This window comes from Vulpes lagopus, chromosome 9 (genome assembly GCF_018345385.1).
Source record: "Vulpes lagopus strain Blue_001 chromosome 9, ASM1834538v1, whole genome shotgun sequence".
In the NCBI taxonomy this organism is placed as follows: domain Eukaryota; kingdom Metazoa; phylum Chordata; class Mammalia; order Carnivora; family Canidae; genus Vulpes; species Vulpes lagopus.
In genome coordinates this window covers 24,426,857-24,498,945 of record NC_054832.1, presented here as the reverse complement: position 1 = coordinate 24,498,945, position 72,089 = coordinate 24,426,857, and the positions used below count along the sequence as shown (strand labels likewise).

Sequence of the window (72,089 nt, the reverse complement as noted above, 5' to 3'; positions counted from 1 at the left end):
AATCTTTAAAAGAAACATATGTTCAACATTTCCTTTAGGAAAGGATGACAGCTAAATGTCTGAAAGAGGAAAGAGTGGATCAAAGAGGAAATAGAGAAAGATGTACTTAGTTGTTAAATAAAAGGCTCGCCATGAAATTTATCTGGAAAGCTCTCAAGGATAGACAGTCTAAAGAGGAGTTAATTAAAATAAATGTAAGCATCAACTACCTAATTGTGATCATTTTCCTCCTGTATCTACTTGATCTCACTTTAATCCTAACAATCTAAATATAAAATAATGATCAGGTTGAGCAATTGCTTTGCCAAGCTAATCCGTCAATGACATAGAAACCAAGGGATCTGGAAGGGATTTTTGTTTTTGTAAAATAGATTGCTTCTTTACTTTTTAACCTGAAGTATAAATTGGACATTGACCCAACTCATTTTTATTTGGGAGATGAGTTTTCATATCTTTGCAGTGTTACCTAGGAAACCATATCCTTGCTACATTTAGACACCTGCATGATTGCTCTATGTATATTATCTCAGGTCACTTGTGAGGCAAATCAGAGAAAGTCGTCTAACCAAATAAGCTTCTGATAAATGGAATGATTGCAAAATATTTGAGGTTTTGTGTTAAGTATTTTTATATTATTCAGAAAAAGAAAAACTACCTTTTTCCAGTATAAGTTTTTACATCAAAATTTGCCCCAAATAATACTTATTGACTATATTTCTAACTTTATTATCAAAGCACTATGACTAAAATTGGTGACATTGTTGTTGACTATAATGTTGATGCCAATTATGAAAAAGCCTAATTTGTTCTAATTTATAGGTTGAAGTCAATAATAATTTTTAAGAAATACTCTTGAATAAGATTTTGATAGTTTTAACATAAGCAAGGGAACTAAATCCTTAAGAAAAATTTAATTATAAAGGAATATAAATTTTATCTCAGAAATAGTTATTGTATTGTAAAACTATGTAGTGTTTTCTTACTTATCTCTCTAACTTGCTTCATCTCTAGGAATATTCATTCCAGTAAATCATACCATGATTCAGTTAAATAGTACATCTTGTCAGTTGTATCCCAATAGATTCACACTTACTCAACTCCACAAAAGAATCACATTCAAGTTACAGACAATTCATATTTTGGACTTTTCCAGTAGGATTTTATTTTATTTTTTTTTTTTATTTTTTTTTTCCAGTAGGATTTTAAAGGATATCCCTGCTTCTACTTTCCTAGTGTCTATTTCTACATAGCAGCAAGAATACTATTTTCAAAAGGAAAATTAGTACTCCATCACTCACCTAGGTTAAATCTTCTGCTTCTCATTGTACTTAATGTATAATCCAAACTCTTTATGTTGGCTTGCAAAATTCTGTTTGATTTGTCCCTGGCTATTTCTCTGAATGCATCTTTTATTATGTGCTATCTCACCCATCATACGTCAGCCATGCTGGGTATTGGGTGGTTCACACAAAAGCCAATTTTCATCAGGGTGGGGTGGTTTTCAATAGTGATAGTGTCTGTCTGGATTGGAGGTTATACTTTAGACCTGTTTTAGTTCTGGTAATAGGAAAAAAAGACTGAGGTGAAGATTTATTTGCAGATAATTTACCCAAGAGGCTATGGAAAGGATAATGGGGGAAAAGAGAGCAGTTTCAATAGAGATCTCATGCAGCTACTCAGATTAGTTGGGCCTTATTGATGCATGGATTAGACCTTTGTACCCAACCTGGACCAATCTTTGGATGCAGGGTTCTCCTTGAGGACAGGCTGAAAACTTGAGCAAGTTATTTATTTATTTATTTTTTTTGGAAAAGACCAATCTTATCTTTTAAGAATAGGTTCTCTGGTCTTCTGATTGTTTTCCCTCACCCATCCATCCTAGGAAAATTTAGAAGAAGATAGCGGAATTATAACCCTGGATACTGCAGCTGATCTCAGGGTTGCACCTTACTCATATCACTTTGCTCCCCTAATAATTTAATCTAGATTCTCACCTTTAGCTACCACCTCTGCATGCCTGATTGGGTTTAGTTACCATATACTTCTTAGGCTGGTTGCTGCTCTTGCCCATTTAGCATAAAAATTTTGTAGAACAATAACAGACACCCCAATGGATAATCCAGATTACCTATATATCAAATGTATTTCTTCCTGCCCCATATGTAACAACTTCCTTTTGCATATCAGACCAACATGATGGTTTCTCTTGGGTTTTTTTTTTTTTTTTTCCATAGAAACTGTACAGATTACCCGGTGGCAGATATGGCTTTGCTTTTAAATGGACTATTGCCCTTTCCTCTGGCAAAATTCCACCTCTGGTAACCAGAAGATCTCTACATATGAAACTTAATTGTGGCAACAGAAAGTAAAACCCCTAAGTGAGTCACTGAGATGTTGGTGAAAGAGTCCAGAGTTATGATTCTTGGTTCCCTGACCCATGTATTACTCATATTGTATACAATATATATTTTTTGTATTTTTTATTGGAGTTTGATTTGCCAACATACAGTATAGCACCCAGTGCTTATCCTGTCAAGTGCCCTCCTCAGTGCCCATCCCATCACCCAGTCAACCCATCCCCCCCACCCACCTCCCTTTCCACTACCCCTTGTTTGTTTCCCAGAGTTAGGAATCTCTCATGTTTTGTGACCCTCTCTGATTTTTCCCACTCATTTTCTCTCCTTTTCCCTACAATATGTCTTTCACTAATCTTGATTTAGGGTATATATTAAATCCCAAAGGGTGGTTGTTCATACTTATGAGGTACTATCTTCAAGCTGGAGTCTTAGGTAAACTTTCAAAAGTGTATTCCATTTCCTCATCGGGCCAGTGGTTGCCGAGTGTGTGGTGGGTGATGGAATGCATGTCATGATCATATCCTCACCAATACAGATCCTCTACTTGGTCTCATGTGATATAATGAGGGACCTCAGCAGATCACTACAGAAATCTATAGATAGTGATGCTAGCTGAAGTCCTATGAGAAAGAAAGACAAACCCATGTCCAGAATGTGAGTTAGTTCTAGTCATAATGAAAGGAACCTAATTGTGAAAGGAGCCTAGTATAAACACTTTGGCACTGAGTAGCTCACTGACATCTTCTAATAATGAATTTGTAACATGTTATATATTGGATTCTGTTGGATATTAGAGGCATTAGTAGTTATTATTAGTAGTTATATTAGCCTTAGTGAGTGGGACTAGCTCTATTACTGTCATCAGATTGCCACAGCACTGGAGTTGCTGAAGATAGGCTGACTGACCTGAATTTGTCAAGTCAAAACTTTATCAATTGGGAGATTGTTTTCAGGCCATTCTTGAGTGTGGTTTCCAGGGCCATGCCTGAGTATGGTTATAACATAGAAGAGTGCATCTTCAGTTTGCACGTACATGAACTGACTCATGTAAAACAATCTCATCCTTGTACTTCCTTCATCATCTGTTTTAAGTGCTCCCCTGCCACTCAAATACCACCCAGGAACCAGTTATGCCCTGAGGGAGAGGTGTTCGAATCACATGGGAGGACATTAGAGTCTCATTAAATAAACTTGCTTGTGCAGTTTATTTCTGCCCTATGGACCTAGCCATACCCTATACTTCATGTGATACTTCTGTCTTATGATGCATTGCTCCTGGGCCTCCTCAACCTTTTGACCTGCTACCTTGGTAAGTCTGACAAAACCTGTTCATGATAGGCATTCTTAATTAAAGGTCATTTGATATCTCTTAATCAGGTTTTGCATTTTTATTAGCTTACAGTAACATTTCACATGATGGCATGAACTTGCTATAGAAAATTAAGGCTTTACTGTATGATGATCCTTCTCGTACTTGCCATACTTTAAAACTGGTGTTATTTCTGCAGGGTCATATGGCCCAAGAAGAAGACCCAAGAAGGTCTGCTTGAATCACAACCTATTTCTTCTGTAGATACCTTTTCTGCTGTGGGTTCCTCTAAAACCTGTCAGCCTTCCAAATCATCTGGGAAATTGATCAAAGTGGTAATACCCAGTGTGGAATATGCTGCATCCAGAATACAAAATTTCTACCAAGTACTGTGCTTCGTTTGTACTTTTACGTGGTACAAGATGCAATCTATTGTCCTTTACTTTTGAGAAAAATATACCCTAGGGCATTGGCTAAATAAAAACGTAATTGGTATGATAAGTCCTATAACTTTTTTATTTCTCATCCTCTAGAACACATGGATCTTATCAAGTTCTCAAATATACTTGCTTTTTTTTTTTTTTTTTGCTTAGTTGGTTTGCATATTATGTCATTGATAAAGTGAACCAATTTAATAGTATTCACAGTATCTCAATGCTTTAGGTGCTCTGAAGTACTTTATGAGAGAGATGGAGTGAGTTAACATAGTCTTGTGGCATCTGATGTAAATGTGAACTGATTCTGGCCCTCTTTCACAGTAAAGTTTAAGGAGAATGCATTGACTAGATAAATTACTACATACCATGTACCTAAAACCATGCTTATATGCTTTCAAAAAGATACCTCCTCTTGAGGCATCTAGGTGGTTCAGTCGGTTAAATGTCTGTCTGCCTTCAATCCCAGGTCATGATCCTAGGGTCCTGGGATTGAGCCCTGCATGATATTCCTTGCTCAGTAGTGAGACTGCTTGTCCTTTTCCCTTTATCCCTCTCCCCTCTCATGCTCTGTCTCTCTCATATATATAAATAAAATCTTTAAAAAAAGAGAGACATACCTCCTTCTAGGAATATTGATATTATTTCTTAAATTTGATGCAGCTGACTGTCATTCTGTAGGACCCATCTCATTTTTCTAAGTGCTGGCATGAAGATATAATAGAGACCACAATCCTAGAATTCTTTAGATACTTAAAGGTGGCATTGACCTTCCCTATATCCTCTCACTATTTCTCTTAAATATATTTTACATTAATAAGTTGGCTGGGAGAATGGCTTTACTTACAAAAGGCTCTTAACTACATAGCTCAAGGAACCAACCTGGGGACTGGTTTACTGACTAGAATGTCCAGTTAAATTCTACACTCAAGGATTGGGTGGGAAAATGAAGAATTTGTGATAGTGAGTCTGTGAAGTTAGTTGATCTCATTATAGGCCAGACCTGGGCTATTTCTGTACTTACTACTTGGTCCCCATTCTAGCAAGGATTGTGATGCTTCAGGTACCATGTATATGCATCAACTAAGACTCTTCCCCTCAGTACTTTAGAGATTTATGTATTCCCCTACCTTCATGTATGATCCTGGATATTTTTGGAAACAGGCTAGGTGAGTTATTACTATTTACACAAACTGTGGCTTTTCAGTATCCTTCCTTCTGTATCTCCCCTGTAATCAAATAGTTCTGGCCTGAAAAACCAGCCCAGGACCAAAAAGTGGTCACAGCATATTTTTTTAATATTTTATTTATTTATCCATGAGAGACACAGCGAGAGAGACAGAGACATAGGCAGAGGGAGAAGCAGGCTCCCTGCAGGAAGCCCGATGCGGAACTCGATTCCAGGACCCCAGAATCTCGCCCTGGGCCAAAGGCAGATGCTCAACCGCTGAGCCACCCAGGCGTCTCAATCACAGCATAATTTTGCGAGTGACTATCCCAAGCCTCCCAATTGTGCCCTCTTAATTCATCTTGCTTGTTTAGTTTAGCCTGATTGTACAGATTAAGCCATCTCTCCTGCCCTATGTATCTTTTCCCCAGGGATCCCATATCTTACTCTAAAGCGGGATGCTAGCCTCTACCCTAGTTTTACTATGACATTGTTGCTTTTTTCAGTAATTGTAACCATCTTGTTTTTGACTATTAAGAATCATCACATGGTCCTCTTTCAGGGAACTCTCATTACCATTCCTATTGCTGTCTAGGAACCCAATTCTGTAATAGCTTTTCCAGCTGTCAGACCTGAACTCCAGAGTCTTATGGAGAAACCACTGCTTAGTTTCTCAGAAGTACATGCCTTATTGACTGAGTAATTGGGAGTGTCATTTAGGCTTCCTTTACAGTTGACTAGTGGTCTTCAGCCTTACATAATATCCATTCCAACATTCCATTTTGCTGAGCCTCTCAATTCCTTTTACACTGCTTGCATTGCAGTTATGGCTTTTATTTTTCATTTAATGAGGAACATTGACTTTTTCAGGCTTTAAACTGGATCCCACTAGGACAGCAAGATCTCCTGTATCCTTGACTGAGTTTTAAATACAAGTTTCTTAGGAGATTATTCCTAATTTTACCATCCTTCTCCTTTATTTGACTCCATGTCATGATAGTCTTGACAACATATTTTCTGCATCCACTCTCTTTTGGAGGCCCTGACTCCTGGTAGTACATCTGACAAGGCTGTATAGCTTTTAGTTACAGTGATTTTACTCCATTAGTAGGTCAAGTGCCATCCTCTCTGAGTTATGCTGACACTGAATACTGGTTATTGCTGTCATGGACAGAAGTGCAGAAGTGGAGGCTCTGTAGGACACATGTTATCTTTTCAGAAGCAACTGGTAGATTTTCTTCAAACAAGGTGCTTGTAAAATGTGGACATGGAGGTAGGCCAGAGGACTATGGTAAGTAATGAGAATTTCCAAGATCTGAGAAATTCTGTAGTCTCAGAGTTCAGAAAGTATATGGAGATTCCAGATGTTCATACATATTGGTGCATATGTCTCCATCCCAATTATAAGAATCCCATACCTACTTAATTAAGGCTTGGATCACGGTGTAATGGAATTGTTAGAGTGGGATTTCTTGTCTTCTCAGAAGCTGTGTTACCATTTTAACTAAGTGCTGATTTTTGAGCCTCAGCTTTCTGCTTTCTAGCTACAGGAAACAAAATTCTCCATTTATGTTGTCAAGAAGGCATGATGACTTTTAAATACATTGTCTTAAAATAATGAATTAATTCTTTTGATCTCTTTCTCTAACTCATTAATCACCCCTAGAAATACAATTATGTTTCTTGTAATTATTACTACCATGAACCTCTCAAATACCTAAGATATTGATGCATTCCTTTCACCCATATAACATTCCAGTTCACCATTGGTAAGAGTATTAACAACAGCACTGCTATATCATGCGGAGGTTATCAGTACTCCACCTATTCCAGTATTTGGAATCCTCATTGCCAACTGGCCAATGAATAATTCATCTCCACATTCCCATTTTTAGAGATTGCTTCTTTCTCCTGTAACCGTTTATCATTAGCCTGGTTCTGCAGAAAACTAAATCCTAAGGATACTGGGGAATATTCTAAAAAAAAAAAAAAAAAAAAAAAAAAAAAAAAAAAAAAGCCTTTAAGAAGTTGAAGAAAGCAGGACAGGGCAGAGGGAAAAGTTGACTTACAATGCAGTTGAAGTAAGATTCTTTTTTTTTTTTTTTTTTTTTTACTTGAAGTAAGATTCTTAACCAGTCACATGGGTTGATCTGAAGCTGGAGTACTTCTTCAGGGATATCCTGCATCAGATCTGAGGTGTAGGTGGTGGTCAGAGAGGCTTTGTACACTTGCATCAAATAGCCATTGGAGGTAAGTTACCCGTGGAGAGGAATAGTAATTTTGGGAGGGCAATTCTTTTTGCTTAATAGTAAGTCTTGCAGGGATTCAGCTATGACTCATCAGCAAACAACACTTTTAGTCTTGGGGGGAATATCTGGGTGGTGTGCCACAGTATTTTCAACAGGACTCATAGTAAAATAGTTCTACCACAATTATGCCCCATATACCCAGATCAGTACCCTTCTGTATTTCTTTCTTCCCCTCTTCCACATACAGAATCTTGCAGAATAAGTCTTGCCATTTTTCATGTAGAATATCAGAGAACTTGTGAATTCTGAAGACAGATTATTAAAAGATGAGAAAATGTAGTAGGGGTTACATTAAGATATCTTAATCTTTTATTCTAGCTCCCCAATCATAGAGGTCACACCTTTCCCATGGAAATGGAGAAATATGGTGTTAGCAAATAGATGTTGTCTGAAAAAAATGGAAGAATGGGGAATGGTATTCCATTTTACACTATGTGGTTTTTTGCATTAACAGTGGACTTAAACATAGTACATTAGAATCTTCTCTAGTGTATTTTAAAATATACTAATACCTAGGTCCATCACTAGCCAATTAAATCAGAATCTCTGAGAGTGGTGCTCAGCAACCTGGAGGTTGTAAATGGTTACTAATAATTCTAAAGTTCAGTCAGTATTGCAGTTTATTGGGCTTATTGGTTAAGCTTCCAATAAACTAATCTTACTGCTTTCCTTAGAAAAGACCAGTAATTCTATGTCTATATGTATACTTCTAGTCTGCTAATATCAACCACTGGTTCTTTGTATATCTTTCTGGAATCACTAAAAGACAGTTTTTATTTTGTCTTTGCTGGTCTACCACATGGATCAAGGATATAATGTTCCCTGATGAAAATGTGCTTTTTTTTCTATATTCTATCTTGAATTATCCCCAAACAGAAGTTATGCATTGAATCTAAATGACAGCATACAAATTCTACAAATATTTTAAGATTATTAATATTAAATAATTATGATAAACACTTATGTTGTTTCCATATCTTAGCTATTGTGAATAATAGTGCAATAAACATAAAGAGTGGAGATATTTCATCAAGATTTTTTTTTAAAGATTTCTTTATTTACTTTACAGAGAAAGAGAGAGCATGAGTGTTAGGGGAAGAGGGAGAAGGAGAGGGAGAGAGAATCTCCAGCAGACTCTATGCAGAGAGCAGAGCCAGACATGGGGTTCCATCTCAGGACCCTGAGATCATGATCTTCAAGGAAACCAAGTCTGACACTTAACCTACTGTGCCACCAGGTGACCCTTTCTTCAAGATTTGATTTTCTTTGGAGATTTATCCAGAAGTGAGACTGCTGGATTATATAACATCCTGTTTTCCTTAATGGCTGTACTGATTTACATTTCCACTAACAGTTCCTTTTTCTCCATTTTCTCACCAACACTTACCTTGGATTCTTTGATAGCTACCCTAACAGATCAGGTGACATCTATCTCATTGGGGATTGATTTCCTGATAATTAGTCATGTTGAACACCTTTTCATTTGCCTATTGGCCATTTGTATTAGTAAATAGATGTTGGAAAAAATGTCTAATTGGGTCCTTTTCCATTTTTTATTCATATTATTTTATTTTATTGCTATTGTATTGTAGGAGTTCCTTATATATTTTGAACTCTTTATCATATAAATGGTTTGCAAGTATTTTGTCTCATTCTGTAGGTTGCATTTTTACTATATGGATTGTTTTCTTTGCTGTGCAGAAACTTTTTGGTTTCATGTAGATCTACTAGTTTATTTTTGCTTTTTTTTGCCTGTGCTCTTGGTGTCATATTTTAGAAATCATTGGCATGACCTATATCAAGACACTTTTTCCCTAATTTTTTTCTACAAGGTTAATGGTTTAGGTCTTATGTTTAAGTGTTCAATCCATTCTGAGCTGATTATTTTTTTTTTTAATTTTAGATACTCCCACTGGTATATTATTGTGGTTTTAATTGGGTTTTATCTATTGGCCAGTAAATTTCAGCATTTTCATGAGTTTATTTTTCCATCCATAAATACAATTTTTGGTGAAGTATATGCTTATTTTTCTGTGCATTTATTTAAGTTGTTTGGTTGCTTATAACTGAAGTTTGAGAGTTCTTTACATATTCTGGATGTAACTCCTTTATTAGTTATGTGCCTTGCAATCATTTTTACATCTTCTAGAGTCTGTTTTACCTTTTGATATTCCTAATTGTGTGGTTTTAAAAAATCTATTTATTTGAAAGAGAGAGAGAGAGAGTGGAGGAGGGACAGAGGGAGAGAGGGGGAGAGAATCTCAAGTATGCTCCAAACTGAGTGCAGAGCCCTAAGATGGGGTTTGATCCCAGGACCCTGGGAACATGACCTGAGCTAAGATCAAGAGTTGCACATTTAACTGACTGAGCACCCAGGCACCTCCCTAATTGTGTTTTGTGAAGAGCAGGCATTTTAAATTTTGATGAAATCCCATTGACTAATTTTTGATCATAAATTATAAGGAAGTTCCAAGTCTCTCAAAAGTGTGAAAGTTATGTATATATTCCATTATATGGATATATGCATATCTGTTCTTAAAAATCAATATGCAAAAAATGACAGGATAGTATATTTTGAATAACTGAAGATTAAATCCAGAAATTTGGGATTTAAATATTGTTTTCAAAATCAGTTAAACTACATTAAGAGCATATTATAATTAAATAAAAAAATTTCATGATCATCTTAATCATCTTCAAAAACTACAAAGAAAGAGCTTTATCTTATCCTAGTGTTTACTAAAAATAAACATCACATATTCAGTTTGCCTCATGGCACTACTTACATTCATCATTGCACTGGAATTCTGAGAAGTGTAAACAGGGAAATATAAAATAAAATACAATCTATGTAGATTTAAAAGAAAAACATAAAACTTTTTAAATCTATAGACAACATAGTTGTGGACATTGAAAAATCAAATAATCTTCCAAGAGACTCTTAGAATTTAAGTATATATCAAGCAGATTTCTGAGGGGAAGAAAAGGAGCAATCAAAATCAATTTTTTTTTTTTTTTTTTTTTTTTTTTTTTTTTTTCAAAATCAATTTTAATTTTAGGTATTAGCAATTGACAATTAAAACTAAAAGTTTAAGGGGATCCCTGGGTGGCTCAGCAGTTTAGCACGTGCCTTGAGCCCAGGGAGTGATCCTGGAGTCCTGGATCCCTGCATGGAGCCTGCTTCTCCCTCTGCCTGTGCCTCTGCCTCTCTCTCTCTCTCTCTCTCTCTGTGTGTGTGTGTGTCTCTTATGAATAAATAAAATAAAATCTTAAAAAAATAAAAGTCTAAGAAAGGATTTAATTTACTATGGTATTGAAAATAAAGTCCTTAAGAACACACCTTTTGAAATATGCAAGTCATCTCTGCTGGAGACTGTACAATATCACTGAGGCAAATTAATATAGAAAGCTCAAATGGAAAGCTAAGCCTTGTTTGTATAATGGAAAACAATTTTTTAACACAATGTTAATTCTCCCCAAATCAATTCATAGACAAGACAATTCAAAGCAGTAGCACTGTTTTTCATAAATTAACATTATTCTAAAATTTTATCAAAATGCCAAATGCCCACCATAGCTAAGAAAATAGTGGTTAAAAAAAGATTGTTGGAAAAACTTACATGATGAGATATCAATAAATCATGAAGTCATAGCAATCGCTGATGGTGTAATATCAGGACAAACACAAATAGGTAAATGAGACAGAAAATAAAAATCTATAAATCATGCTGTGTCAGCTAGATATTGAAAAGTAAAAAAAGAACATTGACTTCTATCACATACTATAAACACAAATTAATTTGAAATATACTATGGACATAAAAATGAAATCTAAAGGAGTAATGTATCTAGGAAAAAATATAGAATATTTTATTCCCATTAAGTTGGCAACATTTTCTGAAACAGAACACTAAAAGCACTACTATCAAATAAAAGGGCAATAAACTGGACTGTATTGAAATTTAGAAATTAGTTACCTCAAATGTACCATTAAGAAAATGAAAAGGCAAGCCAAGGGAAGTTTTGACAGTATTGTCTGGCAAAGGCCTTGTGTCCTGAATATATAAAGATGTTTCATCATTAATACATTCAAACAACCCAATTTTTTAAAGAAATGGTCAATATATATGGAAAAAGTATTTTGTGAAAGACAGTATCTATGTAATTAATATGAAAAGCCATTCTACATTATCTGAGAGAACAGGAAAAAAACATATCGAACCATTAACAAAACCAAAAGGCAACCTACTGAATAGGAGAGAAGATATTTGTGAATGATATAATCAATAAGGGGTTAATATCCAAAATATATAAAAAAAAACTTATACAATTTAACACCCCAAAACCAAATCTAATTAAAACATGGACAGAAGACCTGAATAGACATTTTTCCAAAGAAGATACACACATGGCCAATAGACATATGAGAAGGTGCTCAATGTCACTCATCATCAGGGAAATGCAAATTAGAACTACAATGAGATACCACTTCATCCTTGTCAAAATAGCTAAAATCAAAAACACAAGGAACAGCAAGTGTTATAAGTATGTCTGGAGAAAAGGGAACTCTCATGTTGTGTTGATGAGAATGTAAATTGGTGCAGCCACTGTAGAAAACTGTGTTCCTGAAATATTTAAAAATAGAATTACTATATGATCCAGTAATTCCACTATAGGGTATTTAACCCAAACAATGAAAACACTAATTAAAAAGATATATGCACCCCTATGTTTATTTCAGCATTATTTACAATAGCCAAAATATGGAAGCAACTGAAGTATCCATCCATAGATTAATGGATAAAGAAAATATAGTATGCACACAATGTAATATTACTCATCCATTTAAAAAAATGAGATCTTGACATTTGCAACAACACTAGAAGAAATGCTAAGTGAAATAAGCCAATTGGAGAAAGACAAATTCAATGTGATTTCACTTATATGTGGAAGTTAAACAACACAAATGAACAAAGAAAAGGAGACAATAAACAGATTGCTGTTGTGGAAAACAAACTGGTAGTTACTAGAAGAGAGGTGGATCAGGGGATGGATGAAATAGATAAATGGGATTGTGAGTATTTGATGAGCACTGATGTATAGAATTGTTGAATCATTTTAAAAAAAAACATGTTAAATTCAGGATGAGATCCTAATATGCACACAAAAAAATCTAAAATTAAAGACTGACAGTAGCAATGGAGTAGAAGGTGGAGCAATCAGAATGTTCATACATTGTTGGTGGGACTGTGAATAAGTACAAACTCTTCAGAAAGTCTTGGGCAGTATATTTTGAAGCTAAGTTCATGACTTCACTATGTCTCAGAAATTGCACACTTTGATTTATACCCAAAGGGAAGTGCTGTTTTCTTCAAAAGATACACACAGATGTATCTTCAGGTTGAGAAATATTTATAAGATTTAATACCACAATACTAACATAATATCAAAAATTTTTTAAAAAATTTAAACTGTCTAGCTTCTAAGTTTTTGAGATTTTTTTTTGATCATTGTTGCTGCAATACATTTTGGTTAAAGTAATATAAATGAATTAATATTAAAAAAAAAAAAAGAATTTTTATCTTATAAAAGATAAATGAAAGATTAATTTAAAGCTATAGTATATATAGTTCCTTCTAACAATATTTTATTACTGATTTCTAATTAATTTCTGATTTTATTTTTTTCAATCATAAGTCACTTAGACTATCTTTATTGCAAATAAAAATTTAAATTTTTGTGTTTCGGTTGAACTATTGTGGTTTGTTTTTATTTAATATGATTAGTAGGTGTAGAAAAAAGTGATCCTCGATGCCTGGATGGCTCAGAGGTTGAGCATCTGCCTTCGGCTCAGGTCGTGATCCCAGGATCCTGAGATCAAGTCCCACATCAGCGCCCCAGAGGGAGTCTGCTTCTCCCTCTGCCTATGTCTCTGCCTCTCTCTGTGTCTCTCATGAATAAATAAATAAAATCTTTTAAAAAAGAAAAAAGAAAAAAGTGATCTCTTTCTTAGGTTATGAAGAAATTTTAAGGCTTTTAATGGGGTTAATTTTTAGAAATTACATCAAATACATAATTTTCTTTTATAGCTATAAAGTGCTCTCTTGGTGGATGTATGAGTATGCATATATCTTATTTGTATTATTCAAATCATCTTTTTATTATTTTGTATTTTATCATGTTATATTGTTTTTAATAAATTGGACAAATATTTTAACCCAACCTCAGTTAAACATTTTTGTATCTCTCCTTGTTTTGCTACTAAATTTGCTTTACATATATTTAAGGCTGTTTGCTTACATAATTTCATAGCTATTCTATATTCTTGGTGAATTGTATTTTTTTTAAGATTTTATTTATTCATGAGAGACAGAGAGAGAGGCAGAGACATAGACAGAAGGAGAATCAGGGAGCCCGGTGTGGGACTTGATCCCAGGACCCCTGATCACACCCTGAGCCAAAAGCAGATGCTCAACTACTGAGCCACCCAGGTGTCCTGGTGAATTGTACTGAATCCTTTATTCTGTGTCCTTTTGTCTAGGTCTTCCAAAAAGTATCATAAAGTACAATTAAATGTGTAAGGATTATGTTAAGGGAAATTCCTTGTTATAGGAAAAAAGAGAAAAAGCTGGAAAAGGGTGGAGAAAGGGTCCAATAATATTCACTTCAAATTTTGAGTGAAGAAAAGAGGGAGAATGTTGGGTGAAAGCATCCTAGACTGAGCAGTCTGGGGAAAATTCTGCAAATCCATTAGAGTCCTTGAACAAAAGGAAACTGACAAAGGGATCCTGACTCTCCCAAGAATTCATCTACTCTGGTGTATCAGATGCATTACAGTATGACATTGTTTCTGTGCATATGAGGTGATGGAATCTAATGTGGGAATACCCCTTGGTCATTTATATTACCTACAATAGTGTCAGCAAGGCATGTTCACATGACTTCCACATCTTTTTTTTTTAATTCTTTTTTAAAGATTTTATTTATTTATTCATAGAGACACACACAGAGAGAGAGAGAGAGAGAGAGAGAGGCAGAGACACAGGCAGAGGGAGAAGTAGGCTCCCTGCAGGGAGCCCAACGTGGGACTCAATCCCAGGACCCCAGGATCACAACTTGTGCCAAGGCAGATGCTCAACCACTGAACCACCCAGGTGCCCCAGGAATGGAGTATTTCTATAATACATGGATAGATTTTTATTTTGCTTTAGTAAGAAGAGTTTAGAATAATTCATGTAATGTGGGTATATAACTCTATTTGGCTCAGTAAGAATAAAATTATTTTACACTGTCATATTTTAAATCGATTAGAAACAGGAGTATCATTACCTTGACCTTCTCTTTAAATATGTCTTCCACCTAAAAAGAAAACTTAAAAAAAAAAAACTAGCATAGCTTTCTAAATATTTGCAAAGTTAATGAAGTGTACATTACAAAAACTGATCAATATTCTTAAAATTACTTTGAAAATACTCAAAACAATGAATGTAATCTTTATATCCACCTGATGCATGACTCCTTTGGTTTATAATATGACAAAGTACAGAGAACATAGCTTTTTCTTTTGTTCTGAATAACTGGAAAGTAATAGTGTCAGGTTGTCAGTCTGAAAATTGCACCCAGAAAGACTGCTACCACAGTGTAATTAAAAAGATTATTGTCATATTTTCTTTCTTTGTGTGTGGTCTTTACCATGAGTTTAGTTCTTGACATTTTGTGCCAGATAGCAATACTATTTTTGAATGTCATCTCCTAATAATTAAGATATATTGTCAAAAAAAAAAAAAAGATGTATTGTCAAATTACTTTTTAGTTTCTTTTGATACCAAGTGGATTTTCTCATTTCTGTTTATTTTCACTTTTCTCTTTGTGAAGGTAAACAACTCAATATAGTCTGTAGATTCCTTCTAATTTATTTAAAAAATATCAGAGACTGAAACACAGACTAAATATCAAAATATCTTGTCTTTACAAGATTAGAAGCCTTTCAATCTAATATAATTATTATAACTTTTGAAGATCAGTCTTATAGAATCTAGAAGGCATCAACAATACAAACAGTAAAAAAAAACTAGCTATGACAGCATAAAAAGACAAATACTTTATCCATTGATTCAAAAGAATACATTGAACATCCACTACATGCAATATGCAATGTGATTATTTGGGTAATAAAAATGACACATGACTCATATAATGGGACACAAAAATAATTGCAAAACATGATTTTGACTATAATTGCATATGTAATGGAAATCTCAAAGATTTAAAGAAGAGAAAATTTTGTATGCCAAAAAGGGCCACATTAATAGAGAAAATTTTATCAATCAGTAGAGGGGAAAATACTAAAACATTTTACATCTAATTTCTAATACTATGGAGTCTTAGAGCAGCAAAAACCCTGGAGTAAGATGCTTAAATTCGGGATAAATATTGAATAAAGCCAATTGACAATTTAACAGTTTCTTACTGTTATATCCAATTTAAAAAAACAGATAGAGACCTATTATTATGATTTTCTCTGTTAAATAATACTAGTTATAGAAAATGTAGTTTGTCTTGATGGTTTTTTATTTTTAGAACTTCTTTTTAAATTATGTTTTTTCTAATATTATCCCTAAGTATTAGATTTCTATTTTTTCTACTTATAATCAAAAGGAATAAGGGCAAATATACGCAAATATATAAAAATAAGAGGAGATTTGGCCATTTGCAACAACATGGATGAATCTAGAGGATATTGTGCTAAGTAAAATAAATCAAACTGAGAAATACAAATACCATATAATTTCACTCTTATAGGGAATCTTAAAAAAAACCAAAACACATAATAAACAAAAAGCATAATCAGACATAAATACAAAAAACAAACTAATGGTAAGGGAATGGACAAAATGGGTGAAAGGTAGTGGCAGTACAGGCTTTGAGTTAGGAATGAATAATTCATGGGAAGAAAGATATAACATAGGAAATATAGTCAATGATATAATAGCAATATATGGTGACAAATGGTAGTAGCATTTGTGAGCATAGGATGATGATGTATAGAAAAGTTGAATCACTATGTTGCACACCTGAAACTGATGTAACATGTGTCAAATATACTCAAAATTAAAAAAATAAAAATAAAACCAGGTGGCTCAATGGTTTAGCATTTGCCTTCAGCTCAGGGAATGATCCCCGGGGTCCGGGGATTGAGTCCCACATTGGGCTCCCTGTAGAGAGCTTGCTTTTCCCTCTGCCCTGTGTCTCTGTCCCTCTCTTTTAGTGTCTTTCATGAATGAATAAATAAAATCTTAAAAAACCTAATATTTTAGTTATAATAATAAATATAAATGTTAATATTTTGATTATGTTGTATTTTTGTTTATTTTTTATTGTTTTAGTATCGATTTGAAAATCCATTTTCTTGAATTCCTTGCTTAGTATCTTATTCTTTACTCAGGCATACTAAGCCATGTAATTTTACTATAATTCTTATCTTCTGAGTTTGTCAGAAATACTGAAATAAATTTAATCCATTACAATATGGAGATTCCTCAGAAAGTTAAAAATAGAACTACCCTATTATAAAATAACTGCACTATGTCTATTTACCCAAAGGAAACAAAAATACTGATTTGAAGGATACATGCACCTCAATGTTATAGCAGCAGTGTCAACAATAGCCAAATGATGGAAAGAATCCAAATGTCCATTGACTATGAATGGGCAAAGAAAAATATAAAAATATGGATTATTACTCAGCCATCGAAAAAGAATGAAATTGTGCCATTTGCAATGATGTGAATGAAGCTAGAGAGTATTATGCTAAGCAAAATACTAGCAAATATGTCAGTCCCAAAAATACATATACCATATGATTTCAATCAGTGTGGAATTTAAGAAACAAAACATGAACATAAGAGGAGAAATTAGGGGCATCTGGGTGGCTCAGCGGTTGAGCATCTGCCTTTGACTCAGGTCATGATTCCAGGGTCATGGGATCGAGTCCCACATTGGGCTCCCTGCGAGGAACCTGCTTCTCCCTCTGTCTATGTCTCTGCCTCTTTCTGTCTCTCATGAATAAATAAATAAAATTTAAAAAAAAATAAGAGGAGAAAAGAGAGAAAGGCAAACCAAGAAACAGACTCTTGAAGAAAATAAACAGGGTTGCTGTAGAGATGGTGAGCAGGGGGATGGGCTAAATGGGTGACGAGTATTAAGGAGGCTACTTGTTTTGATGAGCAATGGATGCTGTATGTCAGTGATGAACCACTAAATCCTACACATAAAACAAATATTACACTGTATATTAATTAACTGGAATTTAAATAAAAAGAAGAAAATAAAAATTAATCCATTGCTATCAATGACATGAGTCAGCTAAAGTGTTTCTTTTTTGTTTTAACCTTTTGAAACATCAATAAAATAAATTGACTCAACAAGGAGACTTTATCTCCTGTAAAATTGGAAAATAAAATGTATTAGCTCATATATATGCTAAAGAATTATTTGCAACAATGAATTTTAATTTCAAAGTTTCTGTACGCTGTGGCTTTTATAAAAATATAATTTCTACCTGATGATGCTCTTTAACACAGAGGGTTTTGTTTTGTTTTGTTTTTCTATTCTTTTTTTTTTTTTTTTTTTTTTTTTCTTTTCATCCTCAGTGGAAAAAAACTGAGAGCTTTTCCTCTCTGGTTAGGAACAAGACAAGGATGTCCACTCTCACCATTGTTATTTAATATAGTACTGGAAGTCCCAGACTCAGCAATCAGACAACAAAAAGAAATAAAAGGCATCCAAATTGGCAAGGAAGAAGTCAAACTTTCACTGTTTGCAGATGATATGAATGGCTACATAGAAAACCCAAATGGCTCCACCAAAAAAATTGCTAGAACTGATACATGAATTCAGTACCATTTTAACAAGCCATGCAATGGTCTGCTTGTGGAATGAGATCTCTCCCCATTCCTAATGGACCCGAGGTCCTACAAAAAGTTATGGATCAAGAAACGTGATGTTGCTAGAGTTTGTCCTGCTCTTCTGGGGGCGGGGGGGAGCCCGCAGTGCCAGGACAAGTTCCTGTTTGGGAAGGATGGATCTGCTGAAAGCGCATGTGGGGACTGGGGCTTGGTGAAGCAGATTAGGTTAGGAATATAAGCATTGAGCCACTAATTTTTAGAATTCCAGGCTTTTAAGTCACATTGTTTGTAAGATCTCACAAAATTTGGCCCCTCTTGCTTTCAAAACAAATATTATGGGGAACTGTCCTCCCCATTTATGGGCCCCCAGTGTAAAAATCCATTTTCTACCCTTCTCCACACCACTGGCTCCCTCTCCACCACAGGTGACCAGCATACTGTTTGTTCCCAGGCCATATTTTCACCCTTCCTAAGTGGCCTCTTCTCTACCTTTAGGTATAATTTGTTCTACCAGTCTTTGGGTTTCCCTAGGTTATTTATGCTGATGTGAGTTTTATCTAGTTGTATCCGTGAGGCATGACAAACTTAGGGTCCTCCTACTCTGCCATTTTCCAGTATATGATCCTTTTAATGTGTTGTTGAATTTGGTTTCTTGATATTTTATTTAAGATTTTTTTGCATTTATGTTCATTATGAATGTGGATTTGTAATTTTCTTTGCTTAGGGTTTTTTGTCTGGTTTTTGTATCAGGACAACACTGGCCTTGTAAAATTAGTTTGGAAGTATTCCTTTCTCTTCTGTTTTTTGGAAGAGTCTGAAAAGGATTTGTATTTATTTTTCTTTTAATGTTTGATGGAATTCAGCAGTGAAGATGACTGGTCCTGGACTTTTGTTGGGACTTTTGTTTGTTGGAACTCTTGTTTGTGATTGATTCAATTCCCTTATTAGTAATTGATTTGTTCAGATTTTTTATTGCATTTTATTTCGGTCTCAGAAGTTTGTATGTTTCAAGGAATTTATCCATTTCTTCTAGGTTGCCCAGTTTGTTAATTTTTCATAGCATAGTTGCCCACAGTAGTCTCTTATGATCTTTTTATTTCTATGGTATCATTTGTAACATCTTGTCTTCCATTTGTGATTTTATTTATTTGAATCTTTTTATTCTTGGTGAGTTTACTTAAAAATTTGTCAACTTAGTTTATCTTTTCAAAGAAGAAGCTCTTAATTTCATTGATCTTCTCTATTACGTTTTTCAGAATTTATTTCTGCTCTAATCTTTATTTCCTTCTTTGGAAATAAAGACATTTATTTGTTTTTATAAAGCCCATTTGGACATTGGGCTTTTTTCTTCTTTTTCTATTTTCTTGAGATATAAAAGTAGGTTGTTTATTTGGAATTTTTTTAAAAATTAGTTTATTCATTTATTTATTTAAGAGAAAGAGAGCATGAGTGGGGGTGAGGAGCAGAGGGAGAGGGACAAGCAGACTCCATGCTCAGCAAGAGTGACATGGGGCTTTATCTGACAGCCCAGAAATAATCACCTGAGCCAAAATCAAGAGTCAGACAATTAACTGACTGAGCCACCGAGATACCCCAGGTTTTTTTATTTTTCTTATTTCTTGAGGTAGGCATTTATCACTATGAGCTCTCTTAGAACTACTTTTCCTATATCTTACAAAGTTTGGGATATTATATGTCCATTTTCTTTTGTCTCAAAGTATTTTTCATTTTTTCTTTTGATTTCTTCTATGACCTATTGGTTGTTCACCAGCATTTGTTTAGTCTCCACATATTTGTGAATTACTAGTGTTATTTATGCAATTAATTTCTAATTTCATAGTATTGTGGTTGGAAAGTATGCTTAATATGATTTCAGTCCTCTTAGTTTATTGAGACTTGTTTTGTGGCCTAATATGATCTACCTGGGAAAATGTTCTAGGTGTTCTTGAGAAGATTATGTATTCTGTTGCTTTTGGATGGAATGTGTAGTATGTATCTGTTAAGAAGATGGATTTTTTTAAATTGATTTTTTAGTCTGTGTGATCTGTTCATTGATATAAATGGAGTATCAAATTCACCTACTATTATTGTATTACTGCCTATTTCTCCCTTTAGATTTGTTAATATTTGCTTTATACATTTAGGTGCTCTTATGGTAGATGCAAAAATATTTTAAAATGTTATATCCTCTTGTTTGACCCTTTTATCATTATGTAACACTTATCTTCATCTCTTACTATAGTCTTTCTTTTAAGATCTATTTTTTCTGGTAAGTACAGGTATTCCAGCATTCTTTTGATTTTCATTTGCATAGAGTAATCCCTTTCTTTTCAGTCTGCATGTTTCCTTACATCTAAAGTAAGTCCCTTGAAAGCAGCATGTAGAATGGGTTGTATTATTATTACTCATTCACCCATTCTATGTCTTGGAGAATTTGGTTCACTTATATTATTTATTTATTTATTTATTTATTTATTTATTTATTTATTTTTCCTCTCTTTTTTTTTAAATTAATTTTTATTGGTGTTCAATTTACCAACATACAGAAAAACACCCAGTGCTCATCCCGTCAACTGTCCACCTCAGTGCCCGTCACCCATTCCCCTCCAACACCCGCCCTCCTCCCCTTCCACCACCCCTAGTTCGTTTCCCCGAGTTAGGAGTCTTTATGTTCTGTCTCTCTTCCTGATATTTCCCAACATTTCTTTTCCCTTCCTTTATATTCCCTTTCACTATTATTCATATTCCCCAAATGAATGAGAACATACACTGTTTGTCCTTCTCCGATTGACTTATTTCACTCAGCATAATACCCTCCAGTTCCATCCACGTTGAAGCAAATGGTGGGTATTTGTCGTTTCTAATGGCTGAGTAGTATTCCATTGTATACATAAACCACATCTTCTTTATCCATTCATCTTTTGATGGACACCGAGTCTCCTTCCACAGTTTGGCTATTGTGGCCATTGCTGATAGAAACATCGGGGTGCAGGTGTCCCGACGTTTCATTGCATCTGAATCTTTGGGGTAAATCCCCAACAGGTTCACTTATATTTAAAGTAATTATTGATATGTATGTACTTATTGCCATTTTGCTAATTGTTTTGGTTATTCCTGTAGTTCCTCTGTGTTCCTTTCTTCTTTCTTTCCTTCTTTTTTGTGATTTGATAACTTTCTTTAGTAGCATACATATATTCCTTTATCTTTATCTTCTGTGTATTCACTATTTTTTTCTTTATGGTTATCATGAGATTTACATATAACATATATAAACATAACAAAAAATGTAATTTTTAAGTTAATAGCAATTTTTAAAATTCCATTCAAATCTCAACATTTTGATTGTTCCCCATCATGTTTTATGTTTTTTGTGTCACATTTTGTAACTTTTTATCTTGTTTGTTCATTAAATAATTACCAAAATAATGGTTATTTTACTACTTGTACCTTTCAACTTTCATCTTTTAAAATTTCATTTTTAAAAATATTTATTTGTTTGTCTATTTATTTTAAAGGTTTTTATTTATTTATTCATGAGAGACAGAGAGAGAGAGAGGCAGAGACATAGCAGAGAGAGAGAAGCAGTCTCCATGCAGGGAGCCCAGTGTGGGACTAGATCCTGGGACTCTGGGATCACACCCTGACCCAAAGTCAGATGCCCAACTGCTCAGCCACCCAGGTGTCCCTATTTTTTTTTTTTTAATTTTTTAATTTAAATTTAATTTGCCAACATATAGTATAACACCCAGTGCTCATCACATCATGTGCCCTCCTTAATGCCTGTCACTCAGTTACTCCATCTTCCCACCCACCTCCCCTTCAACAACTCTGTTTCCCAGAGTAAAACTGTCTCTTTTTAATTTTTTTTTTTAAGACTGTCTCATGATTTGTTTTCCTCTCTTGATTTTTCCCCAGTTTTCTCTCCTTACCTTATGGTCCCTTTCACTATTTCTTATATTCCACATATGAGTAAAACCATATGATAATTGTCTTTCTCTGATTGACTTAAATCACTCAGCATAATCCTCTCCAGTTCCTTCCAAATGGTAGGTATTCATCCTTTCTGGCGGCTGAGTAATATCCCACTGTTGATATAGACCACAACTGCTTTAGCCATTCATTTGTTGAAGAACATCTTGGCTCCTTCCACAATTTGGCTATTGTTGACATTGCTGCTATGAGTATTATGGTGTAGTTGTCCTCTTGTTTCACTACATCTCTATCTTTGGGATAAATACCCAGTATTTCAAGTGGTGGGTTGTAGGGTAGCTCTATTTTTAACTTCTTGAGGAACCTCCATAATGTTTTCCAAAGTGGTTTCACCAGCTTGCATTCCCACCAACAGGGTAAGGGGGTTCCCCTTTCTCCACATCCTCCCAACATTTGTTGATTCCTGTCTTGTTAATTTTAGCTATTGTCACTGGTGTAAAATGGTATTTCATTGTGGTTTTGATTTGTATTTCCTTCATGATGAATGATGTGGAACATTTTTTCATGTACTTGTTGGCCATGTGTAGATCTTCTGTGAAGAAATGTGTGTTCATCTCTTCTGCCCATTTCTTGACTGGACTGTTTGTTTTTTGGGTGGTGAGTTTGATAAGTTCTTTAAGATCTTAGATACTAGACCTTTATCTGATATGACATTTGCAAATATCTTCTCCCTTTCAGTAGGTTATCTTTTAGCTTTGTTGACACTTTCATTTGCTGTGCAGGAGCTTTTTATCTTAATGAAGTCCCAATAGTTCATTTTTGCTTTTGTTTCTCTTGCCTTTAGAGACATGTCTTTTTTTTTTTTTTTTTTTTTTTTTTTTTTTTCGTGAGACACACAGAGAGAGAAAGGTAGAGACACAGGCAGAGGGAGAAGCAGGCTCCATGCAGGGAGCCCAACGTGGAACTCGATCCTGGGTCTCCAGGATCACACCCTGGACTGAAGGCAGCGCTAAACTGCTGAGCCACCCAGGCTGCCCTAAAGACATGTAGGGAGTTGCTGTGGCTGAAGTCAAAAAAGTTGCTGCCAGTGTTCTTCCATAGGATTTTGATGGATTCTTGTCTCACATTTAGATCTTTCATCCATTTTGAGTTTCTATTGAGTTTATCTTTGTGTATGGTGTAAGATAATTGTCTAATTTTATTTTTCTGCATTTGGCTGTCCAATTTTTCCAATACCATTTATTGAAGAGACTGTCTTTTTTTCAATTGGATATTCTTTCCTGCTTTGTTGAAGATTAGTTGACCATATTGTTGAGAGTCCTTTTCTGGGTTCTCTATTCTGTTCCATTGATCTATGTGTCTGTTTTTGTGCTGGTACCATGCTATCTTGATGATCACAGCTTTGTAATACAGTTTAAAGTCAGGCGTTGTGATGCTCCAAGCTTTGATTTTCTTTTTCAGCATTCCTCTAGCTATTCAGGGTCTTTTCTGGTTCTATACAAATCTTAGGATTATTTGTTCCAACTCTGTGAAAAAAAGTCCACGGTATTTTGATAGGGATTGCATCAAATGTGTAAATTACCCTGGGTAGCACTGACATTTTCACAACATTTATTCTTCTAATCTATAAGCATGGAATGTTTCTCCATCTCTTTATATCTTCCTTAATTTCTTATGTAAGTGTTCTGTAGTTTTTAGAGTACAGATCATTTACCTCTTTGGTTGGGTTTATTCCTAGGTAACATATGGTTTTGGGTGCAATTATAAATGGGATTGATGCCTTAATTTCTCTTTCTTCAATCTCCTTGTTAGCATATAGAAATTCAATTGATTTCTGAGCATTAGTTTTGTATCCTGCCACATTGGTGAATTTCTGTATGAGTTCTAGCAATTTTGGAGTAGAGTCTTTTGAACTCTCCATATACAGTATCATATGCGAAGAGTGAAAGTTTGACTTCTTTGCCAATTTGAGTGCCTTTTATCTATTTTTGTTTTCTGATTGCTGAGGCTAGAATTCGTAGAACTACATTGAACAGTGGTGAGTGGGCATCACTGTTGTGTTCCTAACTTTAGGGAAAAGCTCTCAGTTTTTCCCCATTGAGAATGATATTCACTGTGGGCTTTTCATAGATGTCCATCCTAGACATTTTACATAAATCCATCGCCATTAGATCTGTGGCAGAGTATTCTGATTGTGTGTGTGTGTGTGTGTGTGGTGAATTCCTCCTTCTAGTCATTTTATCCAGTGCAGAATGGCTGTACAAGTGAGCAGAGGCAAAAATATCAACCACGCACCAAGCAAAATACACACTAGACAATTCTGAAAAGGTCAGAAAACAGAAAATCAAAGAAAAAGGTCAAAGAAAAAGAAAAAGAAGTAAAAAAGAAAAGAAACAAAAACAAAGAGGAGGATGGGCAGGGGAGAGAGAATATAATCTCACAGATTGGACAAACACAGTAATCCACTCAATTCTGAGTGTAGTTTGGTCCCTATTAGAAGATACTAAATTCCAAAATGATAAAAAAGCAACATATATATAACATATATATATATATAATATATATTTATATAATAATATATAAAATAAAATTGAATATGGTGAAAGAAAGCCAAAAGTGAAGAATCTATCTATAACATGTAATTGTAAAATATGAAAGTTAAAAAATAAAAGACTTAAAAATAAAGAGTTGATAAAATAGGAAGCTAGTTGAGATAGGGAAAAATTGAAAAAATAATGGAAAATTTTAACCTGAAAGATAAATGAATCATATGAGAGAAACCTCGAATTCTGTATACTATTTTCTCCCAGTCTTGGAGATTTCCACTCCTGTTTGGTTAGTAAACGTACTGTTCACCTGTTTTTCCAGCTGGTCTTCTGGGGAAGAGGCCTGCTGCATTCTCAGGTGTCTTTGCGTGGGAGAGGTTGCACCACCCCTTGCCAGGTGGCAGGGCTCAGTACAAGCTGTTTGCTGTGTGGAGTCTTTGTTCCCTGAAGGCTTTCCTCACCTATTTTGAGGGTGAAAGGAGAAAAAAAAAATGGCCACGCCCAGATGTCCAGCCTGGAACTAAGTGATGGCAGTATGTGCAAAACTCTGAAGAGTCCTATGGTGCCTGCCCATTCAGACCCTCTCTGGGAGCAGATGGGGGGATGCTGATTTGTGCAATTTGTGGGGGTGGCAGGGAGAGATTCCACCTGCTTGTGCGTGCACCTGTTCCACCTCTCCTGGAGGGAGCAGAGGGTTGCCCCATTTCTGTCCCCATATCTGTCCTTGCCCCATTTCATATGTATTCTTTCCCCATTTCTGTCCTTGCAGGGCCCTGGCACAGAGAGTGTTCACCCTGTCAAGTGGGCATCTGCTCTGCCTCTTCTAGAGGAAAGGGTTTCAGTTCTTTGCGGGGACCCAACATGGAGAGCAGTCACCCCGTCTGGCCACGGTTTTCGATTTATGGCACGTGAAGCTGAGCCTTCTTCCAGGCTTGCTGACCTAAACCCTTTTCCTGCTCCATTGTTTGGGAACTCTGCCGGCTTAGGCACCCCTGTTCTTTCTGTTCCTTTGGCAATTGAGAGCCCACTGTCCCTCGTTTGGTTCTGCACCACTTCACTGCTGAGCCCCTTTCAGGCAGGGAAGTCTCTCACAGCAGATTTCTAAAGGTCCCAATTTTGTGCCTCAGGGCTGTATCACTTTCCCGTAGCTCACTTCCAAAGGCTCTCTCCCCACCCCCACCCCAACTGTTTATCTTCTGATGTATTCCCTCAGTTTCTCTTCTGTACACTCCTACCTTGCAAAAAGTGGTCACTTTTCTATTTGTAGGGTTCCAGCCATTCTTTCTTTATATCTCAGGTTGAAATTCATAGGTGTTCAGTATGGTTTGATAGTTATCTAGCTAAATTTAGGGGACCAGATGAAATTGGGACCCCTCCTCTTCTGCCATCTTGTCTATCCTCTCCAGAGCACACTTTCTAGTAGCCTTAACCTTTGTTTTTGATTTATAAATGATTAATCCACTGTTTTTAGTATATATTTACCTTTCTAGTGAGAGTTATTCTTTCATACGTATTCTTGTTGCTAGAACCCTTTCTTTATAACAAATTTTGTTCATATTTATAACAACCTTTTTTAAAAATTTATAACAATCAGGTAAAAGTAAATGGTGGAAGTGAAGAATAAATTTCATTAAGACCATATGCTTGGACTACTTTCAATATATGTAGTGAAATTAGTCAACAATCTATAATTGGAGGAAAATTATAATATAATTTTCCATATTTCACAATGAAATATGGAAAACATGATTCTTGCTATTCAACAGATGGTTTGATTGGATTATGTCACAGGAAATATGAATCTTACACTTGTAAATTATAAACATAAGTGAAAAGAGACAACAGCTCTACCAGATACCTTCCATTAAGCAAATATTGAAACACAATGAACTCAAATAATAGTGAATACAATTTCAGACAAATTAAGATCTGACAATGTTAAGTAACATTAATTTTTTTTTAATTTTTTTAATTTCAAGTTTGTTATTGCCTTAATCTAGAATTCCTCAAAATTTTAGTTCCATATCATCAGCAAGTTACAATTAGCTCATAGACCCTATTTTCTCTGCTATTCATTTGTTTACTTTTATATCTATCTGTTTTGGCTTGTTAAAAAAATTGCAGCTATACAGTTTTTAAGGACAAGGGATTATGTTTGTAGTGTGAATACCTAACATAGTGTTTTACATTTTTTAGCTATCCAAATACTATTTGTGTGAATAAATTAAGCTATTTATTATTTATTCTCTGCATATCACTTGTATATTTTCTACCCTCTTGTTGCAGGGAATTATACTGCTGCAGGATTTATAGTCAAAATATATTTTTTTTTACATCGATAAGCTTGGTTTCCTATCTTTGTGTAAACTAATAAAGAAATAAACATAATAACTGTGGAGGCCGAGAAAATTAAGGCCATTCCACTTTAAGTTCAGAGTTAGCACAAGTACAGGCATCCCAGGCCCCTGTGAATAAGAGCTGAAATTTACATTACTTCAGTTACAGGAAAAAAAACGGTTTACAGCTTAATGTCCCAGGAAGCCTCTATTAGAATGAGAACAGAGCCCAAGACAGTGGCAGGAAGCCCCATATTAGAATGAGAACAGAGCTCAATGCCCTTGAAAGCCCCATATCAGAATGTAAACAGAACTTGAGAAATTCCTCCACCCCTTCAAGAGGTCCCCTAGACCAGCCCTTAAAACTAAGCTGAAACCCACCTCGGGGTCCAAGTCCCTGCCCCGCTGTGTCGGGTACACTTGGACCCAAGCTGGAGCTTGTAAATAAACCCTCGTGTGTTTGCGTAGGTGTTGGCTCCTTGGTGGTTTCTCGGGTTCGCAATCTTGGGCACAACAATAACAAAACTTCCTTAGCTCTATCCCCAGCAGGTACCTGACTAAAGACTTAAAAACTGTAGATATTTAGTATTACTCATATACTATTTGGTATTACTATTTCAGTTTTCCACTCTGCCAAGTATTAGCTTAAAAATGAATTATTGAAACTAAAATCAACTGTAATGTTGCAGCTATTTTTGGTACATTAGATGCCAAGTGCCTATAGGTGACTCCATTAGAAAGGATGGATAGGGTTTCACTTACAGCATTGGCTAAACGAAATTAGCATCCTTACTATCTTTAAGGAACATAATATCTATCTTTTATTATGCTAAATTTAACAACCACCCTTTCTTGAGTGTTTATTTTTATTTTCAGAAAATTAAATGAAGGAATGACTCAGTATGTAGTATTTAAAATATGAATGTTATATGGAAATAATCTGGTTCATATAAATGAGTGCTTTCTAAAACTAAATATGTTTTCTTAGAAACCTTATTTTAAAAAAGTAACAGTTTTGATGGTAAAATTTAGTCAATGTAGGAGTCTTCTATCTTTGTAGGGTTCCCACATGTGTGTACATAATTAAAATTGTGTGTATTTTTTCTGTTTGAAAGAATTAGTCACTTTAGTCAGTCTGATAATTTCTATATTTTTTTGTCTTCAGCTTTTAACACACTGTTATGCATTAATATTTTAAGTGTAAAGTAAGTCTGTTTTTTAGGATTTGGATAATGTGATATACTTTTGCATAGCATGATCCTAAGTATTAATAAAGAGGAATCAGATTCAGTTTCAAGGCCATCATTCAATAAGTACAATATATATCAATTAAGTCCCTGACAATTTTAGAATCAGAGACTGCTCAGATAAACCAATCAGAACTGATTTATTTGCCATTAAAAATTACATAAAAATTTGAATTATGTTGTTTTTAATAATCCTGTCTCCTCTAAATTTGCTTTACAATGCTTTTTATAGCAGTTTCTGAAACTATCACATTTATGTATGGTATATCATCATCACCATTTCACTGATAGGCAGGCTAGAAATCAATGTTTTATTCAAGTGATTTTCTTAGATTTTATATAATGATTTACTGAAAGACATGAAAAGACGGGATAAGAACCATATTAATTTTCTTCTTATCTCTCATGTATTTCTATTAAATTTTGAAAGAGTTTAAAGATACTAACTCGATTAGATTTTGTTTGTTTAAAATACATCACAACTGGTACATACAATAGTAATATTGTCCCAATGCCTAATTTGATTTGGAAGTCCATGTATGAGTAAAAGGCAATTAGATCAAATTCGATCTTACAAGAGGAAAGACAAAAAAGTTTAAGTTTTTTAGTGTCATTCGTAGGGATATACTCTCTGATCTAGAAAGCATTTTGCCAGATGACTGAGCCGAGAATCTAGCATGCTGGTTATAATTGCTAATACATTGTACCAAACCAATATGAAAATATAATATTGATATAAAGAGAATGTCTCCAAAGTACTTATCCCAGAACCCATGACCTCAAAATCACCCAGAATCTGATGAGTAATATATGTGAAACTTTGAGATGATAAAGGATTATATAAACAACTCTAAATCTTTATTGTTAGGTCCCACCTTTATTATTAGGTTCCCTTGCACCTTATACTCCTCCTTGCTAAACTACTTTCATTGGTCTGCTCCCTTTTGGCATAAGGTTAGATATCACTTTTTCAGGCAATCTTTCCAGACCTACAGAGATACACTGGTAAACTGTTTCTGTCTAGCATGTCTTTTTTTTTTTTTTACATTATATTGGCATTTATAATTTATTTCCTTGAGAGTAGCAACTGAGATCTATAATATAATTCATATTTTAGCCTAAGATAGGTATTTAATACATGTTCCTTGAAAGAATGAGTAAGTTAATAAATGAATTAATGGAAGAAAACACAAATTAGTTAAGTGAGAATGAGTCACTTTACTGAGTCTGTATTTGGAAAATACCGGTATCAACTGGTTAAGAATTAAGATTTGATTCAATGACATCAGATTCTAAATGAGAAAATAACACAGAAGCTTCTGTAGACACTCAAAAATATAACCTTTATATTACAATTATAGGTGTTTTAAATCAGAAACAAATGGGAGGAGTAGCTAAGGAAATCCATGTGACATAGAATGCTTAGAAATTCTTACTTTTAAAAAACGAACTTGAATGAATGTTTTTTTTTTAATTTTTTATTTATTTTTATTTTTAAAAGTGATTTATTTGAGAAAGGGAAAGAGCATGCCAGTGTGCATGAACATGACTGTGGGGAAGGGGCAGCTAGAGAGGAAAAGAGAGAATCTCAAGTAGGTTCCCCAGTGAGCACAGAGTTCAGAGGTGGGCTTGATCCCAGGACACTGAGATCATGACTTGAGCTGAAATCAAGTATTAGATGCTTAACCAACTGAGCTATCAGGTGCCCCTTGGATGAATGATTTTTTTTAAAGTATAGTTATTCTTGAGGAAAAATATCTAGTTTTGAATCATTTTAAATGATTTAGATATGGTCATAAAGATAGAATAGAGTTGGAGTGAAAATCTTTGGAATTCGCTGATGGAACTGATTTGACAACCCTTAAAGAATAAAGGGACCTCAAAACTAACTAGAGAAAGCTGGAAGTCAGGCATAGAGATAGGTAAATTTAGGAAGATTTGTGAAAACATTAAAATTATTTCCTTAGGATTAAGATCAATATCAGACTCAGTTTTCTCAGAGAAAATTATGTTGCAAACAGCCCAAGCATCTGAAAGTGACTTTGGTTTTATTAGAGTAATTACAATACCTGTAATAGAACTATTTTTTTTTTGTATTTAATACATTTAAAAATATACTCAGTATATATACTTATTATGAACTCACAGTACTGGACCTATGTTTACTTTTTAAGAAATTCAATAGTGTACTTTTCAATTAGTATCAACATAGCATTGAAAAAGTTCAAGCTGATGATCTCTGTCCTAGAATTAGGATAAATGTTTAAGGGTTTCTCTAAATCAAGTGAAATCATTGTTTACATGCTACTTATAATCTGTTATGCCAAAGAAAGCTACCAAGGAACACTACTGTTATCCTAAAATTTCACTGGAAAATTACTTTTATAAATGCATATATATTTGTATACAAATATAGTTCAATCATGGAAGTCAAAGGTTCATATTTATTGTGATATTTATTCTTATATAATTCAAGTTTATAAATTGTCACGTTTTGTGCAATTTGAAACATTTTGAATGCAACATGTTTTGGCTAATAGGCCTTTATTTTTCTCTGAAGTGAACACTAAACATTGAGAAAATGGCTTTGTTCCTAAAAATCATATGCTATATAGTTATAAAATTAATACTTGAATTATATTTTAGATCTCTTTTCCAAATAGGAGAAGAATATGACATCATCATAATTATTTATGATAAGATATATACATTAAATGTTGTGGAAAATCACTCAACTCGGTTAGCTAAAGCTATATAATAAAAATAAAGCACCTTGCTAGAAATATAATACCAAATAAATATAACACATTTGGAAAATGGATCTTCAATCAAGTGCTAAAAGCAGACATTTTAATTTTTCAAAGAAAATGAAACTGAGTTTAGATGGTTCAGAATATATTTATCTTACAATTTAATTTATAACTTAAGATCATTTGTGGATGATTCATGACAGAATCCATGACCCATAGCAAAATTACAAGTTTGGCTTATCTCTGTTTAAACCAATAGCTTCATTCATTTAACACTTATATATTGTCATATACTGTGCTGGGCTCATTATACACATAATACATAATAGGTAGGCATGATTATCCCAATTACTTAGGGAAAAAAGGGCTCAGAAAAATTGGATATCTTTCCCAAAGTAAAATGTTTAATAAATGGCAGAGTTGGAATTTAAATGCAGGAATTTTTGGCCTCAAACTAAAGGCCATTTTCTCTCTACTAAACTGCCTGTTTAGGATCATATCTTATTTTTTTCTTTCCCAACTCATTTTCTACTAAAGCAATGTAAAAATATACTACTTTTTTGAAAATCTCATGATCTTTCATGCCTTACTCTCTTTTTAATTTTTTTTTTCTTTTTTTAGTTTATGTTCCTTAGGAACATCTAAGGAACTTCCTTCCTTAGGTTCTTTCTACTTTTAAATACATGACAAACTTCTATTTTCCTGCAAGAGTATCTTCATATTAAAAATTCATAATAAATCCCTTCTTGACTACCCCATTTTTCTCCAAAGGGGCATTTGCTTTCTAATTAACCTCTGTGCCTTTTTTGTTCTCTGTACCTTGTACGTGTGCATCCTATTTTTAAAACTTCACATGTATATCTAAGTTTTCCGATAATGTGTTACCTTCTTCAGAGATTATGTATATTATACTCATATTTGGATCCACAGTGCCTAGAACATTGTCTGATATATAATAGGTGTTGGATAAGTATTGAACTAAAGTAAAGGCCTTTGATGTTGGTTGTTTGTTTTGTTTTTATAATCCTTTGATGAGGGAAAGAAGCCAAATGTAAGTAAGAGGGGAATATCATTGTTTTTGACTTTAGATGATGGGAATTATGATTCAAAATTTTAAAGTTTGATTATTTCCTAGGATACTAAACTTGAAATCAGAAGTCCTAATAAATAATTACTTTTTCATATGTAAGCAGTGGTAACTTGGGTATTTTATTTCTCTCTAAGCTATAATTATTTCACCCATAAAATGTGACTTATACAATTATTTTTTATTATTTTTTATTTTTTAATCTTTTTTTTAAGATTTTATTTATTTATTCATGAGAGACTCAGAGAAAGAGAGAGAGAGGCAGAGACACAGGCAGAGGGAGAAGCAGGCTCATGCAGGGAGCCCAATGTGGGACTCGATCCCGGGTCTCCAGGATCATGCCCTGGGCTGAAGGTAGCGCTAAACCACTGAGCCACCAGGGCTGCCCCTACAATTCTTTTTTAAATCACATGGGTATTTTGGAGAATAAAATGAAAATGGAATAATGCATATGAAAACACTTGCAGAGTGCAAATCATTATACATAATACTCCTATTATTACTTTAAGGAGAGAAAGTGAACCAAGAAAGATTAGCAAAGTATAGTGAGGTTGGGCTACCAGTCTAGTTGTTTTGTATAATTAGGTGCCATGGACTGTCCTAACTGAATTCTTAGGAAGTCTACCAAAGCTTCAGTGATGAAAATTGTCAAGTAACTGTGTTTCACCTGCTATGTAGTTGTTAGTGGCATTCCATAGACTGAATTTCATCTTCATCTGTTTAGGAATCACATCTAAAGTAAAATGAGTTGTAAAAACCATGACTATTATTTTTCTCTTATTTCCAAAACTGACCACCAAAAGGTACTGAGATTTTTTAGAAGAGAAAAAAAAAAGTTAGAATAATTTAGGATCATCCCATCCCATATCCTCTTGTGATGATTCAAAATATCTATATTCAAGTTAAATATTTATTCCTTTTCAAAGTTTAGCAATTTTCAGAAATTGAATTTTATTTTAAGCAATCTTAACACAAGCTACTATCTTACAAAGAAGCAGTTTGGGAAAAATCTGTCCTAGAGATTTTTTAGCAAATAAACAAGACGATAAGAGATGAGAGACCGACAATTTGAAGATTAGGTATAACTAAGAGTTTATCTCCAGCTAGATTCAAATTAGGAAGGATGAATAGTGAGATTGCCTGCTTAGAATTATTTCATTATTTCTCTGTGGATGCTTCAGTTTTTAGTAGTAGTAATGAAAGTAGCAATGTGATCTGTCAATCAAGTATATTCAGCAGAGTCATCTCAAGGTTTAGGCAAGCCAATAGCTATACATTTTATGACTCTATTCATCTCTTGATTACTGCTTTACTAGTGAATGAAAACAAACTGTATGCTGGGATATAATGGTAGTTCAAGGGATAAGAGAGAGCTATTGCACACAGCTAGTATATAATGATAGATACCCTTAGGGAGTAATTGTTTCATATAAATCCATAAGTAAGCAAAGGCTGTCTAAATAGCTCTTTAAAAGCAGAATTAATTCATAATTAGGAAATGATGGAGTTCTTAACTGTCATGTATAAGAAAACCCATGAGCAAGCTCTATTCTAAGTAGACTTTTAAAAAAAGCAGTTGATATTAAAACAAGACAATTCATTAAATTTCACAAGGGAACTTGCAGTATACAGATGTAGGCCAAAACAGGGGTCTTTAGGTCAAATGTGAAATTATTTTAAATTAATTCTTGGCACCAAACTAAAATGACTTTTGAATAGTAATTATTTTTTACTTTCATTATCAATGGTTCTTGAACTTTAATTCTAAAGTGTGATGCAGCAAAGTTCTTAGTATGCATTTCTAGTAAATGTCGGCTCTCTTCTAGCATTTAAAATCTCTTAACAGGTCTTTCCTTTTCTGCAGAATTTCACTAGCTGAATGTTAATGTTTCTCTTGGTTGTGGAAAGGAATATATTAAAATTTCTTTGCCTATTAATGTCTTTTTAACAGAAGTTTAATATTTAGGTAAAGCATTCAGATTCTATGCCTGCAATAACATTAGAAGCTTGATAACTTATTAGACAAGGTAATATAAAATGTGTAATTTTGAAAAATCCAGTTTGAGGAATAATATAAACTTTCATTTTGAGATTTACATTATTTATAATCAGTTACTTTGTAAGTAAAAATTGAAAAAGATATTTTGATTTAGATTTTCTCTAATTGTTCCATAGGAATTCAAAACTTATTGAAAGATAAAATATTTGGGAAGAATGAAAGGAAGATGGAGAATAAAAATGATAAAAAATTAAAATGATTCTAAGATTGAGGAAAGTTCTAGAAGGAATGATTAAAGTAATGTCATCTTGGAAAAGAGGATGATCAGTAAACATAAATAAGATTTTATTAAAAACACATTATGCTATTAATATGACACAATGTTTTTCTCTAAAATCTTATGACTAAGGGTACCTGGGTGGCTCAGTTGGTTAAGTGGCTGCCTTTAGCTTGGATCATGATCCCAGGGTCCTGGGATGGAGTCCTGCTTAGGGCTCCCTGCTTGGTGGGAAGTCTGCTTCTCCTTCTGCTCTTCCCCCTGCTCATGATCTCTCTTTATCACTCTCTCTCTCAAATAAATATATAAAATCTTAAAACAATAAAATGCTATGACTAATAAAAGTCATATATATACATTCACTTGCAAATAGTCATCTGTGTTTATTATTTCCAAGCCCTCCCTTAGATCCTGTGAGCACAATTAAAATAAACAAACAAGAACAACAACAAATCAGCAAATGAAACCTTTGCTCTCATGGAACTTACATTCTAAGGAAGGGGACTAATTGACAAACAAATGTAGAATGAAAAAAATGAAGAAAGGTAAAGAAGGAACCAGGGAACATCTGAGTTAAAGTAACCAGGGAGTGTCTGGGGAAATTATACTTCTTAAAATAATTGGATTTATACTAACAATAATAAACTTGGCAGATATAAATATTAGATCTTGTGTTTGAGAAAAATCAACTTTGTAAGTATAGGATTATTGAGGCCTGACTAAACAAAAACTTTATTTAAAATACTTGAAAATTTTAGATGACCATAAACTTAATATACTTTTGAATTTTGTCAGAGTAAGAAATAGTTATATTAAATTAGGCTGTACTATAATGAGAAAAATTATTCAGACATTACTTTTTATGGTGTTTATTATGTCAGAAAATATGTTTAATCTTAAAAATGATATTAAAAGGGGTCACTAAAATATTGATATCAATCTAGGAAGGAACTGTAACTCTAGAAGAGTATTTAAAACTTTGAATGTAGTCTCCCAGATACACTTAATACAGTTAATAGTTATATTAAATATTCATTTCCTCCAAAGTCTTCTTAGGTGGTCAGGAGAGATATTTATGTCATTCACCTACACACATTGCTTTTAATCAGTGATTTGAGGCTTGCTGGACAAGCCCAGTGGATAAAGGGTTATAAACATTTATTTCCATAAATGAGGCATTGTTTTGGGAATAAGATGTAATATGAGAAAAAAAAAAGTAGATCATTAAGTGAGGATTTCAGGTGATAACTCAAAAAAATCAATAAATCTGAGTGAAAAATTATAATAAGAACACCTTTGGAGACTGTATTTACTTTTGAAAGCAAAGATTTTAAATAAATGCATGCATTTATTTGGGAAATTATTACAGACTTTGAGGAATGGCATATGGTCAAGCAATGAGTAGCAAACTGGAAAAAAAAGAGAAACTCCCTCATAAATGTTGAAGTTAGTTCTCCTGCGTGAGGGGGCCACATGGTAAGAAACTGCAAACAGTCTACAGGTGCCAAGACTGGTCCCTGACTAGTAGCCAGGAAGAAGAGGGACACCTCACCCTTATGTTCACAAGAAATGAGCTCTCTGTCCTCCACGCACTGGGGGCAGCTCTGCTGCCACAGCCCCTTGTTCCCTGAAAATGTACACCTGTGTAAAGTTCATCTCTACCCTCTTCTTTATCAGGAACACCTCTCAGCTGTGGAGTTGATCACTGTCTGCAGTAGTGCTAAACCCACTGGAGACACTGACAGATGAGAGCCTTGGTAGCTTGGCAGCCTTACATTCCCTGACTTCACTTATTCCTAACCACAGCTTCTGAGCCAGCACCATTTCAAGGGATATTGACACAGCAGCCAAGTGCATTGGGACTGGGGCTGCCAATGATAGGGGTGGTTGACTCTGGGGCTGGAATTGGGACTGCATCTGGGAGCCTCATCATTGCATATACCAGGAGACTCTCTTGAAGCAACAGTTCATCTCTTACACTATTCTGGGTTTTCCCTTCTCAGATGTCATGAGGCTCTTTTGCCTGATGGTGGCCTTTCTCATCCTTTTTTGCCATGGGAAGAAGCTATCTCCACCCCCCCATAGGTCCTTCTCCTGTGTCTTATCTGCCTTGTATGTTCATTTTCCTATACCTCCTCAAGCAGCCTGAGGAAAGTGATTGGCTCAGAGTTTGAGAGAGGGAAGACAAATACTGTATTAATAAGAAAAAAAAAAAGAAATGAATTCTGCCAACAACCTGAAGTGTTGAAGTAGATTATTCCCTAGTCTAGTTTCCACATTACTGTGACTTTGTTAAATTAATGTTTATAAAGTAGAGTCTGAGAGTGTCAGATGGTAATCAGTGATTTAACAGAAGACCACAAGAGAAAGTTAAATAGAGATGTTTATTATCCACAGGTCCTAGACAAGATATAGGTTACACCCCCATGCAGGGAATTCAAGGCAAGACCTGTGGCACATGCCATCATTAGGGTCTAAGGGTTGCATGCTTTGGGGTTCCCAGGCTGAGGTGGATTAGTCAGTTCAAGAGAAGCAGGGTTCTTGGTAAGATTCTAGGGCTGGGGTGTCTTACCAAGGGGCTCGCAGGGGTAAAGGCCTGGGAGTCAGGAGAGAGTGCCTATAAAAAGGGATGTTGGAGGGACTTTTATCAGGAACTTGTGACTCTAAGGGCTGTTGTTTAGAGCACATACTTGCACTCACCAGAGAGGCTAGTGTCAATTCAAGGCCTCCAGTCCACTTGGCCACAAAAATGGATGCCAAGGTAGAATAATGTGGACTACTTTAGCTAAACATTCAGTAGAGATGGCCATTTAGCCCCTGAAAAAAGGACCCACCTAAATTGCCTGTACTCCCAACCATGGAAACTATCACACAACAATTGTGTGTTATATTATGTTTCTAAGTTTGTGGCAATTTGTTGTTCAGCAAGGAGAATCAAATACAAACCATTGGAACAATTTCAACAGCAGGGTGGTGTAGTGTTGGTTATATAACCTAAGTCAAACCAAATGGAACTCCATTCCCTTAGCCAGAAAAAAATTGATTTAGAAATGAACATGTGAATCAAGCTGAGTTGATCAAAATTCTTTTTAAGGCATTTTCTGCTACAGCAGATAGAACATTTTCTGCTAGAGATTTTTTTTTTTTTTTTTTTGCTAATCATCATGCTACCTGAAAAGAGAAGCAAAAAAGCAAAACTAATGTTGTATTTCCTCAACCTAGCTATATATAAACAGCCTCTAATAAGCTGCACTTCTTAGGATTCCATAGGTCCATAATAGATAGGAGTTGCTAATGATGAATGATGGCTAATACAAAGACTAAAGATTGGGTCTATTATTCTTCCCTACCAAATCCTTCATAATCACTAAATTCTGGCCAAGTTTAACTATATGCCATTTCTGTAACTCATCACTTATACTTAACTTCTGTGCCTTTGCTCACAATATTTCTTTTACTACAATGCATTTCCCTGCATACACTTTCCTTGGCTTTTTATATCCAATTCCTATCCATTCATCAATGATGTAGGTTGAAGTTGCTTGTCCTAGAATGTCTTTGTTAAAAAAGTCAAAATAAATTTCTAGAATAATCTTATCTTGGTCATGCAAACTAAATTCCACATTTGGAATTTATTAAAAATGTCTCTGTGGCTTAGTACATGATCATTCTGTAATAATTCATCAAACTTACTTAAAATGAATGTGTATTCCGTTTATAGGCTTTCTCTTTTTTTAAAAAATCACTTACCTACTTAAAGTCCTACTTCTAGATTTTTAGTCCTGGTATAAACAAATCTATTCTAATTTAAATTTTAAAAATGTTATTTCTAATTAATGTTGATATTTTTAAAAGGATTAAATTTAAAATTTGGGGAAATGTGTGATTATAAATATAGCTTTAGTCAGGGAAAATGCCAGCATCTTGACTTCTAAGAATGAAGTCTACCATATACTGTGCTACTGGAATGAGATGTAAACTACTTCCTCTTGCTGTGGCTAGTCATTTCACTCTTGACACAGAATATTCTACTGACTCATGATCCTGGGACACTGGTGTTTAACTCTGCTTAAAACATTGTCTGACAGTTTTTATATATAGCTAACAATCTACGCATCTCTTTCCATACTCTAATTAATAATTTCACACTTGTATAAATTTATGCCTCATTCTCTAGACTGTAAAATTTTTTGCATGACAGGGATATTATCTGGTATGCCTTTATTATATATTTTCTTAGTCATGCCCTAGCAATAGGCACTTAGTTTTTACTGAGCACATTATTGGTACATAAAATAATAACAAAAGTAGCAGTATTAACAGCTCAGAACTGAATACTCTAGTGAAAATGCTTCTACTTGGTGGCAGCCTATGGGACTTGACATGAATTTAATAATAGCAGTGAATTAATCTGCTGAGGAACAGGAGGGAAAATGTGTACTATGATGATAAGTTTGCAGTGTACATACTTACTGATTTTTTAAATCAGACTTTAGGACCTTCCTTAACTGACATATTTAACTTGATCACAATGTATGCTCCATAAGGGTGGGGACTTTGTGGTTAGTGTTTTTCTGTCTATCCTCAGCATCTATTCTTTGCATATATTTGGCCCTTGATAAATATTCGTTACATAGATTGATTAATAATTACAATTATTAGAAATATGAATTAGAAGATAGTTATCTGGCCTTGCAGACAGTGGTGCCCTGGAGCCATCTGCACTGCCCAGCCATGGTCAGCTCCATCATGTTTGTTGACATAGCCCTGGACAGCGAGTCCTTGTACTGCGTCTCCTTCTAACTGTTTCCAGACAAAGTTCCAAATACAACAGAGAACTTTGGTGCCTGAACTCTGGGGAGAAAAGATTTGATTATAAAGTTTCCTGCTTTCATAGGATTATTCCAGAATTTATGTGCCAGGGTGGTAGTGGCAAGTCCATTGATGGGGAGAAATTTGATGATGAGAATTTCATCCTGAAGCACAAGGCTCCTGGCATCTTGTCCGTGACAAATGCTGAACCCAACACAAATGGTTCCCAGTTTTTCATCTGCACCGCCAAGCCTGAGTGGTTGGGTGGCAAGCATGTGGTCCTTGGCAAGGTAGAAGAGGGCATGAATATTGTGGAAGCCTGGAGTGCTTTGGTTCCAGGAATGGCAAGACTAGCAAGAAAATCACAGTTGCTGACTGTGGACAAATCTAATAAATTTGACTCCTGTTTATCTTAACTACCAGACCATTCCTTCTGTAGCTCAGAGAGCACCCTTACACCCCCATCTCCTGGAAATAGCCTATAATCTTTGTGCTCTGACTGCAGTTCTATGAGTTCCATATTTTCCTTACTCACCTCCAAGTCTAACTGGATTGTAGAGTTAAGTTTATGATGGTGAAATAAAAATGAAACAACAACAAAATGAAGATAATTTGCTAAAAATGTGTTCCTGATTTGTTTCATCAACCTCTGGCTGTCATTATAGCAAGAAAACCCAGTAAATTTAAAGAGCATATACTTTATGGGCAGCCCGGATGGCTCAGCGGTTTAGCGCTGCCTTCAGCCCAGGGCCTGATCCTGGAGACCCGTGATCGAGTCCCACATCAGGCTCCCTGCATGGAGCCTGCTTCTCCCTCTGCCTGTGTCCCTGCCTCTCTCTCTCTCTCTCTCTCTCTCTCTCTGTCTCTCATGAGTAAATAAATAAATAAAATCTTTTTTAAAAAAAGAGCATCTACTTTTATTTGTTTATAAAAACTCTCAGTTTATATTAAGAAACGTTCAATCCTCACCCTGAGTTCTGGCATTTTTATATCTGTGTTCCACTTAGTCTTCAACATAACATGTCCAATCCTCTTTGATATCATCTTTCACTCAAAATGAATTGACCTTCTTGTCTTCCTCATTTTATTACAGGCACTACAGTTTTTCTAACCACCAAATCCTGCAAACTTATGACAATTTTAAAATGTCTTCTTGTTTCATCATCTCCAATTAATTGTCTTAGACATTGAGGACATCTGTTAACCACATTTATTTTGATAACAACCCAATTGGACATGGCAGAAATCCATATACAGATGGGGAGATGGTGAGTCACTCCCAAGAAGGTTTAAATAACCATTATTCAGGGCCAGATCCTTTCACAATTTCCCCATTAGCTCTTTCTATAGCATTTACTCTATTTTATGTTTTTCCTGACATAAACAATGCATTTAATATCCTATATTTTAATTTTATGGATCTGTGTTTTAGTTGAATTGTGTCACTTGTGCTTAACATGTTTTGAGCTACAGTAAACCCTTTGATGTCTCAGCCTATGGCTTCTGTGGGGCCACCCCATAAGGTGGCTCTTTTTACCACCTCTGAAAGGTGAATAGCTATAGCATATCCTATTTACTATATTCCTTTTGGACAGTTCCTTTCAGGGTAATTACCATTATCATTTTGAATCTGCCTAATGATCACAGGTAAATCTCTAGCAAGCATCTACAAGATTCTATTACACATTTTTCTGCTGTGCTGGATTTGTACCTCAAGAGCAATTCTAACTATTAGGCTAAGGAGAATTATCACTAATCCCCTTGAATCCACAGTCAAGGTGAAAAGACATGCCAAGAAACACCAATTTCAGGAGAATCTGGTGGAGATGTATAATGGGAACCTATGATACCTATAAGGAGTACCAAAGACAATGTTCAAAAGTCTTGAAAGCTTCTTTTGGGAGGCAGGGCACTCATATTTTTATTGATATATATTCACATAACCTAAAATTCACCACCTTAACCATTTTAAATTGTACTATGTAGTGCTATGTAGCATATTCACAATGTCGTACAACCATCACCAGTACTTAAGTCCAGAAAGTTTTCATCACCCCAAAAAGAAATCCCATACCCGTTTTAAGGAGTCATTTCTCATTTTCCCCCCATCCCGTTTCCCTGGAAACTACTAATCTATTTTCTGTCTCAATGCATTTGCTTATTCTGGACATTTCCTATAAATAGAAACATATGAGTAGATTAGTCTTTATCTAGTAAGTTCAATGTTTGGCTTCCTTATGGACAGTTTCTATTTATTGCTCCCCCACCCCTCCCATTTGTGGACAATACTCTCTTATTTATTAGTATGCATCATATTTTTTGTTGAAAATTGAAAATTTTTAACATGATAATGTGGCAACTCTGGAAATCAGGATGTCTGGAAGCCACTGCCCCCAACCCCCCCCCCCCCCAAGGTTTAATGTTGTTCCTTATTGTTGCTATTGTATGGAAATCTGGTGGCTTTTCTCAAATAATTTGTGAAGCCTATATTATCTGTCAGGTGTGGCCACTAATGTTTCTGTAAGTTTAAGTGGGAGTCAGAGGCTGGACTGAGATTTGCTTAAACACCTGCAAACAATAAACTCCCAGTCTTTGCCAGTGGCCTGGGTGTGTGTTGGGCATACTTTCAACACTCAGCTAAGTAGTTTACAACTCTGCCTTAGCCTTTACTTCCTACCTGTGTAGATCCTTAAGATCAGTCAGAATGAGAACTTGGGGACTTCTTAATTCTTTCTTGAGCATGTGCCCTCTGAGAATTCACATGACTTTCTAGATTTCTGTGAATATATTGGAGCTTTTAAAAATATGTGTTTCCTAGGGCACGAGGGTAGCTCAGTTGGTTAAGCAACCAACTTGATTTAGGCTCAGGTCATGATCTCAGGGTCCTGAGATCCCCACTTGGGCTCCACATTCAGTGGAGAATCTGCTTCTCTCTCTCTCTCCTTTTCCCTGTTTCCCTCCCCTCACTTGTGTGTGTGCACTCTCTCTCTCAAATAAATAAATAAATCTTAAACTAAAACATGTATTTCCTCAAAGCATCTCATTCCCTGGTCTTGTCTCCTAAGCTTTTTAATTTAAAAATGATTTTCTCCAAGTGTTATCCATTGTTTCAGACAGCTAATACACCTCCTATTAAGTGTTTTTGACAAATGCCCCAGAAGGCTGCCACAGCACTGGTATAGTTCTAAGGTAAGATAAAGGCAAAGCCATCACCTGGTCTTCCAGGGAGCCATTCGAAAGGTCAAAGCAAATGGCCACAATTCTTTGTGAATGAGGTTTTTTCTGTTCCCTCTGGTACTGGTACCAATCCAAGAATTGTGGATTAACTGGGGAATGTGAAATGAAAACAGCTTAAGTTTGGGGTGCCTAGGTGGCTTAGTCAGCTAAGCACCTGACTCTTGATTTCAGTTCATGTCATGATTTCAGGGTTGTGAATTCGAGCCCTGTGTCAGGCTCACACTGGGCATGGAGCCAGCTTGGGATTCTCTCTCCCTCACTTTTCCTCCCCTCCATGGCCCCCCCCAAAAAAAAGAACAGCATAAGTTAAAACATCACAAAGCTCTGTTTTTACTAAGATTCAGATGATTTTTCTTACTTAAATCTTGCTCTCATTGTTGCAAGCTGTTGGTCTGTTTCCAGAATTCAGAAAAGGTTGATTCTGACAGTTTTTATAAGATTCCATTGCCTTTATGGAAGGATGAACTTTTGGATTTCTTTACTGTGCCATTTTCACTGACAACACTAGAAAAACTTTTAAGATGATGTTACAATTAAGCTGGGTTTTAAAAATCCAGCAAGAATTAGTCAGGTAGAAAGTTTAGAGAATAAACCAGATAGAGCATTTTATCAAAAGGCCCAGAAGTACAATGAGAAGACTAACATATGCTGGGAAATGACCCTAGTTCAAAAAGGTTGAATTATAGAATATGATTAAGTAAAAATATATGCATTTTAGGGGAGATAGGATGAAGTTTCACAGTTCCTTATACCATAATACAATACTTCGACTTAATTTGGGCAATGCGTACTGAATTATTTAAGGCAAACGTGTTAATAAAGCAGACTTGTTAAGTCATTTCCGTAAGCATTATGGAAAATTATAGTTTGAGATTGAGTTTAGGCAAGGGATTTAGTAAAGAGACTAATACAGACATTATAAGCATAAGGGATGATGAATGAAACTGAGGGTGTGACAGAAAATGGAGTGGAGAGAGTACTTAGAAACTTAGTACATAGAGTGAGAGATAGTAACATCCAGTTGTTTCAGCGTATGGAGAGAGGGAAGGCATGGCAATGAGGAATAAGTGTAAGGAAAATGTCTAGAATGATGCTGATATTTTGGCTTCAGAAAAGTGAGAGGGCATTGATATTGTTCACTGAAATTAAGAAAATTCAGAATGAAGTAAATTTGGAGAAGAAAAGGAAAGCTATCTGAATTCAGATTTGAACATTATGAGATTAAGTTGTTCGTGAAACATGCAGAGGCATATCCAATGGACCCTAGAACACAAAGGTTTGATGTTCAAGAGGGAATTTGAAGCTGCCAAAACTTGATTTTGGAGACTAACATATATCTGTGATAAGAGAAATTGTGGATAAAACAAAATCATTAGAGATAAAAATATAGTGCTCACTTTGGCAACACATATACTAAAACTAGAATGATACAGAGAAGATTAGCATAGTCCCTCTACAAGGATGACACACAAATTCATGAAACGGTCCATATTTTTAATCCATGGATATGGTATTTTGTGATCTTTTAAATAAAAGAAAACCTTACAAAGAAAAAAGGGAATAAGAATATAGTGAGAGAAGATGATTAAGGCTACCCTAGAACTGTAACAATTGAATAGTTAATTTATTATTACTATTCCTAGCCAAATTGTATCATACAATAAAATAAGGTCAATGAATAAATTTATTCACACCAATGTATGATGCAATTACACCATTCTTTCTAAACTTTAGAACTAGTAAAGTTTTCATATAGGCAATCTAGAAAATTTTCTGATGGGAGATTAAGTCTGAAGGGAGTTTTGTTCCAATATTATAGAACTATAGTTCTCATTTATATGATAGAACAGTTTACCTGGGACAACCATTGTTTTGTTCTTTTTTAAAAAAATCTAGGTCATCAGTATGAATTTAATTTTTAATATTGTGAGCTGCAAGAAAATTAAACTCTTCTAAGAAAATAAGCCAACAGAGTCCCGAAATGTAATTGAGAGGAAACAGCTCTTGGAAAATGTGAGGTAGGGTTAAATCTCCCAGGATTAGCATTATTCCCAATTTTAATGGATCCTAACATTACAGATTAAAAAATTACATCGAAAGACATAGCCCAAGATTTGACTAATAAATAATAAATTTCTTTCTATTTAAACGTTCAGGTTTTTGTGGACAAGAACTACACTTTAGATTTTTTTAAACTAGCATCATGATTACATCTTGTAATATTGCAATATATGCCACAAAATACTATATATTTGAAAACAAATATGTTACTTGTATTTAAATAAAGATTGTAAAGATGAGTGTGTCTAGTGTCTTAAAAAATAAGCCTTATATATAGCCACTAAATTTTGGTTTCCTGTAATTTTCATGTGTCACACAATAGGATACTTTTGATTTTTTTCAATATTGAGGGTATAAAATACCCTCAATTCACCATGCAAAACAAGCAGAAGGTCACATTATATATAGCTTGTTGACTTCTGATCTAGCACCTAAAATCTCCGTTTTTCTTTTCTTTTTTTTCTTCAAACCGAATATATGCAAGTAGCATATACACAGGCTAGGATTGAGTTTTCTGGATTCTGAACACTCCGAGGTTGGAACAGTTTGCTTCTCCCCACCCCACCCCCCACCCGGCATCATCCTATCCCTCTTATTTGACGTGAAATAAATGATTTTGTTGTTTTTCTTATTGTGCTTCATAGGCTCAAAAACATAGTTTTTGAAATGACTGCGTACATGTATGACTAAATAAAAATATCGATGACATTTTTGTTCTGGCTGGGTACTAGACATTATCCAAAATCAAATGATTCAGATTTCTTTTTTCCGAACATCTTTAATGTAGCAATATTATAAGAAGCCCAATTTATTTACTGATATTGACTTAACCCACAATGTGGATGCATAATCAGTTTAAAATTTCATATGCATTTTAATTGTTCACAAAGGAGCATAGTAACAGAGTTTATCACAGGGTCAAAATAAATAAAGCACATTATTTGTTCTGTGCTTACAAAGCTTAGGTGTTTAAAGACCGGAGAGTTTTGTTTTGTTTTGTTTTGTTTTGTTTTGTTTTGTTTTGTTTTAATGGCTATAAAGCACAATTAGCTTATATCTGTCATTACTTAATAAATACATATATAAAAAAACAGATAAGTGTATTGATTTTATTTTGGCTACGTAAATAGTGTACTAAACATTGAAACATTTGTTTTCCTGAATTATGTGTTTAGTTGTGCTAACATTTCTATATATTTAATTATACAGGTGATAATACTTTAACAGACCTTGATATATTAAAGCATAATGGTTAAGAGCACCAGGTCTGCAATTAAGCAAAATTATAGATCTCAGATCTACTTCTTACTAGCCATAGGATCGGTTTTATTTTGTTTGTTTTTTTTTTTTTTTGCCATAGGTTCTTGTACAATTTACTTATATGTGACTTGGATTCCTCTTCTTTGCATAGAGGCAACAATTGTTAGCTCAGAGAACGTTAACATTTAGAAGAGTTCATATGTACAAGTTGTTCACAACTGTTTCTGATAAATTTTAAGGACAATACATGTGAACTTTTTACATATATTTAAATAAGTTGATAAAATATAGTCATAAACATGCTTATTTTTAGTTATCTATTTCATCCCATCCAGCAAGTATAATACAGGAGAAAATAATTAGGAGCCATTAGAGAAGATTTCAGGCAAATTATTCGATGCATTAGGAATATTTTTACATCATACAAGTAACCTACATTGAAAATGAGATCTGAAGGAAAATTCCTACCAGCAGAAAGCGGTTAAAGGCACTGTGGAATTTTATTCCAAATCCTTTTAAAAAGACATACTCATATCCATCCATAAGCATGCTTTTGTTTGTATTGAGTTTCTTTTACCTTCAAATACTTTAAGTTAGAAGACTGATCTGTCTTCTTTTGATGTGAATAAATCCCATTTGGTTGAATGCTGCCATCTCCTTGGTTGTGGAAGCATGTTAATGAGAAGACTATATATAAAAATCTAAATTCTCTTGTATCATGATCACTATACTTAGAATATATAGTGGTCACAAAAGTGGATAGAAATAATAAGGTATCAAAATAGAATTAAAAAGGGATGGGCAGCCTAGGTGGCTCAGCGGTTTAGCACCACCTTTGGCCCAGGACGTGATCCTGGAGACAGGGCTCCCTGCATGGAGCCTGCTTCTCCCTCTGCCTTTGTCTCTGCTTCTCTCTCTTTGTGTTTCTCATGAATAAATAAATAAAATCTTAAAAAAAAAGAAAAAGGGAAAACAAACTTTTTATTAGAAAATATTGCCATATATCTTTAATCTATTAATGAAGATTCATTGTAAAGAAATTTATAGTTTGGAATCTTCCAGAACAAGCATAAATAAGGCAAATAAATACCTCTTGATAAAAAGCAAATAATCCCCAAATATTTTCTTTCTTTTTTTTTTAAGTTTTATTTATTTATTCATGAGAGACAGGCAGAGAGAGAGAGGGGGGGGGGGCAGAAACACAGGCAGAGGGAGAAGCAGGCTCCATGCAGGGAGCCTGATGTGGGACTCAGTCCTGGGACTCCAGGATCACGCACTGGGCTGAAGGCAGGCGCTAAACCGCTGAGCCACCCAGGGATCCCCCCAAATATTTTCATATACAGCTGGTTGCGTTTTGTTGTTGTTTGGGAGTACCTTGCTGTCACTGTTGCCATTGTTCTTTTTAAGGGACTATAAAATATTTGGCAGTGATTGGTTTTCAGTGTCTAAGATAAATGTTGTACCATCTCTAACATCTCTCCTAACATCTTAAAATTAATTCCTATTTTATAATTTTGAAAATATCAATTCATACATTTCAAAATCAATTTTTCTTTAAAGGCGTAATTGAATGGCATCAAACAATTGCTATTTAATCATATCAGTGGTAAATTTTGACAAAACATTTTTCGTGACAGCTTATGAACCCATTTCCCAATGTAAGAACTATTCATTAATAATGGCTTATCTATATCTAGATGCTACATTGTCATCACTTATCTACCTCTCCCCACACCGAAATAACCATTATTTTTTTTTAAGATTTTATTTATTTATTCAGGAGAAACAGAGAGACAGAGAGGTAGAGATACAGGCAGAGGGAGAAGCAGGCTCCAAGCAGGGAACCCGACATGGGACTCGATCCTGGGTCTCCAGGATCATGCCCAGGGGCAAAGGTGGTGCTAAACCGCTGAGCCACCCAGGCTGCCCCCATTATTTTTATTATATTGCCTCTTTTTATTTTTTCATCAAATTATATAATTTGTGCTAGTCATTTGTAACTTAAAAAAAATTATCCCATAATGTACATTTCAATTTTGCTTATTTTACTCAATATTTCACCAATCATACCTGTGTTGTTATATGTATAAGCATATATAGAGAAAATAGTGTTTATTTTTTCCATTTTTGCTTTAAAAATATTCTTTTTTTTTATTTGTTGGTTTCATTAAGGGAAGGTCATGTATGCATGTAATTTAGAAAATTTATTTAAAATTAACATTTGCTATGCTTATTTACGGAGAATTTCTACCCAAGAAAGCATTTTATAGCTTGACTTTTTTTTGGCTATATGCTGCTAAATGCAGCAAGGTAAACTGATTTCTAATCTAGTTTTAGAGATGATATATTTATTATAAATAAATAAAATTCATTCCAAGAACAATTGATAAGGTTCTCCTAAATCTACATTTCTTCCTTATTGAATTAGATAGGCAACCAAAATTTCTTTTGGTGGCTTTAGTTAATGGTCTCAGTGGGAAGAGAATAATGCAAACCTAAATGTAAAAAATGCACTTTTACTAAATTAAGAAGAAATTTAATATTGTTCACAATACCAAATTTAGTAAGTGTTACCAAAAGGTTTAAAACTAGGGTCGCCTGGGTGGCTGGGACTTCTGGGTGGCTCAGTGGTTTAGCGGCTGCCTTTGGCTCAGGGCGTGATCTTGGAAACCCAGGATGGAGTCCCACATCAGGCTCCCTGCATGGAGCCTGCTTCTCTCTCTGCCTATGTCTCTGCCCCCGCCCCCCGTGTCTCTCATGAATAAATAAATAAAATCTTAAAAAAAAAAAGGTTTAAAAGTAATGTAACCATTTCTCTTAATTTACATCTGACACTTCAATATAAGATTTGGCTCAGACACATGGTTCATTTAATCAAGTAGGCTTTTGTCAACACAAGTCCACTGACATCTAGTTGTTTATATAATACAGAGGTCTCAAGTTTTATATGCCTAAGTATCATCTGGGAGATTAATTTTAAAAGTGAATGTTCATGGATTTCATTTTCAGATTCATTTCAGTAGGTCTGCATTAGGGCTGAAGTTTGAACATTTGGCTGAAGTTTGATCTAGAATCTTTAAATGCAGATTTTCTACCCATCCTACTTGAAAACCACGTGACTGGTCCTTTCTCTGGAGTTGCTATAATTCACTTGTATCTCTTGTGAGAAATGAAGCACATAGTTCAGTATTGTGAACTGTTTTTTTTTTTTTTTTTTTTGGTATGGAAATAACATAATTTTATCAATGGTCAGAAAAAGGTTTATATTGTTTCTATTCTTTTCTGATGTTAAATTTTATTTTGTAAACAAAATATTAAGCACATGAATTCTTAAAGAATGACTTAAATACCTCCCATATCCTTCTTAGATGTCAAATTATACTTAGAATGCTTCATTTATAACTTCTTTTTTCTTAAGTTTGTGTTTGTCCATAGAGCCGCCATTTTTGTGTAAATCATTCACATTGATTTTTTTTTAATTAAAAAATACTGAGTACTTACAAAATACCATATATGGTTCTTGAGTTGTTAGGATTACAGATAAATGAATTCTTCTCCTGGAGTAAACTACCTGTTTGAGTACTATCTAGTAGGGACAGAAGAAAGGCTGTAGACATAAATTACTACATATCAGGTCGTAATAGGAATTTTAAAGAGTAAAAATTGGTTGGATCACAAGTGGTGTAAAGGGTAGCTATTTTATAGAGTTATCTGTACAGGACTCTGTGGAAGTGACATTTTAGCAGATACCAAAATAAGTGAGGACAACCACTATAGACATCTGGAGAAAATATTCAAGTCAAAGGAATAGCAACTGATAGCCCCTAAAGTAGAAAGGAGCTTAATGATCAAGATAATGGGAGAACATTGTGAAAGTAGCAGAGTTAAGGAGGAGAAAGTGATTTTAAAAAAATAAATGAATAAGCCAGTGACATATCTGGTTACCTTATAGATCATTTAAAAACTTTGGCTTATGTGACGCCGGGATGGCTCAGTGATTGAGCATCTGCCTTTGGCTCAGGGCATGATCCCAGATCCCGGGATGGAGTCCCACATCAGGCTCCCTGTGAGGAGCCTGCTTCTCCCTCTGTCTGTGCCTCTGTCTCTCTCTTTGGTTGCTCACGAATAAATAAATAGAATCTTAAAATAAAAGTAAAAAAGTAAAGACTTTGGCTTAATGTGTAGAGCTGGGAAGCTACTTGATTGTTGTTAACATAAATGTGACCTATCTGATCTTTCTGGTTCCTGGATGGAGAACAGGCCCCTGGGGCAAGGGTGGAGGCAGGGACACCAGTTTGGAAGCTATCCCAATGACCTACATAAGCGCTGACAGTGACTTAAACAGGGGAGTTGTCTTAGTGACTTTGAGAAATAATAGCTGGATTCTGGGTTTATTTTCAAGATAGATTGGACAGAATATGGATGAGAAATAGGAAAGAGATGAGTGGAAATGACTGAAAAATTTGGGCCTGAAACTGAAAGAATAGATTTCTATTTACTGAGAAATATCAGATCGCAGCAGAAGCACATTGAAGGTAGATTTAACCAAAATATTTACTTTGTGCATATTGAGATACCTGTTAGACATTGAAGTGGACATGACTGTGAGAATTCCCTCCGGCTTGCCCATATTATGTTTATTAGTTACCACTGGAGTTTAGTGTCCTCCACAACCTTGAATATTTGAATGCAATAGCTGTTAATGGCAATGTATACAACCAGAAAATACATGGTATCAAGCCTGGATCTGAGATAATCATCCTTTAAAATTGTGTACCCAAATAAGTCTGTATTAATGTCTACCTTTTGTTTCTGCTTCTAAATAATCTTTCTACCAATAAAAAGAATGAAACATCTGTCCCTCATTATTCTCTTACCCTTTCCCCAGCCCAGCACACATGTATCCTAACATACACACCCCACAAAAACACCACTCCAAACTTGCACCGCCAGCATACCCCTACCCCAACACACACACATACATACCCAACAACCCCCCCCACATGCATTCTCACATATATTAAACTGTTATTAGCTACAATTTCATTTTGTTCATAAATAGATAATTTCTTACAAGCTTTTAAATTCTATTAAAGATCAATTAAGTAGATATATAATAAAGTAGGACTTCAAATTATGTTTGTATTTATACATAAGTTATTGTTGAAACAAAAAAAGAAAGCAAGTATTAACCTGGAATTCGGGGTTTTTCTCAAAAGCATAATATTTATATTTTCTATTCTCATCTTTATAAAAATGAAACAGTTTAATGTTCAAAAAACAGATGTAACTAACAATTTGTTTTAGTGATGAAAAGGAATAGAGATAATTCTGTCAACATAATATGGCTATAGAAGTGTTTTGCTTGTAAGCAGAGCAATTTTTTTTAATCTAGGTAATAATAATTAACATTTGCTAAAACCTACTATACACAGGCATTGTGCTAAGGGCTTTGTGTGAGTTATTAAATCTTCACACAGGTCTTGTGAAGCTGATTTCATGATCATTCATTTTCTAGATTAGAAATGGAAGACACTGAGCAGTAAAGAAACTGGAATGTGGTAACACAGTGTAATAGGTATACCTTGAACATGATCCACTTCTATCTTACTCTATCATCTGTTTTTATAAGCATGAAGCCACACAAAAGTGAAGCATGTGAAAAAAAAAAAAACCTCTGTATGTACAATTTTGATACAGAGCTTTATATGAGAGAATCCGATAGACTAGCCTTATTTCGATGGTTGGTATTTGGACAACAGCAGGGTTGGCATCCCTGGGAGAATTATTTGCAAGGTAGACCAACAGTTGGCACAGGTCACTTTGCAGATAATGATTTGAGACTCAGCACTCAATAATCTCTTCCTTTACTACATAAATGAGGCAAGAAAATAACTGGGACAGCAGTTTCTTAAGGATTTTTATATAAAATAACATAATTTATAACCCACATTAGGCTTAAAATAGCATTCCCTTGTTCTGGTTTTCACTCAGTTGTGGAATGCGTCGAGCTCTCCTATCCCGGTTTTTGCACATGTTTTGTCTTCTGAGGATGCTCTTCCTTGATTTCTTTCATTTTTTAAATTAGCCTTCTAAACTCAAATGTCATGTCTTCGGAGAGAAATTTTTTGACTACCTGATCAAGAGACTTCCCCTTACTGTGCGCATTATTAACTTTTTAAAATATCATAGTCTTGTGTTTATTTCCTTAACAACACTGCATGCATTATTTATAAATTTATTTCTGTGTGTACTTGTTGATTGCATGCCTCTGTCTCTAAAAAATAAGCTTACTTCACTTTTTAATGCATAACACATGCCTGTCACAGCATCCTGCACATCACAGATGATCAATAAGTACTTATTAAATTAATGAATCAATAGTGCCACTGCTCTCTCATAATCATCCCACTACACCCAATAAATAGAATTTTCCTCACTTTTTAGTGCCTGGTGTTCAAGAGTACTTTCTGTGATTGGCAAATGTAGGTGAGAATGTAAGAAATTAACTAAGCTTTCTATAAACTAGGTTAGCTCACTAACCATTTGCTGCAAATAGATTTGGAGTTTGTATCAAATTATTCCAAATTTTCTGTTAAAAATCTTTCTTAAAAGCCTTATTACCACATCACACTTATAATAATTAAGAGAAGGCCTGCCATATGGAACCTAGTAGATTTCTTCAATCCATAGACCTGCTCCTGTATACTATAAATTTCTTTCTCTCTTTTGATTTCCTTTTGGCAGACTGAGGAAGTATGCACTTATTTCTAGGGTGCGAGAGTTTTTATTATAGACACATGTAGAATATTACCAAACATTATCTCCTCATTTATTGAGATGATCATATACTTTTATTTATAATGTTAATACAACAAAATTGATTTTTAAATGTAAAATGAGTTTTTCATTATTGAGATAACTCTCATTTGATCATGCTTTCTGTATAATAGGACAATTTGCTAATATTTTGTTAAAGAGTTTTGCATGTATGATGATAAGAAATTATTCTTTGATTTTATTTTTGCCATATTTTCATGTCAGATTATATTGGCCTCATAATATGAATTGGGAATTGTTCCAATCTGATGGATTTTCTGGAAGAGTTTAAGACATCTGTTTTTTTCTTTAAAGTATTAATAAAATTTACCAGTGAAGTAATCTAGTCCAAGAGTTCTCTTCATAGTTTTGTTGTTGTTGTTGTTGTTTTTAAGATTTCATTTACTTATTTGACAGAGAAAGAGACAGCACAAGCAGGGGGAGCTACAGGCAGAGGGAGAGGGAGAAGCAAGCCTCCCATTGAGCAAGGGGCCTGACATGGGGCTCCATCCTAGGATCTTGGGATCATGACCTAAGCTGAAGGCAGATGCCTAACTGACTAAGCCACCACACAGCCCCCCCCCCCCCTCATTGTTTTCAACCTTGTTGATTGATATAGAGCTATTTACACTTCGTATTTTGTTTGGGCTAGTTCAGATAATTTGAGTTTTGTCTTATTTTTCTACAAAAATTTTATCTTTGATATTTTCAAATTTATTGACATAATGTTTGCTTATGTCCCTAGCATCTTTTTAATTACTGTGTTATCTGTACTGGTGTTTATTCTTTCATTGTTGAAATTATTACTGTTTTCTCTCTTCTTGATTTGCCTTGCATGGAATTTGGTTAGTTATACTAATCTTAAAAAAAAAAAAGTTAACTATATTTACTTCCTATCCCTTGAGATAGTGCAAACCTGCTCTATTAATGATGAATCAAAGCAGTGATCTTTAATGAGATGGACAACGCCTGTAATGAGCATGTTAAAGTGAATGCACTATCCATTCTCCAAAGCTCACGTTCCATAGGAAGTGTTTGGAGGCCGCTCCATTTACCACAGTAATAAGGGTTGGAGTGGGTAAGACAGAGACCAGCATCATGACAGTTAATTGGTGGCTTCCCCAAGGGAACTGAAAACAATTATTCTAATAACTCTGTGCTGAAAGGAGAATTAGGGGACTATTTAAATACTTTAAGGGCTACTGGTCACACGGTTCAATCTGACATGTATTTCTGGAAATCTGAAGTGATATTATGATGTTGGCAAACAATTCTCGATGGTCCTCTCAATTTTTGCTTATCTTGAATCAACTTTTATTCTGTAGTATGTTTCCAAATTATGTTTGTATAGCAAATGGCCTTAGAAAATAAAGATATTGTCCCTTTCCAGGGCACAGACCAAATATATATTTTATATATATATATATATATATTTTTTTTTTTTCTTACTGTAATGATAAAAGTATTGTCCTCCTCTGGGAAGGTATTTGAGCAAGTTTTCTAACAGCCTGCTCATTGTAGATTTGGATTTTGAAAGCTGAAGTCCCTCAGTTGTGATGCAAATTCACTCTGTGCAATATGTGTACTGGGTCACTCCATAAGAACCCTGATGAGTATTTGAGAGCAAGGACAACTGATGTAAACATGAAGCACAAGATTCTTTCTGTGCTATGAGTAATGAAACACTCAGTCTTTGTCTTTGACCTGAGTTTTATGTCTTTTGCTAGCATCCATGCACTTGTGACAGGTTGACTTGTTAGCTTGCAAATAGAAAACCTCAGATACTTTGTAGTTCTTGTCAATTATCCCCTACCCCCTTACATATTCAGGACATAAAGGGAGCAAGTATTAAATTGATTTCAGACTAAGTGGACTGTGAGTCCACAGACCCACTCAGGGATCATTTCTCTAACCACTAACCACTAGATGTATAATCAGAATTAACTTACTTGGCATAAGGTGTAAACACTACATTTGGTCCTTCACCTGTGTGGTGGGGATTAATTCACAAGGCCAGACCTTGCAAAAATCAGACAGAATATGGAGAATGAAAATTATATGCTATTACTTCGAGAAAGTAGTAACTTCAGATACTCGACCAGATGCAGTATCTGCACTACAGAAAATTAACATCTCAGAAACATGGCATGAGGCAAAGTATGATTTATAACATTAATTTATTTAGATGTATGTTAGGAGAGAGAATCAGAATGAGTTCACAATCACTTGGAAGAAGTAATGGTGTATAGTTACAGTTTCCCCAGGACTATGTTAATTTCTTTGCTCCCTTTCATATCATCCAAAGAGATCTAGATTCTTTGGACATTCCATGGAATATTAATGGTATGCTGAATTGATAATATCATACAAATAAGATTGGATGAGCAAGAACAGAGGCCTTGGTGAAACATGCAGTCCATGAGGTAGAAACTAAAGATTCAGAGACTTCCTACATTGGTAAAATGTCTAAAGACTAATGCTTTTAGCATTCTGGGAAATCCTCTCCAAAGTAAAAACAAATTATTTCATCTGACTCTCCACCATGAGGACTTTTTAGATTTATTTCTCTTACTTTATAGTGATTCCAGAAATAAAAATGTCTTATTAGATTTTGTCTTCAAATAACATTATACTATTTCATGAACAATATAGGGAACTTACAATTGTGTAATTCCATTTACTCTTCTCTCATAGTTTGTTCTCTTTATGTCATATATTTTACTTCTGCATGTACTATAAATCTCACCGAATGTATAAAATTACCATAAAATAGTCTATTATTTAATAATATATCCACTGGATGTATAGCAAAATGATGGTCCCTTGGCCTTTGCGTCCTGTTTTGCCCAAGAATAAGTTCCATTAAAGGGGAGAAATGACATTGTAGATATTACTAAGGTTATTGATCACTTGATTTAAAATAAGGTTATTCTGGATTATCCAAGTGGGTTCAATGTAGTCATATGATCCCATAAAACTAGAAAATGACTAAAGAAGGGGAAGTTAGAGAGATTAAGATCACAAGAAAAATTTGACCTTCATTGCTGGCTTGAAGATAGAGGGGCATTGTGGAAAGTGTGAGAAGGAAAAAAAAATTCTGGCATCAATCAGTGCACTTAAAAGTGGATCCTAAGCATAGAAAATAACTGTAACCAGGCTGATAACTTTATTTTAGCTAAATGTGACTAAGATCTATATATTACATATCAGGTTTTTGACCTTCACAGCTGTTAATATAATAAGTTTATATTAAGGGGCTGATAATGTATTATACATTGATGGAAAGCTAATTAAGTATAAAACACATAAATACGTCTATTACTTATGTATATTACTAATTATGTATTATATACATTGTATATAATTAAATACATGTGCATGTATATTTGATAGGTAAATAACATATCCTTTTCTATAGGTTTTTACTCCTTTTATTCTATGACTTAATGTGTTTTCTCAAAATTCAAATGTTGAAACCTAAGCCCAAAGGTGCTGGTATTAGGGGATTGGGGCCTTTGAATGGTGTTTAGGTCATGAGGGTGGAGCCCTCATGAATGGGATTAGTGCTTTTATAAAAGAGTGCTTTTATAAGAGAGCCCCCAACACTTTCTACCAAGTGAAAATACAGCAAGAAGTCACTAATTATGAACAAAGAAGGGGGCCCTTACTAGCGAGTGACCATGCTGGCACCTTGATCATGGACTTCCTGATCTCTAAAACTGTAAGGAATTTCTGTTGTTTATGGGCCATCCAGACAATGGCATATTGTTATAGCAGTTATATGAACAATCTAAGACATACTCCTTGTAGATGTAGGTTTCTGGCTTTTATCACTTTTCATTAGCTTGAAGAATTTAATATTTATTGAAGTGTATATTTGTTAAAGATGCAATCTCTTAGATACTGTTTGTCAGAAAATGGTTTTATTTCACCTTCAGTTTTGAAGGATATATTCACTGAGTATATAATTCTAGGTTGAATTTTATTTTTTTTTTTTTTTTTTTTTTTTTTTTATTTTTTTTTTATTTATGATAGTCACAGAGAGAGAGAGAGAGAGAGGCAGAGACACAGGCAGAGGAAGAAGCAGGCTCCACGCACCGGGAGCCCGATGTGGGATTCGATCCCGGGTCTCCAGGATCGCGCCCTGGGCCAAAGGCAGGCGCCAAACCGCTGCGCCACCCAGGGATCCCTGAATTTTATTTTCATACAACATTTTAAAGATATCTTTCTCCTGAGTTAATTTGTCATGAGAAGTCAGCTGTCATTTGTATCCTTTTCTCCCTTTGTGGAATATGACATTTCCTTCTGCTGCTTTTAAGAATTTTCCCATAGCTGTGATGCTTTTAAGTTAATCTGCAATATGCCTATCTGTACATTTTTTATCTTCCTAAGGGTTTCTTTAATCTATTAGTCTTTCACTGGTTTTTTGGAAAATTCTCACACATCTTCAAACATTACGTCTTGTCCATTATTTCTCTTCTTTGGAGATGCCAATAATATATATATATATATATATATGTATTTTTTGAAGGGCTCTAAAAACAACATTTATTGTCTTATTAGGGACTAACTGAAGAGACAAGTTCCCAGGCTGATCCTTTAGCTTTCCTAAGGCCATATGGTCACGGCTCATGGTTCAAAAGTAGCATGTATCCAGGGTGGGGTAGGGGAGGACAGCATCAACCTGGAGGTCCCCACCACCACAGATCTCCGTCTCTGGATGGATGTGGCTAAAGACTATATATATATATATATATATATATATATGTTATATATATCATATATAAATATATATATCAACTTGATTTTGTGCCACATATCTCTGACCTTTTCTATTTTGTTTTCACATTTTTTCACTTTAATTCTATAATGAGGTCAATAGAAACTATCCAAACTTATCTTCAGTGTTTTGTGTTTTGTGTGCTGTTTCCAACATGTTGCTAGGTACATCAATTATTTTTTATTTCTGATAATTTCTTTAAATTTCTATCATTTCCACTTTATTCTCTTTTTTAAAAAAGATTTTTATTTATTCATGAGAGACACACACACACACACAGAGAGAGAGAGAGAGAGAGAGAGGCAGAGACACAGGCAGAGGGAGAAGCAGGCTCCATGAAGGCAGCCCAACACAGGACTCGATCCAGGGTCTCCAGATCACGCCCTGGGCTGAAGGTGGCACTAAACCGCTGAGCCACCTGAGCTGCCCCACTTTATTCTATTTTTAAAATAATTTCTCCCTATAGACATTTTCCATTTGTTCATGTGTATTCTCAGTCTTTCCTACTGAGTCATTTAACACATTTATTGTATTTTATTTTAATGTTCTTATGTGATCATTATATTCCAATGACCATATCTTGGTGCCTTTCTATTGACCTTGGGTTATATTTTCTTTCTTTTTTGTGTGTCTCATAGGTTTTAAAAATTTTATTCTTAACTATACTAGAATTACATTGAAAAAAATTGAAAAAAAAATTCGCAAAATAGTCTTAAAAACTAAGTAGATACTGAAGTAAAGCCTAGGCTTCATTGCAGATTTATTTAGAAGCATTTCAACATTGGCTTCAACTGTTTTAGTGTCAGGATCTGGGCTTGCTCCTCAGCAGGGCTTGGGTTCTGAGCACCAGAAAACTTTGGTGATCTTTGTGTATTTTATATAATAATAAAACTACTGACCTTACTAAAGCTTTTATGGTTCTTCCTACTTTAGAGTAGGATGCCTACTTCTTGGTGCCTTTGGAAATTTTCTTTGCACATAAGGCCAACTTCCCATCCTAGTTTTTTTGCTGTCAGGCTATCTCTCTTGACAATCTGTTCAACATCAAACTTTTGACCTATCATGACTTGAATGATTTTTTTCTTAGCTCTCCTATACTTTAATAGGCCTCTACCCTTTACTTTGTATACAGGTTTTACGGTGGTCCCCATGCTCTCCACTTCCTGCTATTAATGCCTTTGTGCAATTTTCTCTGATTCAGTATGGACAGGACCAGTAATTTCTTCTAGCCAATTGATGTGGCAAAGGTGACAAGATAGGTGTGATTATGTGCACATGATTGCATACAAATATGTCACCTATCTCTGGACTCAGTTTTTCTTTCTCCCTCCTTGCCATTCCTTCCTTTGTCCTTTCCACTCATCAAAGAAGGCTTTTAATAAATAATCTGATGTTAATCCTCCAGGCATATGGTAGTGAAATATGCCAATGAGTCGAGGGACCTTGAAAGTAGATTCTTAGTCAAGCCTCTGGTCTGATCCCAGAACTGGGGGAAGCTTTACTTTAAACTGCAGCTTTGTGTGGCCATCTGTAAAGGGCTGACATAAGCCATTCCTGGATTCTAGAAATGAATCCACAGGAACCATGAGATAATAAATATGTGTTGTTTTAAATCTCTATGTTTGAGGTAGTTTGTTATGCAGGCATTCTTGGAAACTCAGTGTGCCTTGTCAGTGATCTTCCTCAGCTCTCTTGCTCTCTTGCTCCTCATCTTTCTGTGTATTGTTACCTCCATGAATTTGATACAGACTTATAAACAGTTTGATTGGTGAAGATTTTCCATATGTCTTAGGATTCTCAAATTTTAGAGTTTTAATAAACCATGCCAGCTGAAACAAATAATATTCAGAAATTTGGTAGGTAATTCCTTCCCATTCTTTTTGCCATATGCCTTCTTGTGTCAATTTTTAAAAGGAGATTTATTTGAGAGAGAAAAAGTGTGAGAATGAGAGAGAACGTTGAGCAAGAAGGGACAGAGGGCAAGGAAGAAAGAGAAGCAGATTCCTCTGAAGAGCAGGGAGTCCAACTCAGGGCTCTTATCTCATTATCTCAGGACACTGGGATAATGACCTGAGTTGAAGGCAGACACTTAACAGACTCAGCCACCCAGGCGTCCCTTCCTTGTGTCAATTGACTTGAGAGCAAGTTCGTCTCTTCTCTACTAGGAAGGATTTGCTATTTTCTGGAATTTATTCACTTAACATTGATACCGTATCTTCCACAGAAGTTACAATGAGTAATGTTTAGTTGACATAGTCTCATTCCACAGTAAATCTTCAAGATTTATGATTAGGATTACCACCGTTTGATCCTTTAGGTTTTTTTAGGGGATCATACCTCATATTTCTCTGTTAGACAATATTATTTTTTCATTTTGTTTAATGATTTTACTTATTTATTCATGAGAGATAGAGAGAGGCAGAGACAGAGGCACAGGGAGAAGCAGGTTCCATGCAGGGAGCCCAATGTGGGACTTGATCCCGGGACTCTGGGATGATGCCCTAAGCCAAAGGCAGATGCTCAACTGCTGAGCCACCCAGGCGTCCCTTTTTTTTTTTTTTTTCATTTTTTTTGATTCAAGTATAATTAACATAATATGTAATTATATTAGTTTCAGGTGTACAATATAACAATTCAACATTTATTTACATTTCTCAGTGTTCAACATGGTAAGTACACTCTTACACCCCTTCACCTATTTCAGCCTTTCCCCCACTCATAGGCAATATTATTTTTGATTTACTCTTTTGACCAGGGCAGAAGGAGAGTTTTGCAAACTTCAGTTTGGCTTTCTACAGTATTACAGCACTTATTCCATAGGTTAAGATCCAAATGTGGAAATTACTCTGTCAAATGTGTCAATCTCAATTACACCCTCAGGGACTGGGGAAATGACTGCTGGGTCTACAGATCCATGGCTCAATGGGCCCACTATGTGCTACATTTTAGCTAGGTATGCATATATTACCTGGCCATTGTAAGGCTTTATTCTAACAAAGGATTCAGCAAATATCAATGTCAAGCCAAACTCTGTGTCCAATAGCCTTCAAAATGACTTGATATTCTCCTTTCCTCAGAGTACTGTCACCTGAGTGAATGGTAGTAGGTTTTGTTAGTAGAGGATTGGTAAAAACATTATGGCCATATACTTTCGATAGTTGCATACTTCTTACACTAAATGCCTGGTCACCTCTTCTATTAATGGATTCCAGATCAAAAAACAGGCTCAAGTCTGGGTACTGAGTGAGGCATTATGACTTTTTCTTTGGATGACTGCTCTTAGTTTCCTCCTTTTCCATTAAAAAAAAAATATATATATATATATATATATATTATTTATTTATTTGAAAGAGAGTGAGCAAGAGAGACAGAGAGAGAGAGAGCCTGCATGCATAAGTAGGGGGAGGGGCAGAAAGAAAGGAAGAACCCATTCTTCTCTACTCTTATCTTCTTCTGATTTACATTCTTATATAGTGGAACTCTTGCTGATAACTTGTCTTAGTATGCCATATTCTGTTAACCTTCTTTACAACTTCCTGCAGGTCAGGCCCTCTTGTTTGCTCTTCTAATCTGGCTTGATATTTTGGTATTTTTTGTGAACTGCTTTCTGACGATGAAGTGCCACTGTTGGTTAATGCATGAATTGCTTTGGGATACATCAGTACATGACTAATAATGAGCCCAGCTTTATAATCACCTCTGCCATCATCAAACCTGTTATACAATAGAAATTCTATGGACTATTTGCCATGTAATATTAAGGACATGTTTATACTAGAAAAATTCAGGGACACCTGGGTGGCTCAGCGGTTGAGCATCTGCCTTTGACCCAGGTTGTGATCCCCGAGTTCTGGGATCGAGTCCCACATTGAGCTCCCTGCATGGAGCCTGCTTCTCCCTCTGCCTGTGTCTCTGCCTCTCTCTGTCTCTCTATCATGAATAAATAAATAAATCTTTTTTTTAAAAAAAGAAATTGTATATACTAGAAAATTTCATTATCTGAAATTCAAACTTAACTGCAGTCCTACATTTTTTTTGGAAGCTGTAAATGGAGAGCTGCTACAAAATATTTTGTTGATGTCTCTGTCACTTTCACCAGTTTATTCCTGATGGTCTTGATAAATGATGTGTTCATTTTATCTCCTCTAGGAATATCATCCTATGGGGGATCTTATGGCCTCACATAACATATCCAGTCAGCAGGCCAACCCACCTGAGCCTTTGGATAGCATCTTTACTATCTGTCAGGACACCCCAGCCACTTATTTATACTTTGCTTAACTTTGGCTATTACTTTCTTCAGGTTTCTAAGAGCCACCCTAGTGTAAAGTTTGCCCCATTCCTTGAGGTCCTTGCCAAACTATCATTTTCTATTCCAACAAAACACCTCATGCCAACTAATTCTTATTCAATTTTATGTTCCAGTCCCATTGAACCCTCAGTTAGAATCTCAGTGATATCCATGGCTTATAATGGGGTATGCTGGCTAGATTTTGCAGTTCCTTTGGGATATAATTACTTTATACTCTTATCAGGTTCAACATGTCCCCAGCCAGCTTAGATTATATAAACCTTGTTTTAGGCCTTGTAATTAGGAAATTAGCTCCTGAGAGAGTCACCTGATACTTTGTAGAAAAAAAGCCTTGAGTGTCTTCCTGCATGGGGGAGACACTTCTCCTTCTCCTCCACCTCCTCCTCCTCCTCCTCCTCCTCCTCCTCCTCCTCCTTCTTCTTCATTTTATAATAGCCAATTTGACAAATGTGAGGTAAAATGGTTTTGATTTGCATTTTCCTCATGATTAGTCATGTTGAGCATTTTTTTATATGCTTGTTGACTATCCGTATGTCTTTGGAAAAATGCCTATTCAAGTCTTCTGCTCATTTTTAAGTCAGGCTATTTGATTTTTTGACATTAAGTTATGTAAATTATGTATTTTGCATTAACCCTTTATTGGTTGTATCATATGCAAATATCTTCTCCTGTTCCATGGCTTGCTTTTTGTTTTATTGATGGTTTTCTTTGCTTTGCAAAAGCTTTTTAGTTTGATGTAATCCCATTTGTTTATTATCCTTGCCTGAGGAGACTGGTCCAAAACAATATTGCTTAGACTGATGACAAAGGGCTTTCCTCTATGTTTTCTTCCAAGAATTTAAAAATTTAATCTATTTTAATTTATTGTTGTATATGATATAATGTAGTGCTTGAATTTAATTCTTTTGCATGTAGTGGTCCAGTTTTCCCAACACCATCAATTTGAAGAGATTATCTTTTCCACAATTAATATTCTTTCCTCATTTTCCATAAATTAATTGACCATATAGTCATGAATTTACTTCTGAGCTATTTCATTGATCTCTGTATCTATTTTCATCCCAGTATCATACTGTTTTGATTGTTATAGCTTTTCAGTATAGTTTGTAACCACAGTATGGTACCTCCTGCTTTGTTCTTTCTCAAAATTGCTTTGGCTATTCAGCGTCTTCTGTGGCTCCGTATGTATTTTAAGATTTTTTGTTCTAGTTCTTTGAAAACTGCCATTGGTATTTTGATATGGATTCCATTTAATCTGTAGATTGTTTTGGGTAGTATGGGCATTATAACACTAATTCTTCCAACCCATGTGCATGAAATATCTTTCTATTTGTTTATGTCATCTTCAATTTTTTTCATCAGTTTCTTATAGTTTTCAAAGTATAGGTCTTTCACCTTCTTGGTTAAGTTTATTCCTAGGTATTTATTCTTTTTGATGCTATTGTAAATGGGATTGCTTTCTTAATGTCTCTTTCTGATAACTTTTTACTAACATATAGAAGCACAACTGATTTCCTTTTTTTAAAAAAATGTTTTATTTATTTATTTGAGAGAGAAAGAGCATGAGCATGGGGAGGGGCAGAGAGAGGGGAAAAAGGAGACTCCTTGCTCAGCAAGGAGTCTGAATTGGGGCTTGATCTCATGGGATCTCTGGGATCATAACCTGAGCTGCAGGAAGACGCTTAATCAATGACTAAGCCACCCAGACACTCCAAAGCACAACTAATTTCTGTATGTTAGTTTTTTATTCTGTTAGTTTACTGAATTCATTTATTCTAATAGTGTTTTGATGTAGTTTTTAGGGTTTTCTATATATAGTATCATGTCATCAGCAAAAAGTGACAATTTTACTTCTTCCTTTCCAATTTGGATAAATTTTATCTTTTTTTTCCCTTTCTTAACTGCTATCACTAGGAATTCCAATAATATGTTGAATAAAAGTGGTAAGAATGGGCATTCCTATCTTGTTCCAGATATTAGAGAGTTTTCAGGTCTTCACCATTGAGTGTGATATTAGCTGGGGTTTTGTGATATATGGACTTTATTATGTTGAGATATATTCCTCTATACCTGTTTTTTGAGAGTTTTAATCATAAAGGAATGTTGAATTTTGTCAAATGGTTTTTCTGAATCTATTGAGATAATCATTTTTATTTTTTTTAATTTTGTGTATCATGTTGATTGACTTGTGGATTAACGCTGAAATGAATGTCATATCATCCTGATGATTGATCCTTTTAATGCATTGTTGAATTATGTTTGCTAATATTTTGTTGAGACTTTGGTATCTATGTTCATCAGGGATATTGGCTTACAATTGTGTGTATGTGTGTGTGTGTGTGTGTGTGTGTGTGTGTTGTGTTTGGTTTTGGTATTAGGGTAATACTGTCCTCATAAAATGAGCTTGGAAGCCTTCCTTCCACTTCAAATTTCTGAAAAATAATTTCAGAAAGGTGCTAACTCTTATTTAAATGTTTGGTATAATTTACATGTAAAGCTGGCTAGTCTTGAGATTTTGTGTTTTGAGAGTTTTTAAATTACTGCTTCAATTTTAGAAATCCAGTAATGTAATCAGTCTTTTTAGATTTTCTATTTCCACAGTTTTTCTCCTTTTAATCTGTCTTTCAGCTAATTTGAGTGACTGTTGCTTCTTTACCAATTATAGCTTTATCCTTTCACTAATTTGCCTTCCCTATTTATTGCATTTATGTCATTTATTTTTATTTATATCTTTTGTTTACTATTTATTATAAATTTATATATTTATTACTAAAATAATATTTATTATTTATTTTATTTATATTTACTAAAATATACAATAATAAAATTGCCCCTTTTTTTTTAAAGATTTTATTTATTTATTCATGAGAGACACAGAGAGAGAGGCAGAGACAAAGGCAGACGGAGAAGCAGGCTCTGTGCAGGGAGCCTGATGCGAGACTTAATCCCAGAACCCAGAGATCACACTCGGAGCTAAAGGCAGATGCTCAATTGCTGAGCCACCCAGGTGCCCTTGTCCCTACTTCTTGACAACATCCATTAAAGAGTTAAGCCACACTTACGTCTTCCCTTATATCACCTAACAAAAATATAGATCCTATAATAAATTCTCTCTAATACCATATAATTAAGATATTCCAGTTTCCTGTGATATGGTTTTTCTTTTCCTGGAATGTATAATAACCCACATTTTCTTTTTTTTTTTTTTTTTTTTTTTAAAGATTTATTTATTTATTTATTCATGAGAATACACAGAGAAGAGAGAGAGAGGCAGAGACACAGGCAGAGGGAGAAGCAGGCTCCATGCACCGGGAGCCCGATGTGGGACTCGATCCCGGGTCTCCAGGATCACGCCCTGGGCCAAAGGCAGGCGCCAAACCGCTGCACCACCCAGGGATCCCAATAACCCACATTTTCAACTACTGATGTGTTCCTCATGACTTTTGACAATAAGATATTGACAAGTGGGAGAAGATAGGAGCAGTCTGAGAAAGCTTTTGGTCCACAATCCTTGTGAGAGGAGAGGGTAAGGGAAGGAGGATTGGCTAGCAAGAGACTAGAATCCAGTGCAGTTATGAGGAAATCTGATTTAGGCAAATGGCATAATTAGAGAAGTTTCTAATTTTGATATTCCAGAGGGATTTATTAATCAGAATTACAGTAGAGTATTAAAATGTATAACTGGTATTCATAAGAGAATGGGGATAAAGTTTTTAAAGAAAAAAAATAAAGAGAAAAGGAATATTTGGTATGAACTTACTTCAAGATTATAGCTGAAACTATGTGAGGTTAAGTAAGATACTCAGTATAGAAAGAACAAGTCACACAAAGATTAGAGACAAGCATGGAAAAATAGTAAAGGTAAAGATGAAGCAAGAGGAAGAGGTATTAAGAGAAATCAAAAAGGAGACCAAAAAGTTGGGAGAACAAGAGCTGATACAGAATCCTACAATGATTGTGAAAATATATAGATGAGGTAAAGGAAAAAGCTGTCAAATTCTTGAGAAAATCAAGGACAAAAATTAATTTATTGACTAGAGAACCATTGGTATTCACTGAGTAATGTCAACATGGAGATCAAAGAAAGGATGATATATTCTAGGGAGAGAAAGTGTCTTCTGAAGTTCAGTTAGAATCCACTTGGATTAGTAACTGGAGATTCCTGGCTTCTCTCCAGGGAGGCTAAATTGTAATTAATAGTGAGTAAGTTTGTGGAACGGTAGGTGAGTCCTATAAATTAAAGTGTGAGAGCCACTGGAAATATCCGTTTTCTAAAGAAAATTAGTAGTAAATAACAAACTACAGATAGGATAGGCATATAAACAACAAAATATTTAATAAAGTTAATGAATAAGAGAACTTTAGGAGAAAGAGGGATAATGCCCCTCTATGAAGAGAAACATGAAATAGAAAAATCTGATAAATAACCAATTAGGAACTCCAATGGCAGCAGAGTAGGGAATGAAGAATATATATTTATAGGTATTCTTGCAATAGAGATAAACCAACTCCTTTTGAAGGGCAATATAATGGAAAGAACAAGATATGGTGAAGATAAACTTTTCAAAGCCTAGACAGTTGAGATAACACTTGCTATTTCTTCTCAACAAAGTCACCAGTATATTACTGCCTAAAATTATAGAAGTACTAAATATTTCTAACTTTTGGTAGTTTTTCATTAGGCTGGGTAGGTAAGTGTATTAAGAAATTAGAAGCTCTGAAAACTCCCAATGAAAAGCATACTTATATGTGGTCTGTATGGAAAGCATACCAGGCTTGTGATTATATCTCATATAAGAGAAATATGTTACAAGGACAAATCGATCTGCAGAAGGGCTCCTACTTGAGTGTATATTTCACTTTCAAGTCTTTTTCTTAGGAGAAAGGAAGAGAGAAAAGCCTTTGGGAGCCAATATTCGGCATGTGTCACTTCAATATGCATGTCTTTATACAAAGAGTGATATTTAAATGTTATAAGACTCATCAATGAAGGCTACAGTTTATCATTTTAATACAGTGAAGAAATATTATTGAATATTATTCTGCTTGTTTTATAGGCTAAAGAACAGTAGTGATTTCTTATAGTGTTAGATTTTGGATAAATGCTTTGGGTGTATGTGTGTGTATGTGTGTTTGTGTATATATTGATACTAATTGATAAATATATATATTTATATACTATAAATACTGATAAATAAATAAATAAATAGATAGATATAAATAAATAAATAAATAAATAAATAAATAAATAAAGCCACATTTTCAAATACAGGTAATCTAGTTGTATATTTAGGCTGATATTTTGGAATACTGAAAACAAGTTTTTCCACCATGTGGTACTCTTGAAAAAAATTGAAACAGAAATTTTATAACTAAAGAAAATATTTTCAGTGTCTTTGGTCTAGAGAATCTGTGTTATCTAATAAAGTCACTGTTTTACTGGAATAAAAATGATTCTGAAATAAATGGTGACAGGAATGATCACAATTGCCACAGTTACTTTAGAAATAGTATATGAAGATATAATGAGAACAGGGATAACAATCTAAATTATAGTATTGTTCCTGAAGGTGTATACATTGGGGTTTTCAAAAATGGTGTTCAATGAATACACACAAATCTACTTTGTTTGATTCTGTTTTTTAATATAAATAATGTTGGTTTTATGGAAGAAATTAATTTGATTTACTTTAAAATGACGAATTAATATTTATATTATCTTTTATTCATTTTAAAATCTTTAGGTGATTATTTTATTAGAAAATATAAAATCTAATTTAAAAAAACTCTTTGCTTGTGTTTAAAACGTATTTCAAATAAATTTCCACTGAGGAAGAACTTTAAAAATATTCTACAAAATCATACTCAACATGTTTGGAAATGAGATGTTCAAAGAAATAGTAAAGGCTGTATTTGGATATTACTTGGCTTAAATCTTCATTTTTTCCTGTTTTATAGCAATGGAATCATATACAACATTTATTACAATCAAAATGATCAGTCTTGACCTTCCAAAATGTCATTTTTATTCTAAAAAGTCCAAAACAGAAAAATCAGAGCACATTTTCCAGGAAAAACACCTAATTTATGAACCACTGGACAGGTACAATCAAAAATAGTTTTTAATATAATGATATTAATACTGAAAAGGACAAGAATATGCTTTATTTCAAAAGGAAAAGCTCATTTTTATGACAGAAGGAAATGTGAAACCCAGCTTACAAACTTAAAAGAGAACTTTGAAAATGGCAAATGTTCAGAGTTCAAGATTTTTCTATTATTGAAATATTTTTCATATTTTATCTTCATTCTAGGATAAATTAAGTATTAATTGCTTAATGACAAGATATATAAGATGAACTGTGACCTAAAACTTACTGTACATTGCTTGTGAGAAAAAATTTTATCTACCAAAATAATAATTGCCCTCATTGTGTATTTAAAAGTGTTTTTTTTTAAATATATTTCCTGTGAACCTCATTCTTTAATGTGATAAAACTACAGTTTCTAAATAGAGATAGCTGTAAATGCTGAAATTATTCAGAATAACCCAACTTAGAAAATTCTGATTGTGGAATTACCATTTATATATTATTATATCAGCATTTCTCACTTTCTCATATAGAGACTATTTGTTACATACTAATTATAAATGACAAATCTGACCATACTTCTAGGATTCCATTCTGGTAATTGAAGATATATAAATTTAAAAAAAAATCATAGCAAAGAAGTGGAGATAGGTGAAATACTTATGATTATGGATACATACAAAGTATGAGTACTAAAAGAATTTTCATGGTATATTCAATTTTAAAATATGCCTAAAATGTAAAATAAAATTTCATAGCTCCATAGTTACTTGTCTAGTGAAGGTTTTAAAAGAGGTTTTGAATTCCTAAATATTGTCTGAAAACACTTAGTATTTTGTAATGTGATTACTGAAGTCATTTAAGTGGTGTCTTTTTTCCCATGAATACTCTTCTTTTCTCTGTTATTCCTGAAAATATTTCTTCTGTTGGTTTGAATAACTCCTTCCATTTATTTTCCACAGTTTGGCAGTGTTTCCAAGGATATCTGGGCAGAAATTTCAGTTCTGTTGTCTGGAAACTTTCCAGGATACAATATGTTTTTTTTCTTTTTAATTTTTAATTGAATATCAAAGATGTTTCTGCTTATATATTCACCTAAGTGGTATAACTGTCAGATAGCAAGGAATTTAAAATGAAGCTTTTAAAAGTACCAAATACTTGTCTAGTTTCATGACAAATTTATATACAAAGATTTCTGTGCTAAGAGAAAAATAGAGGGATGAAGGTAAGCCCTGTATAAATGATGAAAAACTTTTATTACTAAAATCTCAAACATGAAAATGATGCTTATATAGAAAAATCAGTCTTTAAATAATACGGTTTACAATTCTGGTTCTAAAAGATTTTATTGGGGCACCTGGGTAGCTCAGTAGGTTAAGTGTTTGCCTTCAGCTCAGGTCATCATCCCAGGGTCCCAGAATTGAGCCCCATGTCTGGCTCCCTGCTCAGCAGTGAGCCTGCTTCTCCTTCTTCTTCTGTGCCCCTGTCCCCTGCTTGTGCTTTTTCTCTCGCCTTCTCTGTTAAATAAATAAAATTTTAAAAATAAATAAATAAAAGGCTTTTTTAAAAAATATTTTTTAAATTCATATAGAAGACACACAGAGAGAGGCAGAAACATAGGCAGAGGGAGAAGCAGGCTCCATGCAAGGATACCAGTGTGGGACTCAATCCTGGAACTCTGGGATCACACCCTGAGCCGAAGACAGATGCTTAAAGCTCAACTGCTGAGCCACCCAGGTGTCCCTAAATAAAAGGTTTTATTGGCAATAACCCAATCATAGTTTTGAGGGAAATGTGAAAGATCAATAACTTTAAAGTTGTAGATTATAGACAATAAATAGATTATCTAACAAGATTTCCCTTTTTGTTTCTCTATAGCTTCATGTACATTAAGTACAACTTTGTTGTAAATACTGAATAGCTTATTTGCTTAAATAAATTATTATATAATAATGGATTATATTATTCTCATATTTATATGAAACTCAGTAGTTTGGCTATTACCATGTAATTTGATATTAAATACTTGTCATTCATGGATTTTTTAATAAAAACTTTTAAGAAGCTATTTGCTGTAAATGTCCTACAAATTAAAAGAATGAACATATACAAAATAAACCATGTTGTATTTTTTAACACTTTTACTAGTTAAAAAAATGACTCAATGTAAAATAAGTAGTTTGTCCGGAGCATTGAATTCAGAGTTTCTTCTTGACAACATGAAACATACATAATTACTATTTCTAGCTGTAATAACTAGCTGACTACATAATAAGATAAAATTACATGAACAGTTTCCCACTGGTCTGCATAGGAGTTGAAATTGGCTTGTTCAGAATACATTTATGAACTCTTAACTATTGTCAGAAAATCTAAGGAAAAATGGATGCAAAGATGATCAGAATAAAAGAGTTTCTATCCACACTATCCTTACAGACTAACTGCCTAAGGTAGAGACCTCTTAGGTCCTTTTAAAGCATACAATACATTTAGTCAATACATATAGCATTATATTAACAGTGTAGCATGGAATCATCTCTGTATTCTTTTGAAAAATATTAACTGAGTAGAAATTGATATAAAAATAATGTTTAATCACTCTAGTAGTGATTATAGTAACTTAAATAACATTTCAAGTATAAACACAGAATATGTTAAATTTATTATTTTGCATGTTAAAATTTAAAAATTTGTTCTTGCTCAAATACTGCAAGAATGGTGTGTTGGAGCAAGTTTCTTAGCTCAATATTGAACTTGACCACTAGCTTCTATGGAGGAATCAAATGTTTCAACATGATTCAGGAATTTGGCATTTATCTCAAGCATTGTAGTGTGTCTAATATGTATTTTTAAAATGCTTTAATTGAGATAAAGACACATAACATACAACTTGCCATCTTGACCACATCTGAGTATATAGTTCAGCAAAGTTATGTATATCTACAATGTTGCACAATTTCTAAAAATTTTTCATATTGCAAAACTAAAACTCTATCCATTAAACAATGGTTTTCTCTTTCCACCTACCACCAGCTCTAATAACCCTCATTTTACTTTCTGTTTCTATGAATTTGACTACACCAGATACCTAATAGCAGTGGAATCATCATCCTTTTTGTGATAGGGTTACTTCACCTAGCATAATGTCCTTATAGTTAATCCAGGTTTTAGCGTCAGGATACTCTTCCTTTTTAAGTCTGAATACTATTCTCCTGTATATATGCCACATTTTGTTTATCCATTCATCTGGATAGTTGACAGATTGCTTTTACCTCTCGGGTATTGTGAATAATGCTGCTGTGAATAAGGGTGTGTGAATATCTCTCCAAGGCCTTACTTTCAATTCTTTAGAATATATACTCAGAACTGGAAGTACTGGATTACATATAACATCAAATTTTTAAACAAACATCATAAGAGCTACACAAGAACCTCATTTCTATCATCATCTTCCTTTACTCATCTTTTTTTCAATATCTTGCGCATCCCAAGCTTTTCTCCTTCTCCAAACCCTAGAGAGATGTGCTGAAATGTTTTCCTCTTGCTCTTCCATTCTCTTATATTTGGATTCTCCATTTAAAAGCCATCTTTTCAGAGTCTCTCCTCCCCAGTTTCAAAGATCTCTCTATCATTTTCCTATGATGATGCTCCATCTCATACTAGTCTTTGTTGTAGCCCTTTACTTCTTTGGTTCATTTTTTTACCCAAAATATTTCCTTTTCTAATTTATCTAAAGTGCCATGAGACAAGGCACCATATCTGTCTCATTCACTGCTGTGCATTCTTTCTGTTTACAAATATGTACTGCCTGCTGGCTACCTAATGAATGAAAGAATATGATTGAATGTTAGACTTACACTAACTAATAATTTTGAATTCCAAGGAGAATGATTTCAAGTCAATTTTAAGGAGGGATTGCTTTGAGAAAGGAGTTTAATTAAAAGATTGTCACTCCACAGACATTATAAAGTCTTTACAAGTCAAACATGAAATGGGTGGTTTGGATTATTATATTAAAATATCCTTTTTAGGACCAATTTTTTTTCACCATGTTCTTATG

The 72,089-nt window shown here is 34.5% G+C and overlaps 1 non-coding gene and 2 pseudogenes across 1 annotated transcript; all 3 read left to right on the top strand.

The window, feature by feature from the left end:
- The first annotated feature begins 36,265 nt into the window (after positions 1–36,265).
- Positions 36,266–36,805, top strand: LOC121498572 (annotated as a pseudogene).
- Positions 36,806–39,390: 2,585 nt separating this feature from the next.
- Positions 39,391–39,859, top strand: LOC121499027 (annotated as a pseudogene).
- Positions 39,860–44,094: 4,235 nt separating this feature from the next.
- Positions 44,095–44,201, top strand: LOC121499240. Its single transcript, XR_005990066.1, has one exon. It is a non-coding gene; the product is annotated as a U6 spliceosomal RNA (small nuclear RNA).
- The last annotated feature ends 27,888 nt before the right edge of the window (positions 44,202–72,089 follow it).